Here is a 72,089-nt window from a genome sequence, read left to right as displayed (position 1 = left end):
AGATGCCAAGTTCTGCAGCTGGCATTAGCTGAGATGACGTGACGCTAACAGACAGCAGACAATCCACCTATCACTCAAGTGGCCACGCCCTTAATTATATAAATATTATAAATTCTAATTATAAATAATTATAACGATTATGCACCGTTTGTCCATGTTAACAAATAATAAAAAAAAACTTGTAATACATTTTTTGTTTGTCTTGATATAAGTAATCAATTCAGTAATTTTCATGGTGATATCTAAAGGTTAATTTTTTTTACCCTATTCATGTGAGAAAAATAATGAATAATTGATTCTGTTGCAATTTGTTCACCCTTTTTTCCTAAAACGCCTGGACTAGGGGGGCTTGGCCCCCAATCGCTGCTTTTAGCAAAATTTCTTGATGTTTTTGTATTTCCAGATATTGTCCAGATCGCTCATAACTTTAAGGCTGTGGCTGTTCTTATTCTGATGTCTTTATTGCATTCACAGTTTGCAATCAGAGTCGTTCCAAAGATACTTGAATCTTTCCACGTGCTGCAGTTCTTTCCCTCTGAGCAACAGTCCTAGTCCCAGTTTCTATTTTTCACTGTTAGCTCAGATTTTGTAGTTTGTAGCATCCCCTCCGTTTTATAGTCACTTATCTCTTGCCCATACTTTGAGCTGACATTGTCGACTCTGTCCAAAAGCTTGTCTAAGTAATTGTGTCAAGAGACCAATATCATCTGCAAAACGCAAATTGTTAACTGTTCTGCTGTTTACACATGCTCCGTGGCTCTCCAGACCAAGTGCCTCTCACATAATGTGTTCCAGATAGATGTTGAAGAGATCTGGAGACAAAATGCAGACGACTGTTTGCTAGAACTAATTTGTCACATCATTCCCGACTCTTATAGCACGTTGTGTATTCTAAATCAGACTGATCAGCTTGGGATGGATTCCATAGTGGTGTAGTACTTTCCAAAGGACTTGATGCCACACTCGATCAAAGGCTTTCTTGAAATCAATAAAGATCAAGTAAAGCTCTTTGTCTTGCAGAGCGAGGTACTTCTCTACTATCAATGTGAGTAAGAAAATCTGTTCGATAGTGCCTCTACCTGGTCTGAATCTGGCTTGTTCCTCTGCCATTTGCGATTCAATATCGTTCTTCATCCTGCTCCTGATGATCTCAAGGACGATCTTACTTCAGTGGCAGATGAGGCTATTATATGGTGATTTTTGCATTTAATTGTATCCCCTTTCTTTGAGATGGTAACCAACAGGGATTTCGTCCATAGCATAGGAAACTCACCAGTGGCCCAAAATTTATTTTGCAAATCTTGTGCATGAGACAGACTACGGCTTCACCGCCACCTTTTTCATTAGCTCGCCTTCAATGCCATTAATACCAGGAGCCATCAAGGCGAGCTAATCAAAGCCGCTACCGTTTAACAGTGAAAAAACGGAAAGCTGGAAATTTTCATCAATGGCGGGGAAAGAGTTAATTAACATTGGACTACATTTTCCAAGAGCCCACCTGTTCCTCATCACTCAGACCCTCAGTTCACTCTTTGCGAAGTCTTGTTTGCCCGGATACATTTCTGAGCATCATTTCCTGTGTTGTTTTGCTCTTGTTTGACTTCGCCTTTGATTACCTCTGTTCAAATCTTTACTGCCTTTCTACCACTTGTGTTTTCTTGGACCATTTCTATTGCTGTTTGCTGCCTGCCCTGATCCTCTGCCTGCTATGACCATGTTTACTGCCCTGCCTCTGATATTGTTGTTTGCCCTGGTTACAAGACCCACACTGCCTGTACTCTGAACTTGCTGTGTTTTAAAAAACGCACATAGATCCCATTCAGCCGAAGTCCTCGTTACAAAATTATTGATTTGACTGCACTGACCATATTGGATGAAAACTGAGCTGAGCTGGATGATGACATCACTGTTTTCTGCAGAACTGCTTTATAGATTAAATGAACTAAATTAATAATTGATGATCTTTACAATGGATCAACACTGAACTGACTTCAGCTGAACAATGACACTGTTCTTTTAGAGTCTTTTATTGAACTGTTTGCATACTTGAATCTTTTTCCTGTATCACTGTTATCACTATGAAGCAGTAGTTATCAACCAGTTATTAACCTCATAAGTTATTCTGAATAGACACATAACCAACATATATTTAGAAAGATATATTTAGAAAACTCTCACTTGAGTTTACATTTCGACTCAGAATTACTCAGACTGTTCATTAATATTAATAATTAATATGGAGATATATAAGCTCAAACATATAAAAAATTATGTGAATGCCATGAACAAAAAGCATGAGAAGTTATAACAACTTATAACTACAATTAAAGTAAACCCACAAGTGTGATCATGCTTCTTTTCAAATCTGAGGATGATTGTATGAACCATGCATGTTTCATACAGTGTCAAAATTATTGTAAAGTTTTAAATGAAGTGTTTCGTTTTGCAAAAGATCTGAGGTGTTCTGCTACCCGTGTGTGTGGATGTGTGAATTGTGTGTAGTGTTTTGACAAAATATGCCTCTCGTTTTTAAAATCGTGCTTAAAGGAATAGTTCACTTAAAAATAAAAATTCGTTCATCATTTACTCAACCTCAAGTTGTTTCAACCCTGTATGAGCTTCTTTCTTCTGCTGAACACAACAGAAGATATTTTGAAGAATGTCAGTAACCAAACAGTTGATGGACCCCATTGACTTCTTTAGTATTTTTTTTCCTACTATGGAAGTCAATGGGGTATGAATGATGACAGAATTTAAATTTTTAAGTGAACTTTTTCTTTAAACTGTGGTCCTGACTCTCTGTGGTCATAAATAATCCCAGCAGGGGCGGTTCTAGGGTGAGTGGAGATCCGGGGCTTAGCCCAGAAAAAATCCATGTATGTGACTTTTTATTTTAATAAGTCAGAAAGATTTACCTTGTTTAAAATATACAAAATAATAATAATAATAATAATTTTTCAAACATTTTATTTAAAGTTTATCCCTTGTATCCTGACACATGCTGATGTTGTGTCTCTATCTCACTTTTTTTTTTTTGTCTCTGTCTCTCAGTTTTCTTTTCTTTTCCAATCAAGCCTGACTGGCTACACTCGTCCTGGTAGAACAGGGATAAGAAGCAAATATTAAGCAGTGCACTGACATACTCTTACTATACAAACATATACCGGTCAAAGGACCTTATCTCTGTGTTTATGCATTACAGTAAACAGATTCAAGTTATTCAGTCTAGCAGATAAACCTTAGCCTCATAAAGTTTTGTCCTATAACTTTGCTGTTGCCTGCTTTCCTCTTCTCAATTGTTTTTCTAATTCTCATCATAACAGCTCTCCTTTTGGGCTCTCCTTGCCTCTCTCCACTCCTTTCTCTTCTTCTATCCACACCTGTCATCTTCTCATTTAATCTAATGTCTTCATTCCTCTTCTTTGTTCCATTTTTTTTGTCCACTCATTTTTCATTTTTCCTCCCTCCACTATCTCTCCACTATTTTTTTTCTCCCTATACCCTTTTACACTATTCTCCTCTTAAAGTGTGCCCACTTGCGTATTTGCCTTTTTCATTTGCTTTGAATTTTCTTTTTGTTATAATGCTTTACAGTAAAATTGTGTTTGTTAACATTAGTTAGTGTAATAGTTAACTGCTAATTTTACATTAATTACTATGTACATATCCAAAATTTATTCATTCTTTGTAATGAACAATTGTATTTTGATTAAAAAAAAAGAAAAAAGATTTACAAATATGAATGAATGCAATAAAAAAACAATTCTTAATTTATTGGTAATGAATTAACTAATGATAACAAATAAAACTTTACTGTAAAGTGGTTTTATCTGCCTCCCTCCATCCCGTTTCGGTCTGAACATGGTTCTTTATTGCGTTGATGGTGGTAATTTAAGAGCGTATCGTCTTGATTTCATCTGGGCAAATCTGTCTATCACCATGTCATGGTCAACAGCAGTCAAGTTCTCCTTCTCTATGGACATCACTGCCAGGTGGTTAAGCCGGTCTTGTTCCATTGTGTTTCTTAACCATGTATGCAGTCGACGCAAGGCACTAAAGGAACGTTCACAGCTGCAGCTACTGACTGGGATTGTCAGTGCTACTTGAAATACTGAATTCAGTGTGGGGAACATGTCAGTATTTAGCATCTTGAACACACTGACTATGTTAGGAATTACTTCTTTCTCCTTCCTTCTGTTCAATAAGTTTTTTGCCACCAGGAGCTCCTCTGACTGCAACTCTATCTTATAATGTTTGGCAAGAATCTTGAGAGATTCTTCATCAAGAAAGCTGTCTGATGCTGGATGGCAGGCTTGAATGCCCTTCATAAGATCTACTCCTACTCCTGAGAAACGGTTGTCAATCTCTTGCATCATTCGGTCAAGGCAAGGGTAGTACAATGTACACATGTTGTCATGTAATGAACTGATTTCTGAGGTTGTCCTACATGCTGTTTCCACCACATAATCATCAAGCCTCTTCTGTTTCCGTCTAAAACCTGCTGCAGGTCCTGGAATGTTATTTACCTCACACAAGGCCTTTGTTTTTGAAAATAACTGTGCGTTGTTCTTTAAGAGAGTCGTAGACTGCTGTTTTGTATTGAACTGCTTGTCCCAGGTCTACGGTTTCCCCCGCAGGAATTTGTGGAGGCCTTCAGTGACTGATAAAAGTCTACCAAACATCAGCAGCATGTAGACAGTGTTAAAGTTGCTGAGTTTGGACCTGAGGCCTACAGCCATTGGTGTTGAAGTTTTGTCAAGACATTGCAGAATAGCACAGAAATGGTCAATTACAGCACTCACAGACTTCAGCTGACATGCCCAACGTGTTGTTGACAGCTGTACCAGCTCAGATGATTGTAGTCCAAGCTGTTTTTGAACATCAGTGAACTTTTGGTGATTAACTAGAGATGCACTGAAAAAATGAATAAAGGCTCTCCAGTAAATCAAAAAAGTTGGTGGCTTCTGGTATTGCCTTGCATGCATGGCACAGCACAAGATTTAATTCATGTGCATAGCAGTGAAGGTACACTGCTTCTGGATGACGTTCTCTGAAACGGGCCTGTACGCCCCTCACAGCTCCACTCATGACTGCAGCTCCATCATATGTTTGTGCAACACACAGAAGATGGTCAATTTTATGTGATTTCAATGTTTGCTCTATTGCATCAGTGATGGATTGTGCATCAAAACCAACCAGTTTGCTGAAACCAAGGAAATTTTCGGTAACACTTTAGAATAATGGTCCGTAGTTAATAAGTAACTATGCAGGAAGTAATAGGTAGTACTGCATTAACACCGAACTTAATACTATTAACTAATATGGAAGCAATATTAACTAAGCAGTAAGTAATATCTAATTTAGTACAAAGGTAGTTCCTTGGTAGGTATTTGATTATTACTAAAGAAATGTATCCTCACTGAGAACTACTTGTGAACTAAGAAAGAATAACCAATTAATTACTAATCACAAAAGTAACATGTCTAAAAAGTGAACAATTGTGGGTTTTTTTTTTTTTTTTTACTCTTAACATGGTCATAACATTTCAGAAGCTTGTGCCTCAAATGGGTTCTTAGTGGAAACCAGTTTATGAATATTATATTTCCCCAAATACATTAGCTACAGGTTAAGATTGTGACTACTACTCTTGCCAAAGGATGGACGCATGTTCTCTGTTTATTTCAAACTTAAACATAGAATAATACTAATAATGATAATTTGTTTAAAATTTTAAATAATTAGGAAGTGATGCTGACACTCATGATTGGATTAGTTCACTATTATGAGCTCTTGAGTGTCAGTTCAATATGTCTCAGACTCCAAAGACCTACCTTTATGTTACAGTAGCCGCCAGAGGAGGACTTCTCTTTAGGATATGAATATAAACATTGATGTTCTCTTGTCAAAAACAATTTGCATCCTTAATGAAGAAATTGGCTGCATTTATGTTGCGATAATCGCAAAACCACATCTTCCAGATTACAATGTTTGTTAGAATATTACTAGTGCCTGTACAGTATGTGTTAAATATAAAATTAAATAACTTGTATTACTTGTGAAAAACATGCTAACTCCTCACTAATTACTCAAGCGTTACCTTGTTATCCCGCAGGAACTACTAGTGATGTGGCCCATTATTTTAAAGTGAAAAACATGCTAACTCCTCACTAATTACTCAAGCGTTACCTTGTTATCCCACAGGAACTACTAGTGATGTGGCCCATTATTTTAAAGTGAAAAATGTGAAGAGTTAAAAAAAAAACCCCACAATTGTTCACTTTTTAGACATGTTACTTTTGTGATTAGTAATTAATTGGTTCTTAATTCTTTCTTAGTTCACAAGTAGTTCTCAGTGAGGATACATTTCTTTAGTAATAATCAAATACCTACCAAGGAACTACCTTTGTACTAAATTAGATATTACTTACTGCTTAGTTAATATTGCTTCCATGTTAGTTAATAGTATTAAGTTCGGTGTTAATGCAGTACTACCTATTACTTCCTGCATAGTTACTTGTTAACTACGGACCATTATTCTAAAGTGTTACCAAATTTTCCTTGATTCTGCCCTCGTTGACGTAACGCACACATACTGCCAGTTGTTCAGAGTGCCTGTCCCTTGCCTCATCTGCCATCAGAGCATACGTCTTGATGAATTTCTCATTTCTTTTATGATGCTTTCTGTGACCTCTTCTGAAATACATGCAATCATTTCATTTTGCGATGAGTGAGACTAGCATGAGGTAGGTAGCATGGGATGGAGCATTGTACTGCTGTAGAAATGGGTCAAACTGTGTGAGAAGTTTCATGCACTCAAGGAAGTTTCCCTGATTTTGACTCTGGCTCTGTTCATCATGTCCACGGAATGCAATCCCCTGCTTCCCCAGAAATGACGTCACAGCAACAACACGATGGAGGTATTCACGTCTCTCAGTTATTTCTCCTACACTGGCTCTATGAAGCTGTTCTGTAATATCTCCATGTGTTTGAGTTGTTTTGTAGCTCTTCCAGCATGTCATGGAAGCCTTATGAAGGCTACTTTGTTCATGCTCTCTGAATGATTCTAAAGCCCTTTTCCAGTTGGAGAAACCTGCACTTGTAAATGTGTCTTTGCTGTTTCGGATATGATGCTTGCCAAAGAGACAACAAGAAAAGCAGAATGCAGAATTTCTGGATACAGAATACTCAAGCCACTAAAATGCATCTAGCCAATTCTTATTAAAAGCTCTCTGCTGTGTTCCAAATTGGGTAAAGGTATACTGCTGAAGCTTCACGTGTTTCGGGCCTGTCTGCAGTGTTCCTAGATCATCCCTTTCACCTTCTAAAGCCTCTTCTTTCCTTGCTGACTCATCTAAGACATGGTAAAATAGCAAGCTCAGCTCTATTATTGTTTTAATAGCCTTCATTTAACGACATGATTTTTGTGAGAATAGATAAAAAAAAGGTGAATAAAGAATCTATAATAAAAAAAAAAAAAACCTTCACCCATTCTTCCTGCACATATTACATTTTACAGGCTACCTTATTCTTACTTTATACACTCACACACATAATACACACACAAACACTTAAAGCCAAGTATAATTATAAACGCAGGGCTCTATACACTTATATTTTTGAAGGAGCACTTACACAGCACTTACAAATTGCATAAATAATCTTATGAGGCTAATGTATCAAATATAAAATTTGGAATACAGAAATATGAAATGATGAAAAAAATTAGAATGGTACTTTGCCACTAGGTGGCTTAAGCCACTGCCTTAATGAGTGAGTCGGTCAGTCATTTAATCAATGGATTCGTTCGAAACAGATGATTCATTCAGAAAAAAAGCAAGCAACTGTTTTTATGAATGGGTCAGTGAATAATTTACTCACGCAAATTTATTCAGTAAACACCACTGTGTGTTGCTGCAGAGCACAACAACATGCTTTGTTTGGAACCATTTCCTTTGCGAAATATGTCTTTTTTTATTATCTTGTTTATTGAATTGTTGCCCTGACACGAAAAGTCTGCTAACAGACCATGCTAACCAAACATTATAACCGCTCTGTGTGTGTGTGTCCTAAAGACTGTGCTGCGCAACCATTAACTGTTAGATGTTCAAAATGTAACGTTAAATCAGACACAATTTAAAACCGAATAAGAAATATAATACTATGATTAAAAGTTACAGATACCTGAAGCTGTTGTATCTTGGCGTTCAAGTGTTGGCTGGGGGTGTTTTACTTCCTTTTTTTTGTGAAGAATTTTGAAATATCCATTTTTTTTTCAAATAAATTGATCTAGTAAAATACTACACGCCAACAAACCACCTGGCTCCAAAAGATCTAATTTCATTGGCTGGATCGTACAGACGCTCATCGATGGTTGGCCAGCTTACATGTCAGTCAGAAGCACTAGACTCAGTGGGTGGTTTTTGTCGGGTGTGAATGACAACGCGTAAATTGACAGACACTGTAGACGTGAGAGTCGAGAGATATTTATTTATTTGTTTATTTATTTAAATTCTAATATAAATTACTTTATTGGGCATGGAAACTCATTGATGGTATAGTAATAAAAACATTCGGGGCTTTACTGAAAACATTCAGGGCTCCAGCCCCCTTAGCCCACCCCTAACGCCGCCCCTGAATCCCAGGATGTCCTTCGGAAAAAGGTTTAACCCTGTAGGGTCACCGCTGCATACAGTTGCAAAAATGTCACGGCAGCTGAGTGTGAAAAGTTTATTCCAAAGGCCAAATAGTTGTGATCGTGTTAAAAAAGGTGAAAAAAGAGGAGCTGATGTTACGGGGGAACCAACTGGCAGTAAGGAGGTCAGGAGGGAGTACCGCGTTCACATGGGTGAGGAGGAAAGGTGGCAAAATGTTCTGCGACATCTGTAGAAAAGCTAACATGAGTAACGGATTTGTCCGAGGCTGCATGACGATGCAGAAATCAGCTTTAAATGATCACAAAAGTAGCGATAGTCACATCGAAGCTTCACGGGTGCTCAACAAGAGCGTGGCAATGGTCAAGAATGTCGAACAATCACAGGCTGCCTGTAATGAGGCATTAAACACAGTTCAAGGTTGTGTTGCATATGGCACATACAAACACCCCGAGCCACATTTATCCTAACCTAATACACCTCTTACAGTCTGCGGGGTGTCCAAACCTGAACAATGCACACACGTACACTCACCACGAGACTGTCAGTCAGATGGAGGAGGCTATAGCAATGACCATAAATAGCGCTGTGGATGAGCGTATCACCAACAGCAGATATGACGGGATAATAGTTAATGAAATGACTAATAACACAGTTGAAAAAATGCTGATCACATACTTGACAATTCAGCAGAGAGGGGAGCCTGAAACTGTGTTCATTGGAAATCATGCAATACCCTCTGGCACTACAAAATGCATAGCAGCAAAAATAAAAGATCGAAAAATTAAATATATTAGGTGTATAAAAATATATATTGTGTCACAATACAAAAATGCATCAATATGTCGTGGATAGTGACAATGTTTTGTGATTAATTCACCCAAAATGAAAATTTCTGTGTGAGAAAAAAAAAAAGTTTACAGAGTTTTAGTGTCAGTACTACATTAAACTACTGCATATACATTGCATTGTAAAGCGCTTTGAGTTTCCAGAAAAGCGCTATATAAATGTAACAAATTATTTTTAAAACTGACTTACGCCGAAATGTGCAAACCAAGCAGTGTAACCAAAATCTGAAACTGTCAGCACTCAGAACTCTGCAAGTTGGCCAAAATGTGCTTGCTAGAGATTATAGACAATCACACCCAAAGTAGCAAACCGGTACAATATTGTCTAAGACTGGATCTATCACTTACACTGTACGAGTGGGAACTAACAGGGTTTGGCGTAGTAGAAACATTGATCAGCTTTTGGACGAAACCGCAGCACAGGTTAACTCTTCTCAAAACACCGGAAACCTCCCAATGCTCGGACGAGTATCCCCTTATGACACCAGAGGCTCAATCAACAGTCTCAGCTCACCATCTCTTCTCCAACATGTAACACTCAGTTTCAGTCAATCTCATGTTAATCTTGAGTACCTATAGAGTAGTATTGCATCCTTCAAATCTCCAAAAAGTCTTTAGTTTCATTATATTTATAAAAGAAAGATAGGCTGTACCGAGTCTTTCCGGAAAAAAGCGAGCGGCTGGAGGCGTGCCGTGTGGGCGGAGCTTACGCGCCGATAGCTAACAACACTTAGACATTTGAAGAAGTTTGTCTATGAGTTTTACTCACCGCCTGCGGTTCCAACGCACGACCGTGAACCTTTATCGTTGGGACTGCTATATCCGGCGTCGAACTGGGCCTTGTTTATAAAACAATCATCGTCGAAATGCAGGGAACAAACAAAGTCCTGTGACTGCAGCGAGCACAGCGCTAAGATGAGGTACTGCTTTCGCTCTCTCTCTCTGGTCTACGGGTGCGCCCATAGACAGTATATAAACTGGACACAGCGACCCCATAGGTTTCAACGGAGAGAAGTTGAAGCACATTAGAAGCAGTCACTTCCTGATTGCCGAGCGTACTGCGCAGACTCAAACTGAGCTTGACGACGTGGATGTGACGTGAGCAGCCTGCCTGACAGTTGTACGTTTTCTAGTAGCCGTGCCAAGCGAAATCGGAACCATTCCCTTCCGAATCTCGCAGAGACGGAGAGTGTGAGTAGGAGCTGTCCATGAGCTAGGAGCAGGAGCAACGTCATGACTCTCTATGGGCTTCTCCCTTTACTTTATCGGACTTTATGCCTCCACGTCCCCCCGATTGACTGCGAGCTTCTCTTCCTGTCTCTACGGTAATTTCCAGAGAGTCGCGTGGTTATGACGCAATCGTTAGCCTACTTTTACAAAAACTGCTTCTACGGGGCCATAACGTAAGATACAAGGTAATGGAGCCTTTTATACATTGTCGTGTTTCTTTAGAAATAAACAATGGACAAATGGAGTCTTTAAACGCCTCAGATGTAAAGTTATTCGCTGTCAAAGTGACGCGAAAATGAATGGGAGTCAATGGGATGCTAACAGCAGGTGAAGGCTTGTTAGCCAATGGCGGCTCCCGGGGGTACCTTCAAAATAATATGAAACCCTGACCGCCTGGGTGCGCCTGCGGCCTTCCGGGAGAAGTGCCCTTAGGACCCATATAAGGAAATTCCGCCCCATCTGACGTCACACAGGCCCATACTCGAAAAAAACTTTCCGAAACTTGTGACAAACCGGAAGGAGTATTTTTGGCACAGAAATACTCCATCAAACGTACAATTTAATTTTTGAAACTTTGTCCATGTTTAGCTTGGGAATCCAACTCTTTAACAGTGTAAAAAACTCAGTATGCATGAAATAGCATTTCACCCCCCCTTTAACGAATCAATTCCAACACAGGATATTTGGTGAAAATACCTTATTTTAAATAAGGAAAAACACTGAATACCTTCAAAAAGTCTTCTGCATAAAAGGATGTCTTGACGTGGTTAGGAAAACCTTCAGAAGCTTCAGAGCTTGATTTTCATAAAATGTTAATATTATAATGACAAGTACAAGTGTCTGACCATAGCGATAACTTCAATGACAGTGTTTGATTAAATACGAGGTTTTCGCCCGACAGCAATTTGTAAATTTGTTGTTTTATCATCACCAACAACATCATACTTATTCTTCTACCCCACAGACACACGGGGTAAAACCAGCATTGGACAAACACATACATTATTGATACAAATACTTTAGCTAAAACAATGTTTTTAATAATGTCTCAGTTAATACTTGTTAAAAAAATTCTGTTTATTTTGACAAAATAATTTTTTTTTGTTCAATAAATATACTGTCATTAAATTGTTTATTTTAAAAATACAGAAACAAAATTATTTAAAAAAAGGAAAGACTCTGAAAGCATTGAATGAAATCCCATAATAATTCAATAAAGCTTTACAGTAGTAACAAATAAATTATATTTTATTATAAATATATTTTTTACATAGTTTCATCTTAAATATGGTGATTATCTCTAAGGTAGACACCCAACTGTGACGATATGCAGACTCAGAGAGAACAGATGTAAGTGAACAACGGGTTTATTTAAACAACACTGAGCAATGCAGGCAGGTGAATAGAGGATGGCAATGCCATGGAAACCGGTGATCTAGGATGAAGATGAACGTCTATTTCTGTATTTCATAGAGCCAGTGAAAAAGACGGGAAGGATGGGCAGAAATATGGATAGCACACACCTCAGTTGCCGGTGACAGGTGAGATCCACGGTGATATGGGATGTACACAGAGGCAAGGAGAGGAGGGAAAGAAACGCTGGAGACAGGAGAGGAGAGGGGAGGAGAGGAGAGGAGAGGAGAGGAGAGGAGAGGAGAGGAGAGGAGAGGAGAGGAGGGAAAGGAACGCTGGAGACAGGAGGAGAGGAGAGGACAGACAAAGACTGAGGCTGATGTGTGTGCTTATGTAGTGCATTGATTGGTGTGCTGATGGGTGGCAGGTGATCAGGAAACAAACAAATGATCAGCCAAAGGATCAGCTTCAAGGATCAGCCAAATTTTTCGGGGGTCCGAAAACCAGTCAGTGTCTGGTGTGACCACCATTTGCCTCACGCAGTGCAACACATCTCCTTACATAGAGTTGATCAGATTGTTGGTCCACTCCTCTTCAATGGCTGTGCGAAGTTGCTGGATATTGGCATTGGCATATTGGCATGACATGTATGCTGGCAATGCAAGAACTGGGATGTTTTCAGCTTCCAGGAATTGTGTACAGATCCTTGCAATATGGGGCCGTCCATTATCATACTGCAACATGAGGTGATGGTCGTGGATGAATGGCACAACAAAGGGTTTTAGGATCTTGTCACGGTATCTCTGTGCATTCAAAATGCCATCAATAAAATGCACCTGTGTTCGTTGTCCATAACATACGCCTGTCCATACCATAACCCCACCATGGGCCACTCGATCCACAACGTTGACATCAGCAAACCGCTCACCCACACGACGCCATACAACGCTGTCTGCCATCTGCCCTGTACAGTGAAAACCGGGATTCATCCGTGAAGAGAACACCTCTCCAAAGTGCCAGACGCCATCGAATGTGAGCTTTTGCCCACTCAAGACGGTTACGACGACGAACTGCAGTCAGGTCGAGACCCCGATGAGGACGACGAGCAACTGTTTCTGACAGTTTGTGCAGAAATTCTTTGGTTATGAAAACCGATTGTTGCAGCAGCTGTCCGGGTGGCTGGTCTCAGACGATCTTGGAGGTGAAGATGCTGGATGTGGAGGTCCTGGGCTGGTGAGGTTACACGTGGTCTGCGGTTGTGAGGCCGGTTGGATGTACTGCCAAATTCTCTGAAACGCCTTTGGAGACGGCTTATCCCATACACAAAAGAAATGTATTTGAAATATATTTTCAGAATATATTTTTGGAATATATGCAAATATTTGAAATTGGCCCAATAAATATATTTTAGTTAAATATATGTAAATATATTTTGAAATGTAAAAAGTCAACATTTTCACAAACAAACTGCACATTTTCAATTTATTTTTTAGATAGACCACTTCAGCTGTGGATGTGGGCATGGGAGAGGAGTGCTCTACTTGCCCCGCCCACATTTTTCCTACTGGTCGGGGATCAAACCGGCAACCCTTCGGTTACAAGCCCAAAGCCCTAACCAGTAGGCCACGGCTGCCCCTGTGCTAACTTTATTGGCCTAAAATGACAATTTTATGTGGGAAATAACACAGAATGCAGAGTTTTTTCCCCCTATTTTTACAGAATTGAATACAGATATTTAATAGTGTGTGTATGCAGTGTTAGACACTGAGTTCTATCTATTGTTTAAGTGCACTTCACTGTTGGAGTGTCACTGCTATACTTGCATCATAAATATTGTGCATATTTTCAATATTTAAATGACTTCAGGAAAGATGTCAATAAAACAACAATAAATCTAATAATTGCACTTAGTGTGAGGTACGTGCCACCTAATATGGCCTAATAGTCCTAGGAAAGCAACTATCTGTCAATTTTACATTGCAGTCATTTAAATGTAAGTACAGTATTTATTATAGCTGTGTGTCATAATACAGTAGTGAAATATGGTAGCCTACTGTTGTGTATAGGGGAAAAGGTAGACGAATTACTATGATCAAAATACATTTTCGACCCTTCTTTAGCAAGCTAAACATTTTATGACCATATATTTTGTCATATATTTTACATTACATGTTATAAATGTAAATATATTTCACACATAACATAATATATTTTTGTTATATTTCAGAATATATTTCAAAATGATAAATATAAGTGGACAACGTCAATGTATTTGGAATATATGCCACATATTTTTTGACACTATAAAATATGTTTACATATATTTCTTTTGTGTATGGGATGGTAGAGAAATGAACATTCAATTCACAGGCAACAGCTCTGGTGGCTATTCCTGCAGTCAGCATGCCAATTGCACACTCCCTCAAAACTTGCGACATCTGTGGCATTGTGCTGTGTGATAAAACTGCACATTATCCAGCCTAAGGCACACCTGTGCAATAATCATGCTGTCTAATCAGCATCTTGATATGCCACACCTGTGAGGTGGATGAATTATCTCGGCAAAGGAGAAGTGCTCACTAACACAGATTTAGACAGATTTGTGAACAATATTTGAGAGAAATAGGCCTTTTGTGTACATAGAAAAAGTCTTAGATCTTTGAGTTCAGCTCATGAAAAATGGGGACAAAAACAAAAGTGTTGCGTTTATAATTTTGTTCAGTGTAAGAAAAGTGCAGAGCTGAATTTTTGTGCCATCTAGTGGTTTAAAAAAGAATAAAGTCAAATGCACCTTTTACCCCGGTGCACCTTTAGCCCCGTTGTAACCTATATGGTAAAGGTTGTGAAATAATTGCCTCATATTAACTCTACTTTAGTGCTGCAAGGATAGTGCACAACGCCGATAACCAAACTTCTGATCTTGCCTCAGCGGTCAAATAGCACTTGTCAGTGTCAAAATATTACAGAGAATATAACAGAAATATTAGAACATAGTATCCTCTCAACAAAAACAATCACAAGCCTCCATTACCACTCTCTTTATGATGCCTTTAAATTAACTAATAGACACAAATTTGTCTAGTTTCAGATCTTTTTGCAAATTATTCCATGGTAGGAAAATGCAGTTTTCCCCAGTTATGCAATAACTCGAGGTACATTAAAAACCAAACACTTGGAACTAAGACAAATAAGTTTACAGAGATAAGCTGGAAGTTTACCTATAGCATTGCTTTATAAATAAAAATGTACCAGTGCTGTTTTCTACGTATGGTTAGTGATGTCCAACCACTCAAGAATGCAATGATGAGTACAGGATTATGCATTTGTAATAAAGCATAATGAAGGATGGTACACTGAATCAAGGCTCGTTAAGATGGAGGAGGCTGCATGCATGTATAATGTCTCCATATTCAATCACAGACAATTTTTTGGCGTTAAAAGTACAATTCGATTTATTTCTAAAATAAAAGCCAATCTTCACTTATTCAGCTTCCTGATTAGTTTAGCAATATGCATATTGAATGAAAGTTTCTCGTCTATCCAAACGCTCAAGTACTTGCAAGAGGATACCCTTTCAAAAGTTTAACCATCAGATGTAAAAATGCACTTGTGAGCTTTAAAAAACAAACAAAAAAACAACAACTTTGTTTTCTGTGAATTTAAAATCAATTTTAAGCTCACCAGAGCACTTTGCAATGACTAAAATGCAGTCTGAAGCTCTTGCACCGCCTGTTAAATGGATGGAGCAAGTGTATAAATAATAGCATCGACACCATAAAAGTGTTTTTTTTTTTTTTTGCTTGAATGTCCTTACCCAAATCATTTTTATAAATAGAAAACAAAATCCAATTCCCAAAGTGGAACCCTGGGGGACCCCTTTAGATATATCAAGGAAATCAGATTTGTGATCCTCCATATGAACACACTGAGTCCAATCTGCCAAATAATTGCTGGTCCCTGGTCTGAAACAAACACTGCTAAGTTTGTTCAGCAGCAATTCATGGTCCACTGAATCAAATGCCTTAGATAGAGGTGATAAGGTTGTTTATCACCACTGTAGCAGCAGTAATGGTACTTTGACCAGTTCTAAAACAAGATTAAAAATATTAATATCAAATAAAAACTGTTTTAACTGTATATTTACCTGAGATTCAAGGATCTTAGCCAAGCAGGACGGTAGTTCTTCAGGTCTGAGGGATCACCACCTTTAATTCACGAGTTCACATGTTAATGACATCTGATGTAATATTATAATGCGTATTTGGCTTGCTGTCCGGGGGGAGGGCTCCGAGCTCGGAGTTCGGCCCGACCCCAGAGTACTCCCCCCTATGAATGTATAGATCATAGGTATCTATGAGTAGACCCAGCCGAATGTGAGGTGATGGGGTGGTGGCGGGATGCTGAGAAATTTGTCATGAGACAGGAGGTAAGGGAAGGCTTTATTTATACTGGTTTCTTCTTGTGCTGATTGGATGATTACCTGAACATGCTCCTCCCGAACTTTGTTACATAAAACTTCATTTAATGGGAAAATTAAAAATAATAAGCAGCTTTCCAAATTTTAGGTATAGAATTCGACAAAAGACTCATGTTAAAAATATAAGTAACTGGCTCTGCAATAACATCCGCTGCCACCTTTAAAAAATAAGGATCTATCTGGGCATACAGATTTTTTTATTTTTTTTTGGTCAATGGCTTTACAAAGTTATACTGAAGCATGTTTAAAAACAAACACATCCAGATTTCCAATCACTGATGTAACCACAGAACATGGGACAGTTGTATCTGCATTTAAACTGTCAAATACAGACCCAGAATGAATAAAGTGTTTATTAAACTGGTTAATCATAGCAGCTTTATCCTATTTTATATATGTCAGCCTGAATGTATACAGGAAGGCTAGAGGCTACATGAGTCCCTGACAAAGATTGAATTGAATTTTGAGGTGTTATTTAAATTCTCTGTGACTGAATTTAAATAAAACTCTGATTTAGACTTTCTAATCATCAGTTTGTCTTATTCCTTAGTGTTTTAAATGTAGACCAATCAGCAGGGGCGTTTGAAAATCTGGTTTGTGCCCATGATTTATTTCTTAAATGAATTAACTCTGAAAGACTGTCTTAAAACCAAGGATTGTCCCTACCCCTGATCCTGAACTTCTTAATGGGAGCATGTTTATTAGAGATGGACAGAAAAAATGATTGAAAATATTCCCATGCCAGTTCAACATCCTGTATTAGAGTTACTCTACTAAGATCACTGTAGTATAAATCATGCAAGAAATCCTGCTACTCAAAAATATCTTTTAAAAATAAAACAGGGTTTTACCTTAGGGACTTTTGCATTCCTGACACAAGCAATGACACAGTGATCGCTGACATCATTGCAGAATATGCCAGTTGAAGTAAAGTTGAGAGCAGTATTTGTTATAATTAAATCAAGTAAGGTAATTTATTTTGCACTTTAGGATCTGGCCTGGTTTGTGCATTAATGAGTTGCGCAAGGTTTAAGAAGTCATGATTTTTTTAAAAACAATTTGAGCTCCCTGAGAGTCAGTCCCAATTTAAAACACCTATAAGGATGAACTCATTTATTAATTTAACTCATGTAAAATATCTGAAAAGTCTTTGAGAGCATCCTTTGTGGCAGATGGGCATCTATAGCAGCCAATCACAGTGATATTAGAGACTTTTGAAACACCCACTTAGATGGCTGAGACCTCAAAGTGTTTAGCTCTAGTAATTGACAAAGTTACAGAGCTAACAAACTTAGATTTGACATAAATGGCCACTCCACCTCCTTTACCCAACAGGAAAATGTAAAATAGTTTGCTAGTTTAACAACGGGAAAAATGCGCATGGTCTAAAAGGGTTGTCCCTATTCTCTTAATGAGTAAGGGGTGTGTTTTGGGTGTAACGTGAAATAAAGCAATCAGAGTCTCATCTCCCATTCCCTTTAAAAGCCACTTGCGCTCGCGCCATGGCGGATTCGCTATTTACATGGCGGAATTTGATAGTGGAAAGACTGAACGCGTCTCCAGAGCGCAGACGGATCTGCTCGTGCGCAAGGTTATAGTGTGCGAGCAGATCATCTACGGGACAAGGCGGATTCCACCATATTTTTATGTACACAATAATAATCTTTTACATTGTAATCCTTTTATTTTTAATATTTGGCATGTTTGTGTGCTGATGTGCGTCCCTGTGTGTAATAAGCAGAGTGTACGCACGTTGTGGACCTGTCTATAGGAGCATATTACTAACGTGCTCTTTAAATAACAAAAAATAATAATAAATTGCGCCATTGACTTTAGACCAGGTTTCAGTTGGTCAATGGCACAGTCTCTTTCAGTTTCCTCAAAATAGCAACGCGCCACCAATGCGCCTGAACACACCTTGTTTCAGACCAGCATGCCCATGGGCGCACAAATGGGCGCAAATACATTTGCTATTCAAACAACGTGACACAGGACGTGAAAATTATAACTGCGCCTGACTGGTGTATGATAGGGCCCTATGTCAGCGTTTGTTGTATTTACCCCTTATCATATCCAATTTAGGGACCAAAATTTTAATGTACAAACCCAAGGCCTGTTCTACTTTTCAAATCTGAGGGAGTGGGTAAACAATGCATAGATTTAGTAGGCCCAGGATTTGGCTGAACATTTCCAGATAACATCAATAAAAGCATTACCATACATCGTAATTTTAGTTAAACAGAAAATGATTGATCAGGACCCCCGTTAGCTGCAAACTGAAAACAAAGAGTGCTCAGTGCCCATAAAATAGTAATTTAACACCAAATGATTCTAAAGATACAGGATCTAATTTACATATGCTTGGAAGTAGAAAATATTACATTTATGAGTGGGCTGATTGACTGATGATACAACTCAAGAATTTTCATCGATGAGGTTGAGATTTGTCTTAAGTATAGCAAGTAGAACCAGGATTCACTCTCCTTATTGTGTTCATTTAATTCCTGATTGCAAAAAAATAGCATCAGGAATATAAGGAAATACATGATGCCAACTTATATGCTGATGTATTGAGGACAGATCAGGAAGCCGGGTGGGTTTCAGACTGAACAGTTGAAGAGGGTAGATCTATAGACCCAAAAAATCTCAGTCACTCTACCACACCCAGGGTCCACAGCTTTGACAGTAAATGTGCTACTGGGCCTGAAAAAAACTAGCAGCAAGTTTGAATCCTTAATTCAGAAAATGTAAAAGCTATACACCTATAGGTGAATTCATTATGTGTGGCTTCAACAAATTATATCATGTTGCAGGCTAAAAGAGATGAGATGAGAAACCCCCCACAACTACCTGAGCAAATAGTATGATGATTTCATGTAATTTGATAATCGTCATTGTCAAAAACCTCTATTCTCCTATTTATATATATTGAAGTAATTTGGAACAATAGCTAAGTAACAAAGCATGACTCTACCACGCATTCAACTGAAATCACCCCGAACACGTGCATAAACGAAAACCTCACCCTTGGAAAAATAATGAAGGTGTCGATGGAAGTTGAGAAAATAGTGTGAGCCCCAGTTAAAGCAGGGCTCAGTAATTTCCATAGACAGTATATAAACTGGACACAGCGACCCCATAGGTTTCAACGGAGAGAAGTGAAGCACATTAGAAGCCCTCATTTCCTGATTGCCGAGTGTACTGCGCAGACTCAAACTGAGCTTGACGACGTGGATGTGACGTGAGCAGCCTGCCTGACAGTTGTAAGTCTTCTAGTAGCTGTGCCAAGCGAAATCTGAACCATTCCCTTCCGAATCTTGCAGAGATGGAAAGTGTGAGTAGGAGCTGTCCATGAGCTAGGAGCAGGAGCAACGTCATGACTCTCTATGGGCTGCTCCCTTTACTTTATCGGACTTTATGCCTCCACGTCCCCCCGATTGATTGCGAGCTTCTCTTCCTGTCTCTACGGTAATTTCCAGAGAGTCGCGTGGTTATGACGCAATCGTTAGCCTACTTTTACAAAAACTGCTTCTACGGGGCCATAACGTAAGATACAAGGTAATGGAGCCTTTTATACATTGTCGTGTTTCTTTAGAAATAAACCATAGACAAATGGAGTCTTTTAACGCCTCAGATGTAAAGTTATTCGCTGTCAAAGTGACGCCAAAATGAATGGGAGTCAATGGGATGCTAACAGCAGGTGAAGGCTTGTTAGCCAATGGCGGCTCCCGGGGGTACCTTCAACATAATATGAAACGCTGCCCCCCTGGTAATTTCGGGATTTCTTCGCTGTATTCTCGCTTTTTGCTCGCAGGTTTCTTTCTAGAGCTCCCCCTACAGCTTCGGAATAGATATTTGACAACACTGTTGTAAAAACTCGTTGGCGATTCTCAGACACCAGAGGCTAGTAGATCAACGACATCAAAGCAGATGGGACATTCTTTAAAACGTCATCTTCATTCGGGTTCGAACAGCGTGAGGGAGCGCAATAATGACAGCATTTTAGCAGATTTCTTTTGGCCGTAAAGCAATTCGTTACATCGCGAGACCTGATATCACGCGACACTTCCTGACGCGGCGGCCGGCGGCCCGCCGGCTCAAAGTTGCAAGTGCGGATTTTCCGCTCACGGGCACCAGGGGGGTGCGAAACGACCACCATTCAACCCGAAATAAGTAATATAACCATTCCAGTGACTCCGAAGCTGTTCAGTTAAGGTAAAAAAGTTACTTAGTTCACCTTTAAATGTGTATACATGCATTTCACTAAACATTTTCCCAGGTCCGCAATGCTTAGTCACAGTGTTCTCACATAAATGGCTTGCTGCTGCTGTATAAACACAATATGTAATCGTTGCTGCGTGTATGCTTGTAATTTACTACATCTTGTAATCTACATTGAATGCAAGACTGTAAAACATGAAGCTTAGTTTTAAAATTGTTTATACCGTTCCATTCACTTTAACGCTATAAACACTCCATTCTGCTGATTTTTTATGGCATTACTGATATGAATGTGCCATTGGAGCAACTAGTGCAAAATGCCCGTGCAAAATCAGTTTTTAAGTGTGTTTTTAGTAATTGTTGGTTTGGTGTGTTTGAGTGCACATTGTTACAATTACACAGCAAAAGTTCAGTGACATTTTTATTTGTGCATGGTAGAAAGCACAACGTGAACGCTAAGAAAACGCTATGCTTGAGCAAACAGTTTGTGAATAGGCTACTACAAATGATGCCCGTGAAAGACAATGTGAACGCATTGAATAGGATGTTTAGTTGGTGAATAGGTGTCACAGTGTCTGGTTTGTGTTTCCCCGGGTGTCCACTAGAGGTCTCTCTCCCTTACTGTCACATTCATTCTGGAACTGCATTTCCCACAATCCTTTGTCTGTTCTCATCACTCATCATTGCACGCAGCTGTTTCCCATTACATTGTTTAGTTTCTGTGTATAAATACCCTGTCTGTTTTAGTCCTTGTCACGGAGTCATTGTTAATCGTCACTACACTTCTGGTCTGCGTTCTTGCCTGTTTCTTGTTTTGTGTATTTGTATTTGTATTTGTATTTGTATTTGTATTTGTATTTGTATTTGTATTTTGGATTGCTAACATGGACTTTGAACCTTGCCTGGATGACTACGAGATGGATTACACTTTAATAAACACCTACTGCCATACTGCATTTGGATCTACCTATTTTCCTGTGTGTCCCCGTGACAATAGGATTTACACAGTAGTAGCATAACGTTAAGCGCACCAGAATGAAATATAATATTCAGAAGTAAACAGCATAGCTGACTTATAGATTCAGTTTACATCCACAAATGAATAAGTGCGTTGATTCAGGGAGCAGTGCAAAGTGCCCGTGCAAAATCAGTTTTTGTGAGCTGATCGCTGAACAAAAAAGTTCAGGAGATATTTCTTAGCGATGGCTGATTTCAACAGTTTCAATATGATAAAAAATAACTTTTATATTGATTCAATGGATTAATTGCATTTTGGAAAAAAAAGTGTCATGAATTTATTGCATTTTTGGAAAAAAATAATCCGTTTTTATAATAAATCTTTGAAAATCAAAATCTGGATTTGAATTTTTTATGTTATTATAACCTAAAGATGCTATGTGAAAGTTTGAAACAGAAAATAGTGGTTTTCATCTTGCCACTTTCTTGGTAAAGAAAACACATTTTTACTCAAATTAATCAAAATGGTTTTATCACGTTCTGGAACCAAACTATAATATTCAGAAGTAAACAGTGTAGCTGACTGAGGGCCCGTCCACACGGAGACGCGTTTCGCTGTATACGTATACATTTTTTATCGTATTGGTGTTTCGTCCACACGGATCCGGCGTTTTGGGAGACTGAAACCGCTATTTTTTTAAACCGGGTCCCAAAGTGGATAAATCTGAAAACGACACCCTTGTGGTTTCGTGTGTACAGCCAATCCGTATATTTTGTGAAATGATGATGTCATCACATCACGTGTCAGCTGCGTCACACGTAACAGCTACAACAATAATGGCGGACTACATGATTGTGTTCGTGCTGCAGAAGCTACTAAGCCTACTAGCTTTATTACAGCAAAATCTATTGCTTCTATGCAACTGTGGTGAGCAACAAGCGATAATGGACAACACCATACGCCACATGCTCTTAGATCCACCGCGGAAGACAACCAGGAGAAAATTTTGGATAAGACCAGGTAGAACTAGCAGTTGGTGGGACAACTTTGTCAATGGCGTTGTTGTGGAAGATGAATGGAGGGAGAATTTCCGCATGTCTAAAGCATCTCTCGTCGCCCTGAGCGAGGAACTCAGTCCGTATATTGAAGGGCAAACAACAAACATGAGGGCACCAATTACTACACTCAAAAGGGTTGCGTTAACTCTGTATTATTTGAGCGACGAGGGACGGCTAAGGAAGACTGCTAACGCCTTCGGCGTGTCGCGACAGGCTGTGTCTGTTGTTGTCAGGCAAACCTGCAAAGCGATCGCTGTCCACCTGGGTCCAAAGTACATCAAGTTGCCTTTTACGGAGTCTGAGGCCGAGGATCTGGTTTTGCGTTTCCATCGTGCTCATGGCATGCCACAGTGTTTGGGAGCGGTCGACGGCACACACATAGAAATCAAGCAGCCGTCTACCAACTCGATGGACTACATCAACAGGAAAGGCAAACATTCTCTCAATGTACAGGCGGTCTGTGATTATAAGTACAGATTTATGGATGTTGTGATAAAGTGGCCCGGGAGTGTACACGATGCACAGGTTTTTGCTAATTAAAAGCTCAACCTGTACTTTAAGACTGGCCAGATCCCTCCTCTGAAAAAACAGATTGTGGACAACGAGGAGGGCATACCAATTTATCTTCTTGGTGACCCAGCCTACCCTCTGCTGCCTAACTTGATGAAGGAATGGGGGTGTAAATTGCCGTTGGAATAACAATTCCCTCATGAAGGAAAAACCCTCCTGAATGGTGCTGGTAATGTTAGCAATGTTTGTATTTATCTGCAGCATGTTGTCGGAGTTGCGTCTAGAAGAGTCCTCCATCAACTCCAACATCCTCCTCTTTATTTTAAGGTCCTCCTCTGTCGGATCGGTGGGAACCTTCCTCTTCAGCCTGTCTCCTCTATGGCTGTTCAACTTTGCCTTAAATAGCAGAGAAAATTTGCATTATTACTACGCAAAATAAGATCAGAAAGCTATGTGAATAATGCACTAAACCAACACACCTACACAAAGAACATGCATCCATCCTAACTACACTGAAAAAAAAATAATTCATTGAATTTACTAAATGTTATGGTAAGTGGTTCCACACAATTGATTTTAGCTACATTTAAACAAATGCATTAAATTTAACTATTAAAGGAATAGTTCACCTCAAAGTTGAAAATTGTGTCATTCACTCACCCTCAAGTTGTTTCACACCTGTATGAATTTCTTTCTTCTGCGGAACACAAAGAAAGATATTTTGAAGAATGTCGGTAACCAGACAGTTGTTGGTACGGTACCCAATGACTTCCATAACTGTCTGGTTACTGACATTCTTCAAAATAACTTTCTTTGTGTTCAGCAGAAGAAAGAAATTCATATAGGTTTGAAACAACTTGAGGGTGAGTAACTGATGACACAATTTTCAACTTTGAGGTGAACTATTCCTTTAAGTTCAACTTAAAGGGGCTCTGTGTAGGTTTTTACTTAAAAAAATCTTTAAGATAGTTTTCATTTGTACATGTATGAGCCAACCATGATGTAATAGAAAGAATGACATCTTGACTGTCCACCACGGTTGCCTCTATCAGCCTGTAGGCTCAATTGTGTGTGGAGGAGTCGGGCCCGAATCAGCGTGAAAATTCACAAAATGTGACGTCATGCGCGTTCTCGTCTACTTGGGCTTACATCCATACGGCACGGCAGCCATTATTAGTAAGCAGCGGCAATCGGTAGTGTTTTCAAATGGTGTTTTCTTACCTCAAACATTATGCTGATGAATCTCGATGAGTCAGTGGTTGCTGCGGCAACCCTGGTTGATGTGGTCGTACAAGCGTGTGTGCACCGAGAACGAGCATGAGACTGGCTGCAGTTCCTATAACGGCCACTGGTGTCAGTAACTGTTAGAAATTTCAGAACCAACGCAATGCTCCTTTAATGCATTTGTTTAAATGTAGCTAAAATTAATTGTTTGCAACCACTTACCATAAAATTTTTTAGTAAATTAAATTAATATTTTTTTTTCAGTGTATGCCCACATAAAACAATACTGTATCATATGTAAATGGACTGCATTTATACAGCGCTTTCAACAGACCCATGGCCACCAAAGCGCTTTACATATTGCCTCACACATTCATATGTCTCACACATTCATACTCGCTAAGCTTGAATCATAAACCTGGAGCAAATTTTACCTGGAGCAAATCCCGGCGCTGCTTTACAACCGCAGATGGAAGACAGTCGAGGGATTCAGTGGAGTTTGGAGAATCGGAAGGCAGCTCCACTGTCGATGTAGACGACTCTTCCAGGTCACCTGTCTCGATGCCGGCGTCGATGGAGCGTGTAGCAGGCGAACCACCCCAGATCTCCTCGCAAAGCTCATAAAATATGAGTACTACCCGTCCTTGACCACTTCGACCCCCTGTGTCCACCGCATGCCTGTATTTGCTGCGTATATTTTTCAACTTTGCGGTGACTTGGGCTTTTGAGACCATGCTAGCATCGTGACGGAAATCCTTCTCGGTTAGCTCCCTCGGATACTGTGCCTGAAACGCGTCCGTTATATCACAATATTTGGAGTGACATGACTCCCAGTCAACGTTTTCTCGGAGCTTAGTGGACTTGTAGTCCACTAAGCTATGGACTGACTTCATCGTCAGTCCATACGAAAGACTCCACTAAAGTCTTCTTCTCCATGTATAGTGTATCTCTGTGGCAGAATTACAGCGCCCCGTACTGATCTGGTATATATACTACACCGTTTTCAGTCGGTTTCAGTGGTTTCGTGTGTACGCAGATATTTCTGGAGACGACGCAGTGTTTACGGAATTTATTTTTAGAACGAGGAAAAAAAAATATCGGATAGGGAACGTAGAGTGTAGATAGAGTGTTTATGTCAGAATGTTTATTTTTAAACCATAACCTTCTTGGGGATTCTTTGACCGATGCAACCCTCTAATGTCAGAATGTTTATTTTTAAACCACAACCTTCTAAAAATGATATATTTAACCATATATTTTGCATTTCTCATCCAAACAACATCAAACTTGGCGCTGCACTTACTCGTGCCCATAGTGAGACACCTGACGAGTTTGAAATCCATCGGACTAACGGTTCGAGAGATATGCGGTTAACAGACACACAGACACACACACACACACACACACACACACACACACACACACACACACACACACACACACACACACACACACACACACACACACACACAGACAGACAGACAGACAGACAGACAGACACACAGACAGACAGACAGACAGACACACAGACAGACAGACAGACAGACACACAGACAGACAGACACACAGACACACAGACAGACAGACGTTTCTGTAATTTATAGATAGATTGTGAACTATCTGGGCCACATATTATTGCAAATGAACAAAGTTGAGTCAAATATGTTTCTAGAACAGTGATTAAAATGTTGAAAATTGGCTGGAATATGTTTTTGTATATGTGACATGAACTCTGGTGGTGATGCACTCCAAACAAACTTTTAATATGATTTACTAATTTTTTTTGGTGAAACATTTTTACACTTAGAATATTGATCAGTGAAAGCATTGAAATCAATTACATACACTGTATTAACTGAGTAAATGTAAGTAAAACTAATTAAATAGATCTGAGTAACATTAACAAATAAAAAACAAACATTTGGTACATTAACAAATAAAATTGAGTAGAAATAATGGAGGGGGGGGGGGGCATTTAAAAACAAATATTTTTGAGTAATATTAAATGTGTTTATATGCCAGTAATATTAACTTTTTTATTTCCTCTAAACCTTTGTAAAAATATTCCATACAACCACCGGTATAACTACATGACATTGGCCTTTATTGTCGATGAGTAGCCTACAGCAATACAGCATATTTTCTAATATTTTTAACACGTATACAATATTGCCTACATTTAAACTCATGTAAGAAACATTTAGGCCTAAACATTCAAGTAATTCAAGTGTAATCAACCGGTCTGTTATCCACCGGATAACATAGATAGACTCGCCTCTGCGGGGGAACTTCTAACTTTAGACCGCCGTCCTGCGTCACTCACAGCCGAAAGATGCTGCGACATGACTGACTCCATAACCTGCCAATAAACAAACAGTGCACAGTTCTGTGCACAGTTCTCAGTGTAGCTCAGTGTATTTTAAATAAATAATTGGTTAGCCAAATACTTAATTATTTTAGTGAAAAACTTCAAACTTAAATATAACTGTAAATTTCAGACAAAATTAATTGTTTCTGTATGTTCAACTCAAACTTATCAAGTAAATGATATTCAGAGATTTTATTAAGTGAATAAAGTTAATTATTGCTGTGATATTTACTAAGCCACTGAATTATTTTTTGTTGTTGATTTTTTAGAATTTATTTTTTATTTTACCCATAAGAATCACTTCGACATTTAGGAAAGTTTTATGTTTGTAGGTTAAGAATAGAACTGTTGTATACCATAGTGGTACTGTGATAAAGTTTGAGAAATTGTCACAAATGAAAATGAAATCTGGTGATGCAGGATTTAAAATGAAAACTATTGATGTGAAATATGCAACTGTATCTTGTAGAACACACTCTAATAAATAATTTTGTAATTAAAATGTGTGCTTGTGGGTGTAGTTTAAATGTTGTTTCATCTACTAAGGCTGATTATAACCATGATTGACTACAGGCGTAGAGCTCAACTTAGGACAAGATAAGAACAAGCATGAGTGAAGTACAGCCTTATACTGATTGGTAAACTGCACTGTGTTTTATACACATCCATGCTGGACATTCATATTAAATTAGCATTATTTTCCTATGTCTTTATATCATGAAAATCTATATGGCTTCAGTTGTATGTAGGACATATATGACATAATATGATTAAAAATACATTAATATTATGCAATTTATATATGTGGTTTTTGCAGCATATATGTCCCTTACAAAATTCTGTTGGAACATATAAGAATCACAGGAGTTTTTAGCAAACCTTTTCCATATGGGTCTATAGCAACCAGCTTCTAACTGCAGCGACACAATGACATAACGGATCGCTGATTGACTCTTATTTAAAGGGCGGGACTATCCTGTCATATTGTGTGTCGCACTTTCATTAATAAGTAAAGTGATTATGCAGTCTTCGTATATTTGCCCCTGGTTTCACAGACAGAGCTTAAGCTAGTCCTAGACTAAAATGCATGTTTCAGCTGTTTTAACAGAGCATTTCTTAAAATATGTCAGTGTTTAGTCTAAAGACACATCAGTAATGTTTTTTTTTCTACGGCACGTTTATAAAAGTTACTTAAATGTTCTAATTAAACTAAGGCCTAATCATGGCTTAATCTAAGCCCTGTCTGTAAAAACTAGGCCTTTCTATATTTTTTATGGCTTATTTTAACCCATGGGTTATAGTGGCAGAAGGTGTTGAATCTTTTGAAGTACACAAGAACATTCTTGCTTAGCTATAGAGAAGCTGGCTAAGGCCTAAATATCCTTTCGTTTTTATTTTAATCAGTGTCATTTTGATTTACCCTGTCATGATAAAGTGTATTTGATGGTGTATTTCTAGACTAACCACCAGGTGTCAGTAGTGGCACAATTACCGGCAAGCTGTGTAGAAGTGTGAAGTGTTGTTGTCAATTGTTGCATGTGCAGACCTAAGATGTAATAAAAAGGTATATTTGTTTATTGATATGAGGAACATTACATACCCTACTTATTAGGGGATTCATAATTAATTAAGTACATATTATTATTAAGAGTGTTCTTGCCATTAGGTTACTTTTATTTTGATACATGGCAGTGACCAGGCTGTTAACTGAATGGCTTCCACAAAAGAGAGAAACTGATTTCCCTTTGTTTACCGTATATGGTAAATGGACTGCATTTATATAGCGCTTTCATAGACCTATGGCCACCAAAGCGCTTTACATAGCCTCACATTCACCTATTCACACACTCATTCATACACCGACGGCGGTGTCAGCCATGCAAGGCACCATCCAGCTCGTCAGGAGCAGCTGGGGTTAGGTGTCTTGCTCATGGACACCTCGACACTTGGTCAGGTGGAACCGGGGATTGAACCACCAACCTTCCGGTTTGTAGACAACCTACATGAACCACTGAGCCACTGCATATGACATGTACCAGTGATAATATCGCTGTCGGGTGTTGTGATTGTCATGGACCTTGTTGCGCTGGTGACCAATGTGGTTCTGGAAGAGCACTATATCATAATCGGGGTTGTTGTGGTAGTCGACCCTGGAGTCATTCCTATCAACTCCAGAGGGGAGAAGCAGCAAATGCTCTTGCGGGACGGCTTCCTAGCTGACCAGTGGTTTTATTCATTCACACTCGTTCTGCACATACGGCACATACGGCACATGCGTGTTGAATGTTCCCTGTGTGAGGAGGACCGGCCCAAATGGGCATTGGAGTGCCTGATGTCAAAAGCAGGATCCAGATTCTAGGACCATTGGATTTTCAAGGGCATGTGAAAATGTGTAATGCACTTCCTTTTACAGAATTACAGCATGACCTTAAATATTTTCATATGCCTGTGGATTGTTTGTAATTTGTATTTTCATCACACAGCATTCATCCATATTTTATATTGCAATAACTCAAGAAATGGTTTTGCTGCAAATATTGTAAAGCACATAAAGCACCTGTATCGCAGGATGATTGTGTGACTTAATATTCATTTTATTTGCAGTTCTGTCATTTAGTGAATATTTGGTTGACACAGCTTTTGACTTCTGTTAATATTTCTTAATAAAACCATGCTTTTAAATGATTGACACTTTGACATTTTAATTCTAATGTAATTTTGAATGCACATTTTGCAAAAAATGTTTATCCAAAATAACTTACATTGCATCCAAGATATACATTTATTTCATGCTTTCCCTGGGAATCAAACTCATGACCTTGGCATTGCTCTACTGTTTGCTATACAAGTATGCCCAGTATACAAAAATATGCTAAATAGGCTATAACAGTAAGCAAGAAGAGAAGCAGACTTATAATTATCAAAACATGCTTACATAGAGTTAAGAAATTCAAGAATGCATGGTAGCAGTACTAAACAGATCAAGCATTGTTACATTAATAGATCCTCATGATTATCTCAGTGGAACATAGTCGATAGTTTCAAGCTACTTCAAGAAATGTTTTCTTCTATTTTTACTAAAAGCTTTGTTGCAATATCCAGTGCACTTCTAGCATTATCGAAGCTGAACTGCTTGTTTGGAATGTGAGGAAATTGGTGATAGTTTGGATACTGAGTTTTTTTGCCATCAACACCAAGTTCAGTCAGTTGCCTCACAGTGTTTGGTAAAGAAGTCAACTGTGAGCTGTAATGGGACACCTGCTGAGCAAGGCTAGTTATTGAGCAGTTGTTGGGATGCTCTCCACTTCTCCTGTACATTGCTGCTTTCAGGGCTTTTTCCACAGCCTGATGCACCTTAAACAGACACCACTCTGAGCAATCTCCTCCAGTGTCATTGTGAGCTGCTCTGATGTCACATTGAGCCTGTTCATACCAGCGCTTTGCCTCTCCTCTGTTTGGCCTTGGTGTTTCTCTGTGGTATGACCAAAAGTTATAGTGTCTTCTAGAGTAGTTCTGATAGAACCTCTCGCGCCCCCTCCTGTGTCTTCGTGCCTCTGTGTTCCACGTGTCATAGAAATCTCGAAAGTCTCTACAGGTTGAGGATGTGCTATGTACAGTTTTCCCTTGTTGTAGTTCCTCAATTCTGTTTTGCAGGTATTTCAAAGCCTCACTGGCAAGTTTTTCATTGCCTGGGTTTTTGTCTGGATGCCACTGGAGGTAGAGACGTTTAAGGGCTTTTTGTCTGTCCTCACTTGACATATTCCAGATTTCTTTTAAACTTTGGTCAATTTCTCTTTTGATTTCTTCAAATGTCCCTGGAAAGTCTGTGTTGGGTGGAGGCCTGGACGTCAAAAGACGTTCTATATCTGTACAAGTAGACCCTGTGTTGGGTGGAGGCCTGGATATCAAAAGACGTTCTATATCTGTGCAAGTAGACCCTGTGTTGGATGGAGGCCTGGACGTCAAAAGACTTTCTATATCTGTGCAAGTAGACTCTGTGTTGGGTGGAGGCCTGGATGTTAAAAGACGCTCTATATCTGTGCAAGTGGACCCTGTTGACACAGTTGCCTTCTTTTCTCGTTTAAATTGGTAAAGGTCAAGAGAGCTTACTTCAATGAAGTCATCACTGCCAACTTGTATTATATATCTGGCAGGAAAATGTCTCATTTGTCCCATTGAATCATCTAGTCGGTTGATAACAATGGCATAGAAATATTCACTGGATTCGTCCTTGCTGAAGCCAACATACTCTCCACTTTCAAAGTTGTTGAGGAAGTTCATATCAAGGCAGTCATGCCATTCTTCAGGTATGAGACATCCAGGTTTCGGTAAGGATTTGTAACCTTCCTCGTGGCCACTGTTATGAATGCCATTTTTTGCCAAGGTTTTCTCAACATCCTCCATGTTATCACACAGCAGAAGATGCCCAAGGACTGGAAGGCTTGAGGCGGTCAGACAGTTCTTTAGAAGAACATTGATTTCTTTAGTAAGACACATATTAACTTCATTTACTACTTTGTGGGTCATGTCATCATTGTGTTTCAAGTAGAATCTGCACCCATCTTGCTGTTTTTTCACATAAACATCTGTCTCAGCCTTACTACCTTCAAGTGGCTCATGGTTTAACAGAAGTTCAGTTTGAAGAGTTTTGCAACAGATAATCTGAATCTTAGAAAATATTTCTTCACACTTTCTTGCAGCTTCAGACTGTGAAACCCCACCTTTGCTGTCTTCTCTGATGAGACAGACTAGACCATGAAGAAATGCAGCAGAAGACAAGTGTTTGTCAAACCAGCCACTAAATTCACATCCCCCTTCATCACAATATTGGACATTTTCTCCCTTTAGGTTTTCAGAAATTACATCCGAGAGAAATTTGGGGCGAACTTGCTGAGGAAGGAACTGCAACAATGTTTGATGTTGATAGTGATCATTTCCAAGATGACAGCAGTTTAATTTTTCCAGCAATTTCAACTTGGTTTCCAAAGGACCCTCGAGTCTTTCAGGCTGAAAGACTGTGTCGTTGAAAAACAAAGTGATGGATTCATAGAGTCTTCCATCTGTTGATGGAAGATAAAGTGGGTAGTTTCGGAAACAAGTTTTGTTCTGTTCCTTTTTCAGCAGGCAAAACAGATGTTGTACAACACGCTTCACAGTTTTCTGCTGGTTTGCCTGAAGGCTGTCTTTGTCAGAACTATCAGAATAGATTTCTTGAAGAACAGTGATAAATTGATTGATGGTGGGCCTCTCCTTTACACCAATCTTCTTAAAGAAATCTTCAAATTTCATATAATTTGAGGGAATGCAGTACAAATAAGGCCTAAACTCAAGATCATCATGTAGCACAAGTGCTGTCTGCTTTGCCTTCACAAGTTTTTTCCCGTTTTCCACCAAGATAATGGGGAGGTCTGAGAACAGAGAGGCATTAAAATTTATTGACTGCAGGTATGCGTACAATTTGCTAAATACTGTTTCTCTTGTTTCCAGCAATCTGTCACTGTGGCACTGAGATGTGCAGATGTTTTTCAGATTAGCAACTATTTGTCCAAGGGTTGGAGTCTCCAAGGCTCCGACATCCTTCATTTTCTTTATGAGATGTGAAGAGCAGAGTTCTGAAGGTAGGATTGGCATAGATGTCCATATCAGATAATGGTGATCACTGTCTTTGCCAATAAGTGATCCACTGATTGCAACAACTTCCCTCTCTTGAGCAAAGGCCTTGTGATAATCACAAAGTGTGTGCTGAATTTGCACTGGGAAGATGAATTTAATGTTAGCAACTCTTTTTAGTAAATTTGAGTTTTTGTCATTACCCATGAACAAAACAGTCTTGAGCAAATGTTTTGATCTTTTCTTAAGAACATCTAGAGGAGTGTTGCCTCTAGTTTCAGATTCAATTTGTTTTGCAAACTGAATTATTTCCTCATCAGACACTTCATGTTTCAATCCAAGATCCTTCAAGAGATCAAGAGGTCCTTCATGTGCTTTAGTTTGTTTACCTTGGACATTGTCCCAAACCTTTGAATCAGTACATTCATCTCTGAAAATCTCCCAAAATATCTTAGGCACAAATCTCTTTTTTGGAAGCATTACCCTGTAAAGGTGTACATTGTCATCATAGAAGTATGAAGCCACCTGAAGAGAGCCATGGATGTCTCGAATAAATCTGACGTCTCTCAATGCAGAGACAATCCTGGGGTCCACTGGTCTAAATTTCATTAAAAAAATCATTAAATCAAGAAGCTGGGCCTCTGTCATCATGTGCACAGAAGGAAGAATAAACTGTACACAGAACTCCAAGTCATTTAGAATCTTAATGTTTAGATGTTCTGCCAATTCTTGGTTCACCCAGATGTGCTTAAGGAAAATACAGTCACATCCATCGACATGGTACAAGTTTGGAAAGTCAATCTGATGCTCAGAATTTAGAATGAAAATCATTCTGTGTAAATCAATCCTTTCTCGTTTTCCGGTTATTGACTCAAACAGGGGCAAGGACTTCAGCATCTTGACATGTTGACTCTTCTTTTTGGAATCTCTGATCCCATTCTGTAAGAAGCGTTGAAGATCTACACATTCCTCTTTAGACAGCGCCTCAAACTGTGAAGGAGGTACATCACAAACCTGCCCCAAAACAGCACTGCTGTCTCCTGTTTGCAGGAGTTCTGGATTCATATACATGTGACAGAACTGTCTGAGGTCACTGAAAAAGCTGGAGTCTAATATCATGAACCCCAGTTTTATGAGAATGGACGCTATTTTTTCATTTGGAGACTGAATCACTTTTGATATATTCCCCATTGTTTGTAAGAAATGTGCATTATTTTGACTAGGGCAGATTACTGGTAAGATAGGGCTGTTTTCAAAGTCCTTCTTTATGTCACTGAAGACTTTCAGATTTTCATATTGGTTGCGTTTACCTTGATCATCAAAGAAGCTCCATAACGCTTTCAGCAATTTGATCATCTCTGTCTCCGCTTTGTACAGCTGGCACCATTGATCAGGTAATGACTGACTGAGCAGTTGATCAAGTTCTGGTTTCAAATACTTTGCTGCTATGTCAATTGTTAAGTCCTTAATAAACTTTCCTTCATCCAGAATTTGGAGATGGTATATATTGACATCACTGTCTGCAAACATTTCCTGATGCCCTTGGAAAAGACTGCTAAATCTTGATATCAGCTTTGGGGATTTAGAGTCAAAGACTCTTAACATCTGATCTCCTGTGAGGAGAAGAGGCAGCCCATTGAGGTCATGGACATTTTTCTCATCAGCATTTTCCAAGCAGAAGCTCAGAAGTTTTGAACATCTTGTTTTGTCTTTGACCCATGTCTGGTTGATGGGCAAAGGCAAACCACCAGTTGTCTGGGAAGGATCATTCAACGATCTTTGCTTCAAGAAATTCATCACTGTTGAAGCGCTGACTTCTGTCACATTCACACCAGCTGATTTGAAGTTTGCTTTTATTTCATGCATTTTTAAAGTGTCTGGCACTAATTTCATCCCGATGTCATCTAAAATTTCAAATATTTCATCATTGTCATTTGAAAAATATGGACAATCTGCTGAATGTGGTTTAGATGGACTGCACCAGGTAACTGTGTATTTTTGTTGTGTAAGGTGTGATGACTCAACAGAAACAGCATGTACAGTAGGTATGACAGGAAGTTCACGTTGGCTGATTGATCTATAGACCTCATGGATCATCTCATGCCAGACTTTGTCTACTCCCGGAGAAATGCATCGAAAAGGCATGGTGCTGGGAAAGAAATTAAGGCAAGAAGTCTCTAACTGTGACTTAAGGCCTTTAAGAGCTGTAGGTGTATCCTCCTTCATGATTGAACAAAGATGTAACAGGAGGTCAGCATAGAGTGGTGAAATTATGTTTACTTTCAGTGACTGGTTCCACTCTGTCTTCAGACTATCGCCATCTTCTTTATACAAGTCCCTTCTAGAAGAATCTACTTCAAAATGTGCATTCACATGGACTGGTAAACCAGTTTGTCCAGGTAAAGGCAAAGAGCAAAATGCCTTGCCAGTAAATGTGTGGTCAAATGAGCTTTTCCAACATGCAGCCAGAGCAGCTTGAGGAACTTTAAAATTATCTTGCTTGTTTATCCTCTCATGGATTTGTTGTGAAAAGCTAAAGCACTCTGCAATGATCCACTGACTTTGTTTAATTCCAGATGAGATTTGCATGTCATAGATGGTTTTGCAGGGTTCTGCTGTTCCTGACATCAGGGATTCTCGAACATGGCTGTGAAAGTCTTCCTTGCTTACCATGTTCTTCTCTGTGTATGTCTTTTCAACACCAAAAAGACATTTAGTTTGTGTTCCATCTTCACTGATCTCCATGAACTGTATTTTTGTGATGTGTTTCAAGAAGAGTATTAGTCCTTCAGGATCTTCAGTCAAGGCAGAGTAAAGTTCGTTCATGTCACGATCTGTGACGGTATGTTTAGATATTTCAGATTGTTCTGCCATTTCCTCTGTCCTGAGAGGGAGCCTGAACATGGTTCCAGAACTGAGTGCAAACATTTCTGGAAGAAAGGTATGATAAACATCCTTAAAAGATTTTTTTAATTCATCATCAACTGAAAACATGCAGCCTGGGGACTGTTTTGTTATGCCTTCCACATATTTTAGATTTGGATCAGAAATGCAGAGCCATTTGTCACCGGTCAGGATAGATGGACAGTCTGTCAGATGATATACAGAATTGAAGCCAAGTCCATATTTTCCAGTTCTGCCTAAAGTACCACGTTTTCCTCCTTCCCCCAGCTGCTGAATACCCTGCAGATCATCATCAGAAAATGTTCTGTTGTTGTAAACACAAAGAGCCGGGCCTTGAACCAGTTCCCATTCCTTTCCAAATATCTTTTCTGTCTTATGTTTTCTTTTGTCCCACACAAAATGTATTTCTGTTGCCTCTGCATCATCAGCATTTTGAATGAGCTCTTTTAGAATATCCTTTTTAGATGGATATGCATCAATTATATTTTTTATTCGGATAGGAAGTTTCTCAGTTTGTCCAAACTCTTTGGCATGAAGGGAAAACTCACTGACTAAACGATTCTTCAGAGTATGGTGTCTTGTTGTCATTACACCAAAATGGCAGGCCACAGGCCGAGGTATCAGATCATGGGTGAGCTTGACACCAGCTGAGACAGGCATCCATGGGCTGTCATTAAATCTCAGCTCTTTTGAAAATGTCAACACTCCTCTCTCATCAGGCATGAGACAGTTTGTAGGGTTTTCGTCTTTGAATTTGTATAGCCCTTTCATGAGTATTGCAACACACTTATTGAGGTCTGACATGGAAAGAGGGTGAGATCCATTTAAAGCCTTCATTTTATGAAGTGCAGCAACAAATTGCTCTTTTGTGAATTGTTTGTTGACACCAAGGCATTCCCAGAGCCTCTCAAATTTGGAGAAGATGACTGGAAGTACATAGAGATATGGTTTCTCCTCAAATTCTGTACTTCTGGCCACTGACCTCACATTTACAAATTGATCCTCAATGAAAATGAATGGAAATGATTTTGCATGCTCAATAATGGGATTGGGATCTTTCTGTTCAAACAAGTAATTATTGAGATATTCATAGCAAGACTGGGCAATGTTGAAGAGAGCCGTCTTTTCAAATGTATCACAGTGTTGGTGTGCTTTTAACAGCTGCTGAAGCACCGTCTCAACTGGTGGATTTGTCAGTACTCTCAATTTTTGGAGAACTGGATCATTATTGTGTACTTGAAGGTTTGAATGATCAACTGCAAATCCAGTCATGCTTACTAAATTGAGACAACTGTCACTGTAAACTTCACAGGGTTTTTTAAGAATGGTGGCCTTCTTGTTTTGCTGAACTAAAGGAACTAAGGCAGGAAGGAATGGTATTTGAGACAGTGTGTGCCAGTGCAGAGAATTCACATCTTCTGAGGAGTCTTTCATTGACTCCACAAGGCACTGAAGACGTTTACAATATTCTGATTTATCCTGTTGCCAAACACTGGATATCTTCCCTGCTCTTTCTATGATGTCCTCTAAAGGGAGGCGGTCACTCAGCATTCCCAGATCTGAAAGTCGTTGAAACCTTTTTGGAAAGAGAAAGTCCTTTTCTGTCCCTTCAAGAAAGTGTCCTTCCTTAAGTTCATACAAATAAGCCATTTTGCCAGAAGGATTGACAAGTCGGTTGATTAATTGAAGCTTCTTACAACTCTGTGTTGGAATACAAGGGTAGCTTTTCAGTAGGTCATCAACAGCAGGATCATTCAAGTCAATGGCATTTAGCACAAGAATATTTCTGCTGTGTGTATCCACAGAACTCAAGTTCTCAAAAACAATGTTGTAAAACTCAGGCCAGTTGATTGTTCTCTGTTTGATCTCTGGCTCGAAGCCACAATCGATGAAACTCTGTCTTACCCATGATGGGAGAGAAACAACACTGGAATAAGAAGCTCCCAAGCTCAAGAACACTTTCATGGCAATGCCTCCAATTACTTGGTTCTCCTCAATTTTTGGATTCAGAAATCTCACACTGTCCATAGAATACCAATCATGTCCATTGCTGAAAAACTCCAGAGATTTGCCATTGGCATTCTGTACAACTGCTGAGTAGAAAGACTCAACCATGGGTAAAAATGCTTTGCTTACTGTCTCTATGTTAGGCCAGAATGTATGGAAGGAATAGTTCTGGATATGTCCAATTTGGGCCATTTTTTTCAGCTCAAGCAGTGTAGTGATGTAAGCAGAGGTTACAGCATCTTTCAGTAAAGCTTTGTTCCACTCAGACTTCACTCCTTTTTCCCACAGACTTTTCCTATTAGATGTGACTGCAAAAGTTCCATTGACATGGACTGGAAGACCCGTCTCAATTGAGAGAGGAAGAAAGCAAAAAGCCTGGCCAAAGAGGCTTTCATCGGGGGACCATGCATTAGTGTTTGCCTCTCTATGCAAAGGTACAGCTATACCTCCAATTGGAAGTGAAAAAACATGTTCTTGTTCATTTCTTCTCTGGAACATTTGCAAAGAATCATGCGTCCCAAAACATGAGTACAAAAGCCAGTATTGGGCGAGGGATTTATCTGAGTTCTCCTGAACTATTTTAACAATGTGTGCTTTGTTGACATCAATAATGTTGTGGCATCTGAAGGTGTTCTCGATCTCTTGGAGACGTGTGTCATTCGAGACAGGAAATGAATTCATGACTTCTCTGGATATTTTGAGAGGAGTCTGGATCTGATCATTCAATGGAGGAGTAGATGCGTTTTCAGGGACAATTTGAAGGGACATAGATGTAATGCTTTTCAGAAATAGTAGGTGTGTTTGTGAATTGTCAGTCAAATGATTTTTAAAACTCCTAATTCGCTCTTCATCATATACCTTTGAACTGATCTCTGACTTGTTGGCCTCCTCCTGTGTGCGAAATGGTAATTTAATCAAGGTGCCATTGTAAGCTTTCTTGCTGTTTTGCACTGACAAATCACAATCAAAAATTCCTTCATAAGATTTTAACTGTCCAGGAAACCTTTTGTACAGTCGTTCCTGGAATGGGTCAAGTTTAATTCCTGGGTTTCCATTGCTGAGTATGTGCTTTTCCAAATGGGTGACATTTGGATCAAGAATGAGAAGGGTTTTCCCACTCAAAATCGAGGGAATATCACTCACATGGTAAACAGTATTAAATCCAAGCCCAAACTTTCCAATCATTTCAACTTTTTTTTCCTTTGATGCTGATCCCACTTTGACAATGTTTCTCCAGTCTTCTTGTGAAAAAAGCTTGTTGTTGAAAATCCAAAGGCATGGTCCATTGCAGAGAGCCATTCCATGATCAAAGAGAGTTTCAGGGGGGTCTTTGTGTTTTCTGAAGTCAAGGAGGAATTTACATGTGGTTGCCCCAGCATCCTCAGCATTTTGTAGGAGTTCTTTGAAAATGTCACTTTCTTCATCATACTCTTTCAGAATGTTTTTAATTCTTTGAGTAATTGGTTCAGTTTGTCCACATTGTTCTATACCAAATGACTCTTGCCCTGCTTGTATGAGCTGTGGTTTTAAGATGCGAGTACTTAAGAATGGGACTTTCAACCATCTTGCAGTGATGGGTAAAACTTCTTCATGAATGACATAGAACTCCTCATTGTCTTGTTTCAGGTCATCAAGTCCTTCGGCACTGATGTCACAGAAGACTGTTTTGGACAAAGACTGAAGAGTAAAGTTTTGACTTTGTGCATTGACAGGCACAGGGGTACTGTCCTTTAAAAGCTTCTCATTCTTTCGCATCCAGTCAAGAATGGCAATTGACACTTTAAGTTCTGTCAAGTCTCCATGAGGAGGATACCTGCAGTCAATTCTTTGTTTTATGTCATGGAGTATGTCTTCAATCTCTTCATCGGACAGTGTTTTCTTCACCCCAAATTTTGTTAGTAGGTTTTCATATTGCAAAAACTCTTCAGGCACTTTTTTGATGTAGGGGCTTAGATCCAATTCAGGTGGATAGGCTAAAACTATATCTCCTGGACAGACAAACTCACTTTTATTCCAAATCCAGGGGATGCTTTTTGTGTCCATTAAATCTGTGAAATTGCTCACGTTGTCTTGCATGAATTTGTAAATACTGTGCAGCTCAGTTTTAAACTGAAAATCTGAATTTGGGTTGACCATTGATCTCAGTGCAGAGAGGTTCTCCAAGACTTTTTCAACAGGAGGGGGTTCATAAAGTCCAAGATTTTTGCAGACATGTCCTGTTAGCTCAAAGACAAGTGGCATTACATATCCAACAATTGAAGAATACTTTGAATCCCTTACTTCAACTGGCGTATAGAGACCTCTCTTAAGATTTATACAAACGCTTCCATTCAAGAACTTTGGATTTTCACAGGGCACCCACTGCCTTTGCTTCAGCTCCTCTATCTGTGCCTTGGTGAATTTTGAAAGGAAATCATTCTCATTCAGGACTCGAACAAGAGTATGTGCTTTTTTATATGCCTTATCTGGTGAATGGACACAAAGCTTTTCAATATGATTTATGACTTGGAGTATATTTTCTGTAGATAATTCTTTTTGCTCTGTCCTTAGACCAAGGCGCCACAAACTCTGAAGCATTTCCTCTGTCTTTGTGTAAATAGGTGGGGGAAAGAAATCTGCCTCGAAAAGATCCTGAAATGTCCTGTTTCTTGGATCAAAAACATCTGAGGCGTGTTTGTGTTCTCCATGAGTTGTCTCAATAAATTTGAGATTTTTAGTTTTCATGAGCAGCTGCTCACTTTGTGAAAGTAGAAGGCTACCATTAGTCAATATCCAGGTCATTACTGTATGTTCCTCACCTTTTTGGAAAGAGGCTGCCTCAATGCAGTCAACCAAACAAACAGCCACCTTAGCTGCATCTAAGAGTTCAATATTCAGAAGAGTCAAAAGTCTGCGATCAGCTTCATTTGCACACTGTATAATGGTCTCAGGCATTGGCAGATCATTTGGAATGGCTGGTTTGGTGGTTGAAACAACTGCTTGCTTTGATTGAACTGCAACATATTTCCCAGACATCATTCTGAAGATTGGCAACATGGAAATCAGGATCTTTTCAGCATTTGAGAGAGAATCCAAAGAAGAGAGGTACACTTTCAACTCCTCTTTTTCCTGTGATGAAGCAGAGGCAATGCCTTTGATGACCTGATCTCTGTGTAAGTTCACAAAGACTTGTAGAACACTTCTTGGTGAAGCGGGAAGAACATACCTCTCTATGTCATGATGTCTAAGACACACATCTCTTTTTATGACTGTACACCCCACCATTCCTAACACTTTCTGAACATGATCTGACAAGCTAGATGCTGTGCTACTCTGAAAAATCAAAGTTGTGTTACTCTGCAACCTTGCTAACAATATAGAATTGCCTGAACTCTGTAGTGGCTCCAGTGGTATTAAAGGCATGTCAATAAAGTGATTTAACTCGTTCCATTCAGTGCTAAGAAACTTCCAGAATTCAGCCAGCCAGCTCTTTGGTGGATGATGATCTTCTGCTGTTTTCCATGTCACATGACCTTGGGTCTCCTTCCAGTCCATGGGTAAGTGCTTCTTGGTGAGTGCAACAACATGATTTGCATTCAATTCGATTATGTTGTATGTGCCTGAAAAAATAGTGAGACCAGTTTCACAAACATTTATGATGTTAATTTCATATTACCATAAGCATATAAACAGATTTCTTACTCATTGTTGCTAGTTTCCTTAGCTGCATAGTACAAACATGGCTCAGATTGTTGGGTATAAATCTTTCTTTACAAAATGGCAGCAATGTTCTAAACAAAGAAAAAAGAGATCATTAATACTTTGAAAACACAATATAAACACACTAAACAATTAAAGTAGGAAAGAGACAACTTTACCGTGAAAACTTCCCATTGTCGATCAAAACAGTGTTATGCACTTCATTGCTAAATGAAGTGAAGGTTCCATCATTGAGAGGCAGAAGCTTAAGACCTTGAAGCTCTGTGTACTTCTCATCACTGAGAGCAAATTCAAGAAGAGAATATTTGTCATCTTTACTGAGGTTTTCCTCCTCACATCTGTGAAGGACATTTCTAACATAAGATGGAGTCACCCATGTCAAGGTATCACTTTCAGGGAAGATTTCTTGAACATCATTCAAAATATTTTCTGGGACTGTGACCAGATTCTCTCCTTCAGCAAACAATAATCTTGATATCGCAGACATTGTGTCACTACATATATTGTTGACTGGAAAAACTGCATCTGATGGAGACACCCAGATTTTCTCATCTTTGGCAAGGTGAAAGATCTTGTATTCAATTAGACCCCTCAGAGTGTCTGTTGCAACTTCATGCCATCTGTCTTTATGTACAGTCTTGGATAGGTCAGGCCAAAGATTGTAAACAGTGGCAGCAGGCAAGGTCGAGTTTCTGGATAACTGAATGGCATCCAGGATCATCATAAGATGTACATGAGGAAGAATATCTTTTATAAGTAGCTCATTCCACTTTGCAGACTCATCATTCTTCAGATCCTCCTCTTGCCACTTAATGAACCTCCGATTATCTGTCAGGCCAAAGCAAGCATTGATGTGAATGGGAAGCCCAGTTTTGTTTGAGTCATTATTTGGAAGTGGCAGAAAGCAACTTAGTCGCCCATTGCAAAGTGATCTGTCGTCATCTATTCGAAAAGCTGCATCAACTTGAGGGTAGAAGCTCAGCTTACTGGCTAGAAAGTCAATCTCTGGTATATATCCGTGTTTCAGAAGGCAAGGTGTCACAAGCCACTGGGACTTTGTTTCTTCCATTTGATGGGAAATGTGTGACACCGTTTTCAAACAAGTTTTTTTGTCAAATGATTCCTGCTTAACATGAGAAAGGTCAGTGTAAAACTGATTTGACGCTGAAACTTTTAGCCTATTGTTGCAGAAACCATTGGTGTCAATATGCAGCAAAGTAATGGATGACACATTTCTCAGGAAAAGAAGACTGATGTCTGCATCAGCAATGAAGCTGTCAAAAAGCTGTGTAACTTTTGTGGAGTCATACAAGTTATCTGAGATCTCAGAAGCCTCATTACGCAGAGGGAAGCGGAAAAGAGTTCCTTTGAAGTATTGCTCCTCGCTGATGACCTTCTCCCAGGAACAACTGATGACATGACTGACTACATTTTGAAAGGGCTGGAACTGATCTCTCAAGTTCAAAAGGCTCTCTCTGTCCTCTTCATCATCCAAAGACCATCGATAGCCTTCTTCATCATCTCCAAACATCTTCTTTTGTGGGTCAAAAATGGCCAGGTGTTCAGAACTGAATACACATGGCAAGTCTGTAAATAAACAATAATAATAATTATAAATATTGTTAGCGTTGCCAGTGTTACATGTCAGAATCCGACACAAGTACCCTGAGGGACATTTATTTGTAAATACTGATGTTGCAGCTGATCAGGGGTGTCATTTATAAAACTGTGTGTAGGATCCCTACTAAAAGTGTGGTCCTGAAAGCCAAAAATGGCATACCAAAAAATATTTAGACTTATAAAACTCCCTTTATAAAGCCCAGTGTTTAATGGTACAAGACATTAGGAATATGTGAGATACGGATGTGCCATCACGTTCCATTGCTAAAAAATCATTTAGTATAATCATAAAGTTTTTTCTCAATCTTTTCCACTGGCCAAATAGTAATTTTAATTGCTTTATATATTTAGTGCAAACAAATAGGCCTTATTCTGCATTATTGATTATTAGTTGCACAAAAATATTTTCTCAGACCATGAGTTCTGCTATTATCATGCACTTTTTAGTTAACACATTAAAACACAGCATGCCACAGGAAATGTGTTCAAAAGCATTGCATCCCATACAAATATTTATTAGAATATTAAAAAAATGTTAGAACTTCTCGTTAATGATTTCATGTAATTTAAGTTCTTACCTCCATTAATAAGAATGGCATATTTAATCTAAATGTGCTTATCAGATGTAAAACATAGTTTAAATCATTTTTGATTTATTTAAACTGTTATTGTGAACATGCACTGTATTTATGATTAGGACCCATAATGAGGATTTAAAGTGGTTTTCCTTCATCTGCCGTCAGTCCCTCAGCTCTGTAAGAACTGATTTTCCTGCTAAAACAAAACTCACCCTGCAATAACGCCATAAAATGCACCCTGGACAGCAGATAACAAAGACAGAGCACAGAACCTTGTCCTGCCCAAACTTATCTCATTGTCCCCTTGTTTGACTTCAACTCATCCCCCTCTCCCTCCCCCTCTCCCTCCTCAAGGCACTGAAAGTCATTAAGAATGTCTATTTAACACATATGGTGTATCTTGTGAATATGTTGTTTTTCCTTTTCATATTTGGTGTCATTTTAAAGGACACAGTGCGATTGGTAAAATGGTCTTAATTTCATTGCAGTCATTGGTTTAGTGAAAAAGATTGAGAACTTAGGAGAATATTGTATCTCCTCTCTGGCTGATATCTCTTTACATCTCCTGAAACCAGGTGCTACCCCCCTGGGGTACATGGATTGGCCCAAACAACTCTAAACAACATTTGTTTAACCCCCTTCTGTTCTGATCTGGTATTTAAGGTGAGGGAACAGAGAAACCTTTGGGAATCTTTTACCAGGAGAATCTCCCACACAGTAATGCATGTCAGTATTTTCCTGTTGGAAAACCCTGACACATTACTGTGTGTCTCTGTCAGGAAAACATTACTTACTTTTAGAGTCATCTTTGAGTAAATGATGTCATATATTTTTTGAATTGGCTTTTAATAATTTACTTCTGTAATTGGCATGATATATTTTTACCTGACAAATAAATGATAACCTTGATTTATTCTGAATTCTTCTGAAATCATTATTTCCAGTAGATTAATGTGTAGTCTGGTGTTTCCGCAAAACTTTGTCCAGAATAGATCAAACTGGAGGCACTTTGAATGGACCATGGGGCACATCTTAGGAAAACCTCCTGATTTCTGACTGTTCCCTGACTTAGCATGTTGTACGCTGCAAATATTATAAAAAATTACGCCTATGGGTCTGTAGTGCGCGACTGCATAGGGTAAAATACTTGCACTGCACCCTCTGACTATTTCAGGACTGGCTAGTTTGTGATCGTGAGCGCGCAGTCGCGACGTGACGTCTCAAAGCGACACTAGGTCCGTAATGAACGAATAATTGAAAGTATGGGATAATCAGAATTATCAAAGATCTAAATTAATTCATAATCAATGTTTATGATTATTTTCTAATCAGAAATACAATCTAAATTTGATTATCATTTGAAATTGGAGTCAGATTAAGAGTAGAGCTGAAGTAATACTAAAACTAAGTTCCAATAAATTAAGTGAACTTCACTGGAGCGCTGAAAAGGCATACACGCTTTAAACCTTCGCCAGGCCGTTGGATTCCGTCGTTGGGCCAATGGATGGTCCTTACAAAGTGGTGACAGTCCCTCCGTGATTCTCCAGGTTGCGAGTGTCTTTTCAGTGCAATATTGGGACTTGCAACAAATAAGAGAAGTAAGATGTCCTTCTCTTTCTTCAGCCGTTTGGTAAGTCAATTCTCTTTTGCCTTTTAGAAGTGTTGAGGGAAAATTCAGACGCACCTCATATAGACACATTTGTAGAATGGGTCGGCATACCCAGTTAGACCGGAGAACGCAAAATCCGGTGGGGCTTGAGAATTAGATAAAACCACATATCAGGGACATGATAGCGGCAGTGTAGATGAGAAAAGATATCCCTTGCTTTAACTTTAAATACCTCCTTGTTTGTCTATGCAACAAGTGATGAAACCTAAATTGGAATAACATCATCCAAATTTTATTCTGGTACTCAACAGAGGGTTGAAAACTAAAAACTTAAACTCTGAGGTAAATAATGTTGTTACATTTAATTATTTGCTTTGCTGCAACAACATTGCAATAATGGAAATAAGAAAATGGTCACGCTGACTTGTGAACAAATCTTGTGAATTGATGAGCTAAAAGATAGAAGATAGCTACAAGTAAAACTGTCTCACTTGAATCCTTTGTGTGTGAAGTGTAAAGTTGGACAAAACAGTGTAATTTAAAATAGAATATTTCAAAAGAAATTATCTGAGAAAATGATCTCAGTCCTAAAGAACAGCTGCTATGCAGAAGTCCTAGAAGCTGAAATTTGGAAAAATACGCTAAATTTTAAAACTGATGCATATAATGACAATTATTGTGTTACAAAGAGGCTTGTAACCAGGCCTAATAGTTTCAGAGGACATGCACAGCTTGTCCTTATCTTATGAGATAATTTAGTCAAAGACCAAGATGAATTACATCAAAGTAATTATTGTTCTTTGAAAATCTTTTAATAGTGTCAAAAAGTTTATGACTGATGTCCCATATATGGGTTAAACAACACCATTTAAGGCTCAGTCTTATAAAACATAGCTTATATCAGACTTTGCAATCACTGCATTCTTGTATGTTTTCGAGGTCTCAAAAGAGACTGACAAAAGCAACAAACCATAAAACAATCTTGGCGCCCTCCATGAGACCTGTTTGTCCAACCTTTCTTTCATATTCAAAGAAGATTCTTAAAAGAATGCAACTGATAAACCTCTGTCTAAATCAAGGTAATTGTGACCAATTCTAAATTGTAGTCACAAAAATCTTTAAATTGAGCAATGATTTGACCCATGTTTCTCAATGCCTGCAGTCCATTGAATGTTCACAGCATCAAAGCAGCTGTAACTGGTTTCCAGTTTGGTTGTTGCTGTGTACACAATGCTCATGCCAGCACAGCTGGAGCTGCAGGGCCAAATGCCTTCTAAAAAGATCAGTGAGAAGATAACAAGTCAGTTTAGACAAATTACTCAGTAAAAAACCCTGAGACCAGTAAATGAAATTGGTTTGATTTATACAATTTTATAAAATATAATTTATATTATGACCAGGTTGTAATATATATTATATTGTAATGGCCAAGAATGGCTTTAATCTCGTGATGATTCAGCAATGGGTTAGAAGAGGAAAGGATGTTTAATGAGAATGGAAAGAATCAGAATGTAGAAAGATGGTACGTGTTTGTAGGGAACAAGAGGAACACTACTAGTGTTGGGAGGAAGGAGATAATAGATGGTTAGAGAAAGTATTGGATAAGAAAGGAAACTGAAAGGAAGAATGAATCAGAAAGAATTTCTTTACCTTCTATTTGGGCAAGAATCTTTAATGAGAGAAATTACAATGCTCAGTATATACCAACTAAAATGATCAACCTGATTGCCATGTCTTAAATATCCATCCAAATCCACAGGATGATTTTATTTTGATCTAACAGATCTTTAACCCAGTAACAAGGGGAGGTACAAATTTTAATTTTCTCTTGCAACAAAACCACAAACAAAGGGGTGCAAGAGTTAAAAAAAACTCCTCTCTGGGAGCTTCAGCTCACATGGAATCTGATCAGGGAAGGTATTTTGCTGGACATGTACAGTTGTGTGAAATGTAAATATCAGGCAGAAAATCTAAAGTCTTTATAGACCACAGAGATCCAAATGGTCAAGAGTTGAATAACACCATAAATTCCAAATGCTAAACAAACAAGCACAGCACCACACCTGGTGATCTAATTGCTCTGAACACAGATCTGGCTAGTGTAAATAAACAGCATCATGAAAAGAGATTTCCCCAGCAGACCTGAGGGTCCTAATGCCCACAACACAGCAGACTGTATGAGTTTAACTGCAATAGCAGTCAGATCTGACCATTATCACTGTTTAATTTACCTTTTCTTTGCAAAAACATGATCATGATAATGATACATGTCTTTGTAAACAAAAACAAATGATCTTCTAATGGCGTAAAATCTTAACAGATCAAAGCCATCAGTAACAACTGTCTGGCTAAGGCAATCAAATAAATATTGAGATCGACCATCTATCTTAATGCAATTTGTATAAAGGCTCAAGATTAAACTGTGTTTTCCTCTCTAGGTCTATTTCCTTACAGGCTGACAAATGACTTTCTTCAGAACCAGACTCCGCAAGGGTCTGGTTCTGCCTGCCTTAAGCAGGGCACACAGCTTTACATTAGGAGATGGGGGTGGAGAAACTTCAAGGGGCCGCTCACACCTCATAACACTACAGAAGCAGCTCCTGTATGTGGCCTCCCGGTGTAGCACCGGAACTAAATTATGCAACACAAATTATGGTAGGATAAAACACCACCCATCTCCTATACACAAACATACACAATACACACCATCACTATACGACAATCTTAGAACGTCTCTACCTGGCATAGATCATAAGACTATCCAGGCCAAAATTATTCACATCATGCAATACATCATTCACCTTCATACATATAGGACAAGGGAAATTATTTTAATAATTTCTTTTCAGCATTACAGTCTTGTCAACTTCCTGTATGTAAATACTGTGCTGTGCATAGGACATGCATGGTTGTGGTCACACATCAATTGATTTAAACCCACATAAAACATCTAATTGAGACCCATTAATACAACTGGTCTTTGGACAAAATATTTATTATGTCCAGTCGTTGGCAATTGTTGAAAACCAGGAGGGCCCCCTAGTTTCCAACAAATGACTAATGACAATATCAAAACAGCTAAATCTAAAATGCAGGCATTTCTATCTGTCAACTAAACGATTCCCAGTCAGACCTGCATTATTGAGTGTGACCTAGCCTGTACATCAAATGCACAGAGGATAATAACAAAGATAAACCAGAGAATTTAAATCTCTGTTTCTATACATTTCATTTTCTAATTGGATCTATTAAAACCTTAGGTTTCATTAATGATTTGCACTTATAACAACTGATGTAGACAATTTTATAATTATGAAATTGTGTATTTCCATGTTTAATTATGTGATATACTCTAATTACTCTAATTATGCATGCCGCTAGTAAATATACTAGTTATGGTGACTTTCTGCTACCCCTCCCTTGATTATCCAGACCAAGTCTAAATTCCACTACCAGATCACTGCGGTAGTGAAGAATTTGGTGATCAAATTACACCTGTTCATTAAATATATGATTCTGAAAAAGAGACCATATTTACCACTCGCACCTTTGACTTTTGGGTTTCACATTTTTGAGTACATCATGTTTTGTTATCTGTGTTCTTGTGTTTATCCAATAACTTTTCCCTCATCTTACAATAACCACACATACATCAGTGTTCAATTATTGCATGGTCATTCAGAAGTTGTTCAGGTGTCTCACACGCAATGGAGCGTCATCAGTAAATGATTCCTTCAACTATGGAGTTCTGATCTACCCGGCAAATGAAACCTTCTGCTTGAAGGTGACCGAGGACTTCTCAAATGGTCAGTTAAAACATCCTAGGGAGGACAAAGATGTTTCCGCAAAGCGTTATAATGACACTTTCCACTGACACTTTCTGATTATGCTGACCAACGCAAACAGACTTGATACAATGAGATCATTCTACAGACTGAATACCAACGCAGCCAAGTGCAGGTGGAAGCAAACCCGGCCAAGAGGGTCATGTGACACCCAGTTCAGCTGCTGCAGCATCGACGCATTCTGCCATGCTTTCATTTTAATGTTCAACCTGTCTTAATGCTGTTATTTCAGGTGACGACTGGATTCCTGCACCAATCGACTAACACTGCAAACCACAGTGGTCAGCCCTATGAACACTGAAAATGTGGAAACAGGAAAATGTCCAAAAAATGTCCCCTTTGGCCTGATCTAAATCTGTCCCAAGGGGCCAGGGGCCGTCTGTAAGAACTGATTTTCCTGCTAAAACAAAACTCACCCTGCAATAACGCCATAAAATGCACCCTGGACAGCAGATAACAAAGACAGAGCACAGAACCTTGTCCTGCCCAAACTTATCTCATTGTCCCCTTGTTTGACTTCAACTCATCCCCCTCTCCCTCCCCCTCTCCCTCCTCAAGGCACTGAAAGTCATTAAGAATGTCTATTTAACACATATGGTGTATCTTGTGAATATGTTGTTTTTCCTTTTCATATTTGGTGTCATTTTAAAGGACACAGTGCGATTGGTAAAATGGTCTTAATTTCATTGCAGTCATTGGTTTAGTGAAAAAGATTGAGAACTTAGGAGAATATTGTATCTCCTCTCTGGCTGATATCTCTTTACATCTCCTGAAACCAGGTGCTACCCCCCTGGGGTACATGGATTGGCCCAAACAACTCTAAACAACATTTGTTTAACCCCCTTCTGTTCTGATCTGGTATTTAAGGTGAGGGAACAGAGAAACCTTTGGGAATCTTTTACCAGGAGAATCTCCCACACAGTAATGCATGTCAGTATTTTCCTGTTGGAAAACCCTGACACATTACTGTGTGTCTCTGTCAGGAAAACATTACTTACTTTTAGAGTCATCTTTGAGTAAATGATGTCATATATTTTTTGAATTGGCTTTTAATAATTTACTTCTGTAATTGGCATGATATATTTTTACCTGACAAATAAATGATAACCTTGATTTATTCTGAATTCTTCTGAAATCATTATTTCCAGTAGATTAATGTGTAGTCTGGTGTTTCCGCAAAACTTTGTCCAGAATAGATCAAACTGGAGGCACTTTGAATGGACCATGGGGCACATCTTAGGAAAACCTCCTGATTTCTGACTGTTCCCTGACTTAGCATGTTGTACGCTGCAAATATTATAAAAAATTACGCCTATGGGTCTGTAGTGCGCGACTGCATAGGGTAAAATACTTGCACTGCACCCTCTGACTATTTCAGGACTGGCTAGTTTGTGATCGTGAGCGCGCAGTCGCGACGTGACGTCTCAAAGCGACACTAGGTCCGTAATGAACGAATAATTGAAAGTATGGGATAATCAGAATTATCAAAGATCTAAATTAATTCATAATCAATGTTTATGATTATTTTCTAATCAGAAATACAATCTAAATTTGATTATCATTTGAAATTGGAGTCAGATTAAGAGTAGAGCTGAAGTAATACTAAAACTAAGTTCCAATAAATTAAGTGAACTTCACTGGAGCGCTGAAAAGGCATACACGCTTTAAACCTTCGCCAGGCCGTTGGATTCCGTCGTTGGGCCAATGGATGGTCCTTACAGCTCACCATCGGTGTCTCCAAAATGTGCGTACGCATGGCTAACAGGTACTTACAGGTACACTTATGTTGCTTTTCCACTGCACGGTACGGTACGGGCTCACTTTGTGGCGCTTTTCCAGTGCATGGTATGGGACGGTACGGTACGGCTCACTTTGTGGCGCTTTTCCACTGCATGGTACGGCACGGTACGGTACGGCTCACTTTGTGGCGCTTTTCCACTGCATGGTACGGTACGGCTCACTTTGTGGCGCTTTTCCACTGCATGGTACGGCACGGTACGGTACGGCTCACTTTGTGGCGCTTTTCCACTGCATGGTACGGTACGGTACGGCTCACTTTGTGGCGCTTTTCCACTGCATGGTACGGTACGGTACGGCTCCCTTCGGCTTGCTTTAAATGCTACCACCTCTGTTGAGGTGCCAAGCGTACCGTACCGATACTAAAATGTGACATGAAAACACTGTAGATCACCGATTGGTCAGACAGAATCGTCACTACCAGCGTCATTGTATTTGCGATACAAGACACCAAACCCGCTAGATTTCAATAGCCAGTAACAGCCACTGCTGTAGCACCTATTTTTAAACTACTTGCTTGACTTTCTTGAAAAAAAAAAAAAACTTCATAAAAGAAATGGCTGAATCGTGGTCAGTGGACGAAGTGCAGACGTTCCTCTCATTGGTTGCCGCAACAATAACGATCATTCTATAATCCCACCCACTTTGAAGCGGTACTAACTGCAGTGGAAAAGCAAACCGAGCAAAAGCGAACCGAGTCGTGCCGTGCCGAGCCGAGTTGTGCCACGCAGTGGAAAAGTGAAGTGAGCCGTACTGTGCCGCACCGAGCCGAGCCGTACTGAGCCGTACCATGCAGTGGAAAAGCGCCATTACATTCTCCCGTCAAGTTTTTTAAAAGATCACAACCTTTGCGTGGGAAGTGGCGTATGCACGTTTCCAGCCCCATTTTGTGCGTATGCCATATTTATAAATGAGACCCCAGGTCAGTCAATGACGTCATTAGTATGCAATTAACAATTAACTGAGTGCTGATAGTCTATAATTAAAGATGCACCAATTATTAAAATGTTGCCCAATACAAGAAGTCAATATTAATTATTTCCCCGCCATTGACAGAATTTTCTGGCTTTTTGTGTTTTCACTGTTATACGGTACGGGGTGTTATGACAGATCTCAACTAGTACAGAATCTAGAAATCATAACACAGGAAAAAAGGAGCAAAAACACACGATGAAAGCATTGTATGCGCACATTGTATTGTTTGAAAACAAAAGAATTTAGTTTTTTTTTTTTAATGAAACTTACCCACATTCAAGTGATGATAAAAAAGAATGAATGAAGCTAGAATAAAACTTTTTTTTTAAGCAGAGGCTCTGTTCTTTCTTTTGATATACAGTATTGAATGTTCAAATATTCATGACAAAATATTCTGGGCGCCATGAACTTTTTGTAAAAAAAATTCAAAAATGCTGGCGGTGGCTGACAACTGTTATTACCCATTTTTCTGCACCCCCCATTTTGGAAAGGGGGTCATAAATGACATACCCAAAATAAAAAGGTTGCTGCTCATAAGTCATTCTGAATAGACACACAACTAACATATATTTAGAAAGCCAACACTTGAGAGTTTACCATTTAAGACTCAGAATTACTCTGACTGTTATTAATATAGAGATATATAATGTTAAATGTTAACAATATTCATTTTAAATGTATAAAAAAATATGTGGCTGTAGTGTAGCCTTCAGCCAAAACTTGCTTAAAACCACCAATAACCACCATGAGTGTTTGCATTAACTTTCTATTGCGATCTAATGTGTGTTTTGGTCATATTATGTTGTTGAAATGTGTTATTTATAACCTTTTATTAGAATCGCTGCACCTGCTTAGAATTTCATGTAATCCTTTATTGTTATGAAAATAAGCCAAATCTCATGAAAATCACATACAAATCATTTGATATCTTAATTGTGTGTTTATTAGCTTCATGTTTCAAGTGTAGAAGTATTTTTCTGTGTTTGTTGTGTACAGAACTGACTGTGGAAGTGTAATAAATATATCAATATTTCCAGATTTGAGCACTTTTGGACTAAAAGCCCTGATGAACACTATTCAGTGAAACGTTGTCTACACAAATAAACAGAAGCAGACGTGACTGAATATGAATGTGTTGTTATTCTATTCAAAATATTTAAAAAAAATACACATTGATTATTTTGCACTCCTGAAATAAATTAGGACATTAATGTCACTGCAACCTAGTTTTATCATAAACAGTGGTGAATACTGAAGCTGGAGTCTTAAATATTTCTAATGATGCTCAGTTTGTCCAGATCAAGTAAGAGTGTGATGTTTTAATGTGCAGTGAAATTTGAACAACAATAATCTGGCGTCCTCTGCGATTTTTGTGTATTTTTTTTTGAAATGCTGGCAGGGAAAGAGTTAAATTTATATGTGTTTATATAATTATATTATTATATAATATTAAATTTATATATTTTATGCTATTTTAGTTTTATTTAAAGATTAACTTTAAGTGAGTGTTAGATGATGGAAAAGAAAAAGGGAAATAAGCATACACATTTTACTATTAATAATAGACTAGCCAATAAAAAAGGTTACTGTGTTCTGTAACAGTCTCTTTCTGTACATAATTCTATGAAGGTTTGCGTTTCTAGTAACTTGTTAGTCTAGTTCACCTGTAATATGATAAACAGAGTTGAAGCCGATCCCAAATCTCCCGACTTTTGTTGGGTCATCCTGCTTGATGCTTCTGCCAACTCTCTGGATTCCCTCCCAGTCTTCCTCTGTGAAGGCTGCATCATTGAAGGCATAGAGAGCCGGTCCTGCCATCAAAGATACAAACAGATGATCAAACAAACATGACCAAACAACTTTGAAAATAACATACTTTGCCTATAGCGCAGTAAAGACTTTCAGTATCTGGACAAATACTGGTCATGGTCATGGTCATTTACTGAATTCCCTTATTTTCAGCTCATTTTATTTTAATTTAGGACGAAACTGTGATTTTGACCTGGTTTTGAGATAGAAAGAGTTTTGAGACACAATACTGGTGACCAGAGCTTTTCAAGAGAGAATCACAGATGTCAGTTATTAATGGCAAAGCGGGTTCAATTTATTATTTTGCTGCCAATGTCCAATCAACAATCAGATCATTTTTTCCCATGCAAATAGTTCTCATGATCCTCACAACCTTTACAGAGCTTCAGTTGAGCTTCAATCCACTCCTACTGATATAGTCACATATAATAAAGCTTATACTTATACTTAAACACTTATACTGTTATTCACTAAACTGAAAGATAAGCAAATAGCCCATCTTGTTGGCAGAGTCTATTTACACTAACTCCGCCCACTGACGTCTGTTTGGGCCAGACTAAATCACTGCATTATTAACAGTAGCAATAGTGTAGAGGTAAAGTGTGTGGCAGAAAGTTTTAACCCAAATCGACCTGAGATCATAATCCGCCTTTTGCTGAACTCGCTCTACTTCCTTTTCCCATCGCATATCAGATCGGAAAGGCATGTATATTCAATAGAAATGAAGACAACATTCGAAAAGTGGAAATAAAGTGTGTTTATGTGTTTAATAATGCATGTGTTTAATAATAAAGTGTTTAGGGTTAGGGGTTGGTGTAGGGACGGCTTTATTGTCCCAATAAGGCAGCATCCATTTAATAATTTTAATAAATATAATAATTTACACTCTATGTTATAATTGCATACCGTATAATGTACAACAACACTGAGGTGGAAATGCTGTCTGCCACTATTTGAAGTATAAATAGCATCTAACTACTTGTAGTGTAATTAGAATCTATTGCTACTTGCATGGTGTAAATATCATCTATCGATAAGAAAATATGGTATTTTCACCAAGTGCAAATAGCCACTGCCAAAAAGTTGGATTTAATATAAAAACATACTGTAAATTTCAGAGCTCAAAACTCGATTCCCATTAAAAAAAGGCAGAAGGTGTAGTTGCAAAACTCTTCATGGTTGTGACATATGAATGAGGACAAATGTAAAACCCTAGACTGTAATATCCTTTGTGGCGGGCTCTACAGTAATTTTATAAAGTTTAAGTCTAGTGTGATTTAAATCTGTTTGCAACACAAATACCTTGATACTTTCCGAGCTCTTCAGTCCACAGGCTCTGAGTCTCATAATGCCTCTCGTCATGAATAAACACCACACGTGAAGCTCCTGCATCATCTGCATTCTGGATCAGCTCCTGGTACGTTACAGGATTAATATTAAACACAGATACGATGAGATATTTAAGATACATACCAGTTAACAATGATGTGAAAGTGTTCATGCAACATTTAAACCTTTTTTTTAGCCTACCTTCAATATTTGTCCTCCATCTGGGTACCTTCTCAAAATTTCTTTCAGGTAATCAATGAATGGTGGAGACGTCGCACCAAATTTATTTCTGCATTGAACAATGTAAAGTTAATCACAAACTGCTCAAAACACAGACAGAGCAAATTCAAGTTTCATGTGATTGTCACGTCTATTCAGTTTTGTTAGTTCTTAGTTTCTGTTTTCCCAGACTTTTAGTTTGTTTTCATCATTCACATGTGTTTCTTTGTCTCAGTTTCCTGCCAGTTATCAGTTGTCATGAACAATCATCTAATCATCTCACCTGTTCGTTATCATCTCTTTATCGTGTGTATTTAAGGCCTTGTCCACATGGAGATGCGTTTAGTTGTATACATACAAATTTTGTCTGTTAAAGCTCTGTCCTCTGTGCCAGGAGCAGCAGCTCATTTGCATTTAAAGGGATACTTCAGGATTTAGCATTAAGCTTTGTATTAGTAGAAAACCTGTAGTATTTTCAAATTACTGTGCTTTCCACCCTCATATCCCCCTGAGACAAGAGATTTATGTATTTTTTGTCTGGAAAAAATCCTGTAGTCTTTAGACTCTGGCCAGAAAATCCTCCGATGACGCAAAATGACGATTTTTGCATCATCGGAGGATTTTCTGTCCAGAGGCTAAAGACTACAGCCAGTAGGAGGCGTTGTTCCACATGTTTTCAGCCCGCCCATAGAGGGTGGGATCGCACTCACAGAATGTACACACAGTGTCAGCTGCCTTTCTTTGGAAGCTAAGCTAGCAGGCTCTTGTTCTGTTCCGCAGTGTTCAGTCCCGCTCCCGCAAAGATTTGTCATTTTTAGTCCCGCTCCCGTCCGCATCTGTGATATTATGTCCCGTTCCCGCCCGCAAATGCCCGCAAGACGGCAGGCAGGATGTATGTTCACTTTCTGTCTCACGAAAGGTCTTGAAAAAAAAATGCGATTTGTGTCCGTTGTATGTTAACACCTTTTGTCATTTATCGCAGCAGGCAAAAGGTAGTTGATTCCCCTCTCCATCATGCACAACCGAAAAAGACTGCCAAATGTCTGATTTAAGGTTTCGTGATATTTTTTTGTAGTAAATGTGCCTTTCTTTAGAGAAGTGCTTACATCTGAAGCGCTTAGGCCTATATCTGAAGCACTAGAGGTGCTCTTTTCCTCGTCCACGCTGTCTATTTTGAACTTGAAGCTTTCGAATTCGAACACGGAGCAGCGGGAAGGAATTGTCTCTAAGCAAGTGTGCGTGAACGACAACATCCAAGTTTAGGCTGCTTAAAACGTTTTTATTGCTGCCAAACATAATCTCCCTCACAACTACAAATTATGTACGCTACTTTAATCATTTATATATTTTACTTTACACTCATATTTAATTTGCGGGAGTGCAGCGTATCATCCCCCCCGCCTGCACCTGCAAGTGCACCTTCATCATCCCGCCCGCTCCCGCAATGACCTTTCAAAATTTGTCCCGCTCAGTTTTGCGTCGGGTCCCGCGGGAGTGCAGAACTCTATTTTCAACTGTGCTCTCTTACCGGTAGGCGTGGCTTGGGAGTGGCCTCCTAGGGCAGCGAAGCAAGTGCATTCTGGGAGTTGTTGTCTTTCATCAACATGAGCCAAAAATACATTTTCTGGCTTTTCTCAGTCTAGAAAGCTCCAAATTAAAAAATTTCTTCACATTTCTTCTACATAAATGACCTATTTTAAAGGGATAGTTCGCCCAAAAATGATATTTAAGCCATGATTTACTCACCCTCAAGCCGTTCGAGATGCATATGTCAATCTTTTTTCAGACGAACACATTTTCAGTTATTTTAGAAAATATCTTAGATCTTTCAGTGGTTATAATGTGAAGCAATGGGGTCCAGCTGATTCACGTTCGAAAATGTACATGCATCCTTCTCAAAAATAATAAGCCGGATGGATTATTTTTGAGAAGGATGCATGTACATTTTCGAACGTGAATCAGCTGGACCCCATTGCCTCACATTATAACAACTGAAAGATCTAAGACATTTTCTAAAATAACTGAAAATGTGTTCGTCTGAAAAAAGATTGACATATGCATCTCGAACGGCTTGAGGGTGAGTAAATCATGGCTTAAATATCATTTTTGGGCGAACTATCCCTTTAAATACACATTAATCTTTCCAGAGGTGAAGTATCCCTTTAAAGAAACAGACACAAAACTGCGTTTTTGCTCACCCTCAAAAAGTGACAACTTTAACTTGCTATATAAGAATATCTGTGGGGTGTTTTGAGCTAAAACTTCACATACACACTCTGGGGACATCAGAGACTTATTTTACATTATACCACCCCTTTAACCTCACACAGACAGTTTTAGCCTTTTATGTTCAAACCGGAGTCAGACAATGATGGAGAGACTCAAGAAGAAGTGACAACATGTAGAAGCAACAGGACATTTCTGAATGGTTAGTTGATGAATTTATGCAGCTGATGTGCAGTTATCTTCTAGTCATTGATTAGCATATTCTGTCTTGATAATCTATAAATCATGTTCCAGGGGCGGGTTTATGTAAATTCTAGGGTTTGTGATGTCACTAACCCGGGAGGAAGCTCCTGTAGTCTCTACCAGCCGTTTATTGTAGTCCTTAAAAAACGATTTCTTTAAAAGCAAATATCTCCCTTTGGTTTGAACTTTGAGCGTCGTAACTTTGCAGATGTTGTTTAAAGTTAAAAAAGTGAAATCATAATCAACCACCCCTTTAAGTTAATCATCAATTACTAGTGTGTTTGTGCAATTTGCATTTAGAAGATATAAGCATTCAAAACAATGATTTTGATGGCATCACTCTGCACTTCAGCTTCATCTGATTTTCTGTCCAATCAAATGCTCTTTAGAATCTGAAGCTCCGCCCCCTACACTATAAATAGACGCTGAGGCTGCAGCACATAGTGCATTCAGACAATGTAAATATGCTTTCCATTGGGGCGAATGAAGAGTCGGCACAGACCAGAAAACTTATCAGACCCATTTGAATTCTGCACAGAATGCTGTATTTTAAAGCGATTTGGAGGAGATTAGCAGGAGAAACGGTTAGAGATTAGGAGGAAACTGAGGCTTTACCGAACTCAAGGCTCTGGCCGAGCTGTGATTTAAACTAAACACTATTGGCTATTTAAAAAAGGGGAGGAGCTGATCGATATGCCCCGCCCTGTCTTCCTGATTCAGTGGACATTACGTCAACACATTGAATAATACTGTGCGTTTCAAGGCACTCAGTGGGACTCTAGATGCAAACAGGGATGATTAACGTAACCAGGAACACGCAAACTCAATCAAAAAATGTGGAGGCAAACTAGCAAAGGGGAACACAGGCAAACAGGAACAAAACTGGACATAATCGTTACAAAAACATGTAGTGAATAAAACCACATACTTCTTTTTCTTCTTTTGCCTCGATGCTGAACTCATTGTTCTTCTTTTACATTCTCCTGTGTGGTAAAAAAAAAAAAAAAAAACTGCTTAAAAAACAACAACTTTAACTTTAAAATTCTCCAAATTCTTAAAAGAAGAACTTTTCGAACAGTTATTCAGTGGAAACTGTTACAATACTGTAAATGCAATCTCAATAAAAAAGTAAAATATAATGGTTAATAGATTACACACACCTCGCAGAATCTGCTAAATGTTAATCTTTGAAAAAAATAAGATTTTTGAAGAAAAAATGATTTTTATGTGATCATAAAAATTTATTTTTTTTCTTTATTTTGTACTGCCCTGAACAAGCTAAACAGCATAACAGATTTTTCCGTACAGTCGACAAGAGAAAATAATAACTGAATTTACACTGAACCAGGTCAGAGCACTGTGTGTTATTGGTTGATCTACGACTGTTTTCATGTTTTGTGATGGTCTAGCAGTGAAACTGTCCGCTGTTCTTCAAAAAAATCCTCTAGCTCCTGCACATTCTTTGATTTCCAGCATTTTCTGTTGTGATGCGTATTACTATGCGAAAGGTGACGTTGGAGGAACTAAATCAACCAAAACGCCACTGCCTTAAAAAACTTTTTAGCATGATTAGAAATTCACGTCTGAAAAAAACACTGATCTTATGAAAAATGTTAAAAGGCAGATGTGGTGGGTTGTTATATACCCCTTTATAATTTTTGTCATGACTTTTTTAAATATCGGATCTTTAAATATTAATGGTTGTTGTAGTACAGTATAAAGAAATGATCTTTTCAATTCCAACAGGTTTTATCGTAGTTTTTGTCTCCTCCATTGACTTGCATTGGATGTGCTGTGAGGTACGGTATTACTCCGCCGCCGGAAACTGAAATGGGGTTCAGGGGTTGTTTTCTTCTTCTTCTTCGTGTTTTTTTTTTTTTTTTTTTACGGCGGATCGCAAACAATGAAATGCCAGTGGTTTGCTTGCAAAGGTGCATTATCGCCACCAACTAGGCTGGAGTGTCTATTATTCAAGCTCTCAACGGAAGAATCTACGGGTGTGAGACGTTTGGAAAAATAGGTCCACAGTTTTACAACGAATGGTAAAACACCTGTTGGAAAGCATATTTTGCAGCGATTTTTGTGTGAGCATATCAGTGGACACCCCTGACCACTCGGTGAGTTTCACGTCTTTGTAAACGAAAGTTTAATGCGTTTTAGGAAGGAGTGTTCGAGTGCACCTATAGGGAATGTGAAGGTACGTCACGCAGTGTTGCATTATGGGACGTGGGCGCCATCTTAGGAGGCACGATCTCTGTTTACCTTTTCGCCGCCCGTTGCTATGACATGTAATAGTTGGGTGTGTTTGGCTAAAACGAGGTAAAATTGAAGAAAAACGGAAGAAATTGAAAGAAAAAGAGAAGGGACCCTATTGGGAGAAACTAAATGTCACTGCCAAAAACGTTATTTGGACAAACTGTCCGCGATAAACAACGTTGATCCATATGATTTAGCAGCCCGAGACTGGATTACAGATCCAGACGCACTAACGTTACCTCCGCTCACAAATCTGGACATCGTTAACCTTGTTTTTGAATTGAGTGCGTACACTTTGCAGGAGTTTAAGAGCTATACATCCCTTCAAAATAGATTGATGTATTCTTTGCCCATCCCTGTTTATGTTTAACGTTATTTAAAAGAGTCTTTGTGGATGCAATCAGTACAGAAACAGATAAAAGCCACTTAATGTATTTATTAAGCAGTTATACAAAACCTTGATTCACTAACATTTTAAAAGGGCATGTAAAAAGATGTGCAGAATATCAAAGAAAATTGTTAATTGAAAACAAAATAAATATAATTTATTTGATTCGTGCAATGTGGCTTTATCGTCTGCTAACATGAACCACAAAATCAACATAATTCATCAACTATCCTGCAAGTCATCAAGGAATATACAATACAAAACCTCTAGCTTTGTACAACTTTTAACAAACGTTTTTACAAACCAGTTGATTTAGCAATCACTGCACAACACTTGGACACATGTTTGTAAGAGCACAGCAGACTATGACAACTTTGTCCAAGAACCACAGTCTCACCCTCACATGGCAGAACCATATTTATGGGAATTTTAGAAGACAATATTTTGTATTTGTTTATTAAAATTATTATTTTTTTCTCATTATTGCGGTAACCCACGCGATCCGGCGCCTTCTCGTCAGCTCCTCCATCTGCTTCCCGTGTTGTTTTTTCAAGGAAGGAAAGTGGAAAAAACGTATTCTGTTCATTTTCCTCCCTGAACGATCGTGTGACCTGCTATGGCAGTTCTTGATCGAGCAGTACTGACCAACCATATCGACGTTAATAATCTCAACAGAAAATCTAAACACAGCCTCCAACACATGAATTCACATACAGCGGAATAGGGCGCGATCCTCTCAATATGGCGGCGGACCTATAATGCAACACGGTGTGACGTCACCTTCACATTCCCTATACACCCAGTCTACTGGTGGGGGGGAAAGCGAAAGAAACCTAAAATTCTCAGTGCAGCAGCATTTGTCCAAAATTTTATCTTAACCGTTCTATTTGATCAGAAACGATCTGTAAACAGGGCTTTAAGTGTAAAATACCGAACTTGTCCTTTAAGTCATAATCAATATTTATGAATATTTTCTAATAAGAGACGTGATCTTAATTTTAATAATCATTTGAAATTGGAGTCAGATTAAGCGTAGAGCTAAAGTAATATTGAAACTAAATTCTAATAAATTAAGTGAACTTCTGTCACAGGTCGGGGTGGAGCGCCAGCGGGCCGCCCACCCCTCCGCCCGCGTGCCGCCCCTGAGGAGCTGACCGTGGACACAAAGGAGGCAGACACAGAATTAAAAATAAATATTCTTTATTAAATAATAAAAACAATATAAAGTCCCTTCCACATCCTCTTTTCTTCGGGAGCAGGTTCTTCCAGCATCAGCAGGCTCTTCCAGCATCAGCCGGCTCTTCACTAGCCTCAGGCTCTTCCAGCATTAACAGGCTCTTCCAGTATCAGCAGGCCCTTCCAGCGTTAGCCGGCTCTTCACTAGCCTCAGGCTCTTCCAGCATTAACAGGCTCTTCCAGCATCAGCAGGCTCTTCCAGCATCAGCAGGCCCTTCCGGCATTAGCCGGCTCTTCACTAGCCTCAGGCTCTTCCAGCATTAACGGGCTCTTCCAGCATCAGCAGGCTCTTCCAGCATTAGCAGGCCCTTCCGGCATTAGCCGGTTCTTCACTAGCCTCAGGCTCTTCCAGCATTAACGGGCTCTTCCAGCATCAGCAGGCTCTTCCAGCGTTAGCAGGCCCTTCCGGCATTAGCCGGCTCTTCACTAGCCTCAGGCTCTTCCAGCATTAACGGGCTCTTCCAGCATCAGCAGGCTTTTCCAGCATTAGCAGGCCCTTCCGGCATTAGCCGGTTCTTCACTAGCCTCCGGCAGAGAGTGGAAGATACATGTAACTCACAGCGTTAGCAGATTCTTCAAGCGTTAGCAGGGTCTTCACTGGACTCAGGCAGAGAGAGGAATGAATACATGTAACTCACAGCGTTAGCAGGGTCTTCAAGCGTTAGCAGGTTCTTCACTGGACTCAGGCAGAGAACGGATACATGTAACTCACAGCATTAGCAGGTTCTTCAAGCGTTAGCAGGGTCTTCACTGGACTCAGGCAGAGAGAGAAATGGATACGTGTAACTCACAGCATTAGCAAGTTCTTCACTGGACTCAGGCAGAGAGTGGAAGATACATGTAACTCACAGCGTTAGCAGATTCTTCAAGCGTTAGCAGGGTCTTCACTGGACTCAGGCAGAGAACGGATACATGTAACTCACAGCATTAGCAGGTTCTTCAAGCGTTAGCAGGGTCTTCACTGGACTCAGGCAGAGAGAGAAATGGATACGTGTAACTCACAGCATTAGCAAGTTCTTCACTGGACTCAGGCAGAGAGTGGAAGATACATGTAACTCACAGCGTTAGCAGATTCTTCAAGCGTTAGCAGGGTCTTCACTGGACTCAGGCAGAGAGAGGAATGAATACATGTAACTCACAGCGTTAGCAGGGTCTTCAAGCGTTAGCAGGTTCTTCACTGGACTCAGGCAGAGAACGGATACATGTAACTCACAGCATTAGCAGGTTCTTCAAGCGTTAGCAGGGTCTTCACTGGACTCAGGCAGAGAGAGAAATGGATACGTGTAACTCACAGCATTAGCAAGTTCTTCACTGGACTCAGACAGAGGGAGGAATGGACAGCTGTGATTGCGAGTGAACAGCAGAAATAATTCCCACACTCACATTTCCACCACACACTGTAAGGTTTCACTCGTGCTCATTTCCACAATAAAACTGCAATTCAACAGACTCAGTGTACCAAGGCTTCCGCCCGCAATCCAGCCGAAGTTTTCTCTGGCTCTCTCATCTGTCTCTCTCATCTGTCTCTCTCGTCCTCTCTCTCCCGCCGCGACCGCGGCCACGGCCGCTCACGTGCTGCGCGTCTCACCTCTCATTCTCGTCGTGTCCCCCTCTGCTCGTGCCTCTCTCTCCCGCGGCCTCCCGCCGCGACCGCGGCCACGGCCGCTCACGTGCTGCCCCCTCTCTCTCACAACCCCCGCGGGGAAGAACCACCCTCACTTTCTCTTCCTCTGACTTTTTATACTCTCATGAGCTAGTGTGGCCCCATTCAAACGCTCAGCGCAAATTACCCACACCTGCTGTCAATCCGCCACTAGGTTACCATAGCGACAGGCACTCACCCAGGCTTTGGGACGGTGTTTCGCTTCCCAAATCTCAGCGGGGACATTTCTCTAACAGGGATAGTCCCGGGCTTATTTGTCACCCCGTGACACTTCACTGGAGCGCTGAAAAGACATACACTCATTATACCTTTGCCCACACCGTTGCATTCTGTTGTTGGGCCAATGGGTGGCCTTTACAAATATGAAAAGAACTTCAAAACTAAATTATTGTTGCCATTTTAATACTAAAATATTGCAGGATGCTTTACTTTGTGAGAATTTCAAATTCTTTTGGAATGACTGTTAGTTAAAAATGGAAGTTTGAAAATTTTCTTATGTGATGGGAGGTTGGTAAAGCAAACCTAAGAATCTTCACATTCTACTTCTATGGTGAAAGCAGCGATACAAAAACTTAAAAAAGGGATATACGAGCTTTGTAGAATATTCTTGTGAAAAATAATGATGATGGAAAGATACAAAATGAACATTTGAATATAAAGAAAGAACTTGGTTCATTATTACAAGAACAAGTGAAGGGAGCGTTAATAAGAATCTGTTCCATTAAAGACATGGATGCTCCTTCCTCAATTTTTTTTTTAATCTTGAAAAGAAAAGAGTCCAACAAAAGCAAATGTATCATCTTCGTCGGCCCGATGGGGTCATAACCTCTGACCCAGTGGAAATAAGGAACCTGGCAGTTAATTTTTATACGGACTTGTATGATGTTGAGGCTTGTGATCTTGAATGTGTTTCTGATTTGTTGAGGGATCTACCGAAAACTGACAAATGAACAGAAAAAATCTTTGGATGGACCAATTACTTTTAAGGAGATCACTGAGGCAATGAGACAGTTATCAAATGGCCGTTCTCCAGGAATTGATGGATTGCCAGCAGAGTTTTATCAGACATTTCGGAATGTACTGGGAAATGACTTGTATGAAGTTTTATTGGAAAGTATGAGGAATAAGTTACTTCCTATAAGTTGTCGAAGAGCAGTCCTTTCTTTGCTCCATAAAAAGGGGGATTTGTGCCTTCTAAAGAACTGGAGACCTGTCTCTTTACTGTGCATGGACTATAAAATACTTTCAAAATGTTTAGCAAATAGGTTGAAACATGTTTTGGAATTATTAGTTCACAGAGATCAAACATATTGTATTCCTAATAGGTCAATTACGGATAATCTTTTTTTGTTGAGAGATGTCATTGATTTGAATCAATTCAATAATGTTGACCTGGCTGTGTTTTCGTAATCATACATATCTTTTTGAGGTTTTGAAAAATGTTGGGTTTGGGAAGAATTTCATCTTATATTCAACTGCTATATTCTGAAGTGTTTGTGATTGTGAAAGCTGGTGGAGGATTGAGTGCACCAAGACCTGTGTTAAAAGGGATTACTGGCCTGTCCACTGTCTGGACAATTATATAGCCTTGTTATTGAGCCATTGTTGTGCAGGCTAAGAAGAGATCTCAATGGAATTAAGGTTCCTGATGTAAATGTCATGCATGGAATCTTGATATCAGCTTATGCTAATGATGTTACTGTTTTTATTTCAAATCAAAATGATGCTAATATTTTAACTGAAACTATGGGAAATTATGAAAAGGCATCATCAGTAAGGGTGCAATGGGGAAAAAGTTATATAGACTTATTATTGTTCAGTGGAAAAGTGGGCAAGGACCTCCAAGATTACCTGGTGTATTGTTGTGGGATAGAGATTGGCTGAACATGCTAGTGTGGTTTATTTATTTTTTTATTTTTTTGGAAATAAACAATTTCAGAATAAAAATTGGGAGGGAATGCTGGAAATTGTGTCTTCCTGATTGTCAGAAATCGCTATTACCATTGAAGTCATACAGAGGAAGAGTTGTAAATAATTTGGCTGCTTCAACTTTATGGCATAGACTCATTGTAATGGAACCACCTGAATAATTTATTTGCAAAATACAGAGGACATTTGTGGAGTTTTGGAGTGGAGAACACTGGATTCGAGCAGCAGCACTCTACCTTCCCGTTTACAAGGGAGGTCAAGGTCTGGTGGATGTGCGGAGTAAGATCTGTGCTTTTAGAATACAAGCAGCACAGAGATTCCTGTATTATAAGGACTTAACTTGGACTCAGACTGCAAAAATGATTCTACAAAAAGCAGGTGGTCTTAAATTAGACAGACATCTCTTTTTAATGGAACTGGATAGAGTGAATCTGTCTGAGGTTACACATTTTTAACGGCCAATGTTGCACTCTTGGAGAACGGTTTTAAAGTGGAAAGAGATGTTGATGAATCTGGGAGTTGGATACGAAAGGAAGTTTTGTTTTTCAACCCAATAATTCAGACAAGACTTTTGTCATCTGTAAGCGTGTGTGCATGTTTACAAAGACATGGCATTCTGACGCTGTGGCAACTTTTAATTAATGACTACTGGAAATCCGTGGAAACCTTGTAAAGAAGTAACAGGTTTAAAGTCCTCGCGCTTGACGGAAAAGCTGGTGGAAGAAATTGTTAATGCATTACCAAGCGACTATAGGAAAAATATTGGACAATAATTTCCATCAGATATAAGAAATGAGAGTTGCTGTTGTCGTCAGCGAAAGACGAGGATGAATCAGCAGGTTCAATTTTGTCTTTTAAAACTCCACAGCTGGACTTGTTAGAAATGACATCAAAGAAAGCCAAATATATCACTGAGCGAAACTTGATGCAAAACTTTAACTGCAGAGGGCAAAAGATCTCAAGGTGGCCAGTTTTGTTGAAGCCAGAATTTCTCATAAGAGATAGATGGAGAACTCTGTATAAACCTCCAGTAGAGAAAAGAACAGCAGATCTTGCAGATGGTGCAATAGCTACAGATAAACATGTGGCGCACCTGAACCCAGCAGTAGGGGTGGGATGTAGGTTTTGTGGAGAAGAAGAGAATTTAGAACATTTGTTTTTAAAATGTCAAAGACTGGAAGGTCTTTTTGATGTTCTTAATATAATATATAATTTTTCAAAAAGTAGGAAGATGTGTCTGTTAAATGATTTAATAGAAACTGCAAAATTGGCAATATGGAAAACCAGAAAAAAATCAAGGGTTACAATAATGTTGAATATTATGTATATATTGATTTAATGTATAGTATTAAAGTGATGTTAATGAAATTAGTAGCTGATAGACTAAAAAAGAATTTGCATACTATAGTCTTGTAAATAATGAGATGGGTTTCAATGATCTGTGGTGTGTTAATGTTTTGTGTATTGTTTCTGATGGACATCTGGCTTTGTTTTTTTTTGTTTGTTTTTTTTATACTGTATGTATATATATATATGTGTGTGAATTGTTGAAGATTATGAAGTGTTGTTTTTTAAATAAAGTTTTGTAAATCTCTCTCTCTCTCTCTCTCTCTCTCTCTCTCTCTCTCTCTCTCTCTCTCTCTCTCTCTCTCTCTCTCTCTCTCTGTGGATCTAATCAGTGAAGCTAGAAGCTCCAACAACACCCTACGCTCCACCCCTTAGATCCACAGAGCTCCCCTTTGGCTCTGCACCACTTGCATACACACATTCAATGTTCAAATAATATGTTAGATCACATTCTGAACAACTTTCCCTCAAGAACCAGTGGTTTCAATCAAAATTTGAAATAAATATTTGAAATTTCAAAAAAAAAAAAAAAATCCACTCAACCAGGGTTGAAAAAAATCGTCTATAAATTAGCCTATCTGAAATTGCTAAAAAAAGAAATTCATTTAAATCATGCTTAATGATTTAATCATTATAAATAATACATTGTATTTGTATGCATGCACTTAAAGGTCTTAATGCGCTTGAACCTCGACAACTGGTATTAAATACATTTTAAAGATTGTTTGTAAAGACATGTTTTTCAGAAGACAAAATAAGAACAATTGTGGACTATATATAAAAATCTGTTATGTAAAATGGCTTATTCATATTTGTGCTAAATAAAAACAACAACAACAATTATGATCCCTGTTTTTACTTTTTAAAGAAAAATACATATTATTAATGTTATGTTGGTGAGTTATATTATAGCCTATTACATTATAGTATTATATTATATTAATAACATTTCAAAAACGTTGTTCTTCTACATGCGGTTATCTCCTACCTTCAGTGGTCCTGATGCTGAGTGAGTGCAGAGTGAAGAGTGATGCGATCAGGAGGAGACTGATAAAGCCTCTCTAGGTTTCTGTTCACTGGAAAGATTCTGTTTAGCAAAAACGAAACTTAACACTCCTCCTTCGCTCATAGTTCAATCAATGAGTTGTCAAATAAACCATTTTTCATTCAAAATAGCACAGTTTTTAACTAAACCAGACACCTAAAGTAACTGTTGCAAACCAAAAACAGGATACTTGAAAATCATGGTTAATTTGTGGTTACCATGGTTCCCTTTTCACAATCCCTTTACAGTCCCTGATGGTAATTATAGGTGTGCACAATGTCATTTTACAAATAAATGTCATACTTTTAGCCATCCCCATTCTGGGAAACAGTTAAAAATGAAGGGAATAATTTCGTGTAACACCAAAAATGTAATTTATATGATTAAATGCCCGTGTGGTTTAGCATACATAGGTAAAACTCAGCATTGTTTGAAAATGCGCATTGCAATATATGTTTGAATGACCAAAAGAATCCCATTGCTGTCCATTTCAATGCCTTTAAACACAATCTGTCGACAATCTGGTATAGAACTAGTAAGAGTACCCAGAAGGGGTGGTAACATTAATAAGATCTTACTACAGAGGGAAGCTTTTTATATACATACACTTAATACTCCTTCTCCAAAAGGTTTAAATATGGAGTTTGACTTGAAAATCTTCTTGTGAATATCTTTTTTTTTTCTCTTTCTTTCAATCATGTTGGTTCATGATCATGTATCAAGTGGTTATCTGTGTGTGATTAAGTCGTTACTGCACAGAATGATTAGTTCATTAATGAGGTATGTGATGGTTCACACTGATATAAATTGTAACTGTCTATTATTGTTGCTTGCCTGACGAAGACCCTTTGGGTCGAAACGTTGCTCTTTTTAATAAATCTTTGGGAGCAGAAGCAGCAGTATGCAGATTTTTTGTTTATTTTGAGTTACCATGGTTTAACAACCATAACCTTATTTTACTTTTTTGTGTAGTAAAAACATGGTTAATTTTCGTAAGAGAAATGACACCTAGATGACTAAATAGAAAAGAGCAGAACATTTAAAGAACAGGCCTATACTAGTCACTCTTCAATATCGAAAAGAGAAAGAAACAAAAGAAACAAGGATTCTAAAAGCTTTTTAAAACGTTAGAAGGAGATCCCTTTTTAATGTATTATGATTTACCTTGCAAAAAATACTGTAATAAATGTAGCATGCTGGAATCTTTACTCTAGGGGATAACAGGGCTACCTAAGTAAATATAATTATAAATAATTAGGCTACTTTTATTTTGATAGCATGGCAGTGACTAGGCTGCGTTCTGTATGGCTTCCATCATGAAAGAGAGAAAACTAATTTCCCTTTGTTTACAGTGTATTACATCTACTAGTGATAATATCACTGTCAGCTTGTGTGATTTTCGCCAAAAACCTGAAAATGCTGACGTGTATTTCATGGCGCCATATTCTACATCCATGTCCGTTCATCTGTGGTGAATTAGCTTATCTCACCATAACCAGAGTCTGACTCTTGTGCACTGAATAATGTAACGAGACACTCTGTAAAGCTTCAGTTCAGGGAGTGATGATGTTCTGTGCGGAAACTGTGGTGAAAGCGGTGAGTCTGCATTTTTGTATTCTTGGATGTTGCGTAATCACGAACAGGGTGAAATGATGAAATTATATATTCTTCTGCTGAATACAAAAGAAGATATTTTGAAGAATGTTAGAAACCAAACAGTTAATGGACCCCACTGACTTCCATAGTATTTTTTCACTCTCTGTGGTCATAAAAATCCCAGGATGTCCTTCGGAAAAAGAGTAGGAGTGTAACCCTGGCATCCTGGCCAAATTTGCCCATTGCCCTCTGTCCATCATGGCCTCCTAATCATCCCAATATATATATATATATATATATATATATATATATGTACATTAGGGGTGTAACAATATATTGTGTCACAATATATCGCAATACAAAAATGCATCAAAATGTATCGTGGATAATGACAATATGTATTGTGATTAATTCACCCAAAAAGTTTTCAGAGTTTTAGTGTGTTAATTATCTGAACGTGCTCCTCCCGAACCTTGTTAATAAAACATCATTTCACGAGTTCACACTTACATATAATTTGAAGGGGTAAGGTTTAATGCGTATTTGGCGTGCTGTCCGGAGGGAGGGCTCCGAGCTCGGAGTTCGGCCCGAACCCAGAGTACTCCCCCCAAAAGGCTAAAGAGCAGAGGACAGCCGCCGGACTAAAGACCCCCCAAATGAGTGCCGAGTTTGGTGGGCTGGCATCTCGATAAGGGGCCTGGATGCTTGACCGGGGAGGCCCGTAATGGTGGCTCACTGCCTGGACTGACGGCCCCTGTTGGTCTGCGAACGGGGAGCGGTTGTAGTTTTACAATGACCGATCGGGAGGATTTGCGCTTTTCCGCTAAGCCCAAATGCTCGCTGGACAGAGAGAGAAAATTGAAAAGAGGAAAATGAGTGCTTGCCCAGGAGATTTTCTCACACCGCATCCGCTGTGAGACCAAATGCTCGCTGGATGAAGGAGAAAACATAAGTGCTCTACTGGGAAAGTTCTCACTCCTTCCACTGGGAGACCAATGCTCGCTGGATGGAAAGAGGAAGCGGAAAAGAAGAGAAAGAGGAGATTGAGTGCTCTTTAATAGAGAAGTACTACAGAAGAGACATCACTGCTGCGGCAGTAGAAAAAATTAGCTGGAGAAACAGAGCTCCTGTGGGAGCATAGAAGACATCACTGCTGTGACAGTGGAGACATTAGCCAGAGTAAAAGAGCTCCAGTGGGAGCATAGGAGACATCACTGCTGCGGCAGTGGAGAAGATTAGCCAGAGTAAAAGAGCTCCAGTGGGAGCATAGGAGACATCACTGCTGTGACAGTGGAGACATTAGCCAGAGTAAAAGAGCTCCAATGGGAGCATAGGAGACATCACTGCTGCGGCAGTGGAGACATTAGCCAGAGTAAAAGAGCTCCAGTGGGAGCAGAGGAGACATCACTGCTGTGGCAGTGGAGAAGATTAGCCAGAGTAAAAGAGTTCCTGTGGGTGCAGAAGAGACATCACTGCTGTGGCAGTGGAGAAGATTAGCCAGAGTAAAAGAGCTCCAGTGGGAGCATAGGAGACATCACTGCTGTGACAGTGGAGACATTAGCCAGAGTAAAAGAGCTCCAATGGGAGCATAGGAGACATCACTGCTGTGACAGTGGAGAAGATTAGCCAGAGTAAAAGAGTTCCAATGGGAGCATAGGAGACATCACTGCTGTGACAGTGGAGACATTAGCCAGAGTAAAAGAGCTCCAATGGGAGCATAGGAGACATCACTGCTGTGACAGTGGAGAAGATTAGCAAGAGTAAAAGAGCTCCAGTGGGAGCATAGGAGACATCACTGCTGTGACAGTGGAGACATTAGCCAGAGTAAAAGAGCTCCAGTGGGAGCATAGGAGACATCACTGCTGTGACAGTGGAGACATTAGCCAGAGTAAAAGAGCTCCAATGGGAGCATAGGAGACATCACTGCTGTGACAGTGGAGAAGATTAGCCAGAGTAAAAGAGTTCCAATGGGAGCATAGGAGACATCACTGCTGTGACAGTGGAGAAGATTAGCCAGAGTAAAAGAGCTCCAGTGGGAGCATAGGAGACATCACTGCTGTGACAGTGGAGACATTAGCCAGAGTAAAAGAGCTCCAATGGGAGCATAGGAGACATCACTGCTGTGACAGTGGAGACATTAGCCAGAGTAAAAGAGCTCCAGTGGGAGCATAGGAGACATCACTGCTGTGGCAGTGGAGACATTAGCCAGAGTAAAAGAGCTCCTGTGGGAGCAGAAGAGACATCACTGCTGTGGCAGTGGAGAAGATTAGCCAGAGTAAAAGAGTTCCTGTGGGTGCAGAAGAGACATCACTGCTGCGGCAGTGGAGAAGATTAGCCAGAGTAAAAGAGCTCCAGTGGGAGCATAGGAGACATCACTGCTGTGGCAGTGGAGACATTAGCCAGAGTAAAAGAGCTCCAGTGGGAGCAGAGGAGACATCACTGCTGTGACAGTGGAGAAGATTAGCCAGAGTAAAAGAGTTCCTGTGGGTGCAGAAGAGACATCACTGCTGCGGCAGTGGAGAAGATTAGCCAGAGTAAAAGAGCTCCAGTGGGAGCATAGGAGACATCACTGCTGCGGCAGTGGAGAAGATTAGCCAGAGTAAAAGAGCTCCAGTGGGAGCATAGGAGACATCACTGCTGTGACAGTGGAGACATTAGCCAGAGTAAAAGAGCTCCAATGGGAGCATAGGAGACATCACTGCTGCGGCAGTGGAGAAGATTAGCCAGAGTAAAAGAGCTCCTGTGGGTGCAGAAGAGACATCACTGCTGCGGCAGTGGAGAAGATTAGCCAGAGTAAAAGAGCTCCAGTGGGAGCATAGGAGACATCACTGCTGTGACAGTGGAGACATTAGCCAGAGTAAAAGAGCGCCAATGGGAGCATAGGAGACATCACTGCTGTGACAGTGGAGAAGATTAGCCAGAGTAAAAGAGCTCCAGTGGGAGCATAGGAGACATCACTGCTGTGGCAGTGGAGACATTAGCCAGAGTAAAAGAGCTCCAGTGGGAGCAGAGGAGACATCACTGCTGTGACAGTGGAGAAGATTAGCCAGAGTAAAAGAGCTCCAGTGGGAGCATAGGAGACATCACTGCTGTGACAGTGGAGACATTAGCCAGAGTAAAAGAGCTCCAGTGGGAGCAGAGGAGACATCACTGCTGTGACAGTGGAGACATTAGCCAGAGTAAAAGAGCTCCAGTGGGAGCATAGGAGACATCACTGCTGTGGCAGTGGAGACATTAGCCAGAGTAAAAGAGCTCCAATGG

At 39.3% G+C, this 72,089-nt stretch overlaps 1 protein-coding gene across 1 annotated transcript; it reads right to left on the bottom strand.

Annotated features, from left to right (window-relative positions):
- Positions 1–29,484: 29,484 nt before the first annotated feature.
- Positions 29,485–67,238, bottom strand: LOC311088252 (sacsin-like). The gene is made up of 8 exons (XM_084122107.1): positions 67,176–67,238; positions 58,297–58,351; positions 54,882–54,969; positions 54,654–54,765; positions 53,207–53,353; positions 41,277–42,705; positions 41,101–41,189; positions 29,485–41,018 (listed from the first exon to the last, which is right to left on the bottom strand). The coding sequence occupies exons 2-8, from the start codon at positions 58,329–58,331 to the stop codon at positions 29,950–29,952; spliced, it is 12,969 nt and encodes a 4,322-aa protein (XP_083978233.1). The 5' UTR covers positions 58,332–58,351; positions 67,176–67,238; the 3' UTR covers positions 29,485–29,949.
- Positions 67,239–72,089: the final 4,851 nt, after the last annotated feature.

This window comes from Abramis brama (genome assembly GCF_963993115.1).
Source record: "Abramis brama genome assembly, chromosome: 8".
Taxonomy (NCBI): domain Eukaryota; kingdom Metazoa; phylum Chordata; class Actinopteri; order Cypriniformes; family Leuciscidae; genus Abramis; species Abramis brama.
Note: the sequence above shows the minus strand (reverse complement) of the source record. Positions and strands in the feature narration are given on the sequence as shown.

Excerpts from the sequence above, each read along its gene's own strand:
- LOC311088252 (XM_084122107.1), bottom strand. The coding sequence starts at position 58,331 with ATGAGTTCAGCATCGAGGCAAAAGAAGAAAAAGAA. Across the intron at positions 54,970-58,296 it reads AGGCAAAAGAAGAAAAAGAA|AAATAAATTTGGTGCGACGT; the intron begins GTATGTGGTTTT and ends TGTTCAATGCAG. Across the intron at positions 41,190-41,276 it reads GACAATGGGAAGTTTTCACG|AACATTGCTGCCATTTTGTA; the intron begins GTAAAGTTGTCT and ends TTCTTTGTTTAG.